The sequence below is a fragment of the Coffea arabica genome, chromosome 8e, assembly GCF_036785885.1.
Source record: "Coffea arabica cultivar ET-39 chromosome 8e, Coffea Arabica ET-39 HiFi, whole genome shotgun sequence".
In the NCBI taxonomy this organism is placed as follows: Eukaryota; Viridiplantae; Streptophyta; class Magnoliopsida; order Gentianales; family Rubiaceae; genus Coffea; species Coffea arabica.
In genome coordinates this window covers 42,344,032-42,416,120 of record NC_092324.1, presented here as the reverse complement: position 1 = coordinate 42,416,120, position 72,089 = coordinate 42,344,032, and the positions used below count along the sequence as shown (strand labels likewise).

The window sequence follows — 72,089 nt, the reverse complement described above, 5'->3', positions numbered from 1 at the left end:
TTTAGTCCTCCGTCATCATGCACTATTAGTCATCCGTCATCATGCACTATCTATCTTCTATTTTTTTCCCCCTCAATTCAGATTGGTTACTAACCATTATTTGCTTCTTTTTTTATTACCCCTGCTGTTTTTTTTTCTCCCCTGCTGTTTTTATTACCCCTTCTTTTATTATATACCTATCTTCTATTTAGTCTTTATATATATATATTATATATTTTTAGTTATAAATTCTTATCCCTATTCTATTTCGCTATCCAGTATTTGCTTCTTTTTTATATAGTACCCATGATTTTTTTTTCTCCTCCTTTCAAATAAATATTTCATACATTTTTAAATAAATATTTCGTACATTTTTAAAAAAACTTGTTGTTTATCCCCTATTTCATATTACTTGCTCTGTTGTTATTACTACCTGACTATCTTTTTTCCCTTTTGCTAAATAATTTTCGTCTTATTCTCTATTTAACATTTTTCACTTTTTTACTCGTATTATTATATTGTATATTATATGCCTATCTTCTATTTAGTCTATTTTTTTTTTGTTTTCAATTCTTTTCCATGTATTATTTCGCTATCCAGTATTTGCTTCTTTTTTATATACTACCCATGCTTTTTCCCTTTTTCTCTCCTCCTTTCAAATAAAAATTTAGTACAGATTTTTTTTTTACTTATTATACTGCTAATACAAATGCTGGATTAGTATACCAACTAAACAGGCCATTAATAATCGCGCCATTAAAAGCAGACGCCTTCCTGGTCTCTACCATTGGTCGGCGGATTCCTCTCTCAGCATACGCAGCCAACAATCCATTAATTTTTATGGTCTCCATGCAAAAAAATGCACGTCTTCGGCCATGCTTTCCCGGGTTCTGGTGCATGCAAGAGAAGCCAGGTAATCATTTCAGTTTTTATGGTGTAAACTGAATTCGTTTAGAGAGGCTGCTTTAGAGCTAGGCCTCTTAGAATTTGATTCCTATATTGAGGCAACACTTGAAGAAGCTGCTGGTTTTCAGATGCCTTCTTCGCTTAGATTTTTATTTGCTACTTTGCTTTTGCATTGTGCTCCAACAAATCCAAGCCTTTTGTGGGAAAATTTTGAAATGGAACTTTCTAGAGACTTCGCACGAGCGCAGGTACAGACTCATTGTTCAGCTGCTGAAATAAGGCAGAAAGTTCTGTTTGATATTAACAAATCGTTCCAGCATATGGGGAGGCATATCAGTGAGTACAAGTTGGTTGCAGATTCTATTACTCTCGGCTGTCATGACAGCATGACCAAGGAAGTGGACAGTGAAATGAATGTTGTGGTGTCGCCGGAAGATCTCTTGATAGCTTCTAAGTTAAATGCAGAGCAAAAACATGCTTATGATTTGATATTGCAGTCTGTTTTTTCGTCCAGAGGCCAGAGTTTTTTCATTGATGGTCCAGGTGGGACTGGAAAAATGTTTTTGTATCGCTCTCTTCTTGCGACACTTAGATCGTAGGGATATATTGCGATAGCTGTAGCAACTTCAGGAGTTGCAGCATCACTTCTTCCTGGAGGAAGGACTGCTCACTCCAGATTTAAAATTCCGTTGGACTTTTCCAGGAATAAAACGTGTCAGTTGAGCAAGCAGAGTAGCATGGCACAGTTAATCATTGAATGTAAGTTATTCTTGTGGGATGAAGCATCAATGGCAAAAAGAGACACTATTCAGGCATTTGACGAATTGTTGAAAGATCTAATGGAGACTAGCGATCCTTTTGGAGGTAAAGTTGTAGTTTTCGGGGGCGATTTTCGCCAAACTCTCCCCGTTATTCAAGGGGCTACCAAGGACCAGCTAATTCAGGCTAGCCTCCTGCATTCTTCATTATGGTCTAGTATGCACAAAATAAAGCTAAAACATAACATGAGGGCTGTCTTAGATCCTGCCTTTTCGCGGTTCTTGCTCGCTGTTGGGGAAGGTGCAGAACCTGTTGATGCAGATAACCAGATTTGTTTACCAGGTCATATGGTTATACCATTCCACAATATAAAAGATTCTTTAGACAGGTCCTCTACATTTCCTGTGCTTCATCGCACGTTCCTGTCCTTTTTCATCAGTATTACTTCGTTTATCTTTCACAGATTTCTAACAAAAAAATTTTTCAACCAGGCTGATAGCTTACACGTTTCCAGATTTGAATCTCTACTCATCTAATCCGTATGAGATGATCAGTAGATGTATTTTAACCCCAAAAAACACCTCTGTTGAAGACATCAATGAAATGATGATTCAAAGGTTTCCTGGACAGCTTTTTACTTATACAAGCTCTGACCAAACTGTTGATCAGAGATTCCAGGTAGATTATGAGGACTTTTTGAATTCTCAAAATCCAAAGGGTCTTCCTCCACACAAGCTCATGCTAAAAGAAAGCTGTCCCTTAATCTTGCTCAGAAATCTAAATCCAGCTGAAGGATTGTGCAATGGCACAAGACTTATTTGTCGGCAGCTAAGACGGCACACTATCTGTGCTGAGATAGCTTTTGGTCAGCATAAAGGGAAGAAGATTTTCATTCCCAGGATCCCATTGCAGACACCTGATAATGAAAAAAATGGGATTCCATTCATCAGAAGACAATTTCCAGTTCGCCTTTGTTTTGCAATGACAATTAATAAGGCTCAAGGCCAAACTCTTGACTATGTTGGTGTATATCTAAAGGAGCCCGTATTTTCTCATGGCCAACTATACGTTGCCCTGTCCAGAGCAAAAACTGCTGATGCAGTTAAAGTCCTCATACTCCCAGGAACTTTTGCTGAAATCAAAACTGACTGTAAAACAAGAAATATTGTGTTTGATGAAATATTGCAGTTGTCTAATTGATCATTTGCACTGTTCGTAGGTAGCTTGCACATTTTAATGTTTTTAGCTATTGTTTTCAGAACTTATAATTTGATTTTTCCTTCCAAACTGAAATCCCTTGCTTATTTACTCTTATTATTGCTAACGAGTGCAGGATGTGCACTATATTATCTATCAATGAAGCTGAGGTCGCTATGGAGAAATGGACAGCAAAGGTCACTGTCCAGGAGAAACAGCAAGTTACCTCATCAATTAGCACACCAACTAGGAAACAAAAGTTTATCTTCATTGATTCTGAGGTATTCAGTGCACTTTACCTTCTATTCTCAAAATCTTATGTGGTAAACTTAGGACTTTAAACGCTGCTCATTTGTCGACCATCATAATACTTCTTTTCCAGGGATCAAAGGTTGAAGGCATCATATTTAATGCTGATATTGCTATAATGAGCCCCAGAATAGAGGTTTACAAAAAGTACCTCATCTCCAATGCTCAGGTCAAAAGAATCCCTGAAAACTTTAGAACCACTGACCTAGCAATCCAATGGATAATCACCAGTCGAATAATTATTGAAGAGATTGTAGACGAAGACGATGTTATAGCTGCACAGTTTACGTATACCAACTTTACGGACTTGGCACAGTACATGGACCGCAAGGACATTTCTGTTGGTCAGTAGCTTTCTTTTTAACCATACTGATCTACCTTGGTTATTATATGCTTTAAGTCTTATTTTTTGAGTTCCTCTCACTAGATATTATGGGAATTGTTATTGCTGCTTTGGATGAAAAAACTGTCACCGTTAATTTAAAGGAAGCACGAGTCCAAAAGCTTGTTCTTGTTAATGAAGAGTAAGGAATCTTTGTTTTTGTATACAATAACTATCTGGTGTTGCAGATTGCAGCCTTTTCCAAACAAAAATAATAATAGTTCCTATGTTTCAAATATGTCAGATTGCAGACACTTATGTTGTCTATGTGAAATGCTTTTATTGACAATGAAGGCTCCAAGATTATTTCGGAAATTCAGAACTATCCTGTTCTTATTGGAAGAAGGCTAAAGGTTCAAAATTATAATGGTGAGTATAACAGTTGCCAGTTACATGTTTTGTCATCTAACCTTTTCTATCTGTTCATTTTTTCAAATCACATATTGCTTCCCCTTTTCTTTTTTTAAGGAGTGGCTCTTTCTACTTGGTTTGATTCAGCAATCCTTGTGAATCCACCTGTCCAAGAAGCAAGGGAACTCAAAAACTGGTTCTGCTCTTATAGTTTTCAGTATTTGTTGCTTATGGACTTTATATACATTATCTGTTTCTTGACAATCATAGATACTTACGAGCTAGTGCCACTCTTTTATTTTTCAACCTCGAGGACGCATAAAAAAATGCTCTTTTCCCTGCTTGGCTCACCATTTTAATATCCTATACATAGGGCAAATAGAAATGCCAAATGCCTTGCAGACATTGTTGCAAAGAGAACATACAATCGATACAATCCTGATCTCTCTTTCCAAGCAGATCAAAAAATTACTGATATATCAAATATCAGCTCAAAACACAAGGTACTGTCTTGATTGCAGCATTATCAGTGGATTTCAGCCTTCAAATAGTTTGGCTAATTCATATACTGGCTTTATTCTCAGAATGTGTGGGTGAAAGCATCATTCTCATTTGATCACATCTTCCAAAAATTTTGGTACATGGGGTGTGAAAAATGCTTCCGCTCCACGTCTGCCGATTATGGTGTCTTGTTCATGTGTAATACTTGTAAACAAAAGCACAAGGTTGAACCAAGGTTTGACCATCATTACTTTATTTGTTTCTTATCATTTCTTCTGCTGCTGCTCATTACATTATCATTTCTTTTCCTCTGCTGTGCCTTATATAAAACTTGCATATTTAATAGGTGTAAATTTGATGTTGACCTCTCTGATGACACCAGAACAGTCACAGCCACAATGTTTGGCGATTTAGCTGAGAAACTGCTAACGTTCATAGCAAAAGAAGCAATGGAGCATTATTTTCAGGTTTGCTCTTACCATGTCGTGTCAGCACATATGTATATGTATTTATGTATATGTATATACATTCTTTTGTTTTGTCCATTGCAGAATATGGTGCTACCACTTGAGGTTCTGCATGAGGACCTAAAATCCAAGAAATTTCTTGCATACATAAGACCTGTACAGGTTCCCTTGGCTGATGCAAAACAACGTTTCACAATGGTATACTACAAGGAAGCTTCTCATGAACAAGTTTCTGTTACAGGCTCCAGTGAACAGGGCTTTATTTGTCCTTCATCAGGTTATAGCCTCTACTTAATCATCTTTGTTTTCACATGTGCATGAATAGCCATATTTGTTTTTCTATAGAAGAGGCATCTTACTGAGTCAGGTATGGTTACTACTTTTCAGCAGGCGGAACGTCTTCTTCCAAAGCTAAAGTTTGTCTTCTTCAAAAATTTGACGAGTCAGATGAGCAGAGGCAATTAAGCTCTGAAGCTCTTCAGCCCAGCCCCAAGAAAAAAACCAGACAAGCTTAGAATTGTTTCCTTTCCAAGCAAACTATCTTTTTTTCTGCGTTGGCTCCTAGGTGCCTTTTTGTGTGGTGAAGGACACCAAGTCTCAACACTTTTTTTACCACTATCATGCTACTGATGTGCCTAGCAAATGCTAAGGAATTTGCATGCATCTGATCTTTGTATTTCTACACATTCTTACTTTTTGCCTGTTAATTTGCATGCCTTTTGCAGCTTAATTTAAAAACGCCATAATCTATAATGTTACCACATCAAGTACCATAAGCACTATAATCATCCGGTACCATCCATTTTGTTTGGAATTAGCATTGACTGCTAGCAGCAAAGAACGTTCTACTCTCCAGTGCATTTATCAAAGCTTTTACCTTTCCCGTTCATTCCTTCTGGAACAATGTGCCATGACTTAACTGTTGGCTTCAAACATCAAACCACGCTGCATCTTTCCAAGACTGCCTTTTTTGCATCCATTACTGATCCTACAGCTATTAGTTCAACCACTTTAAATAAATTCACTGGTTACCAGATACTCTTACAGGCCAATTAATGCTATCTGTTCATGTTATGAAGGCCCTATATATATATATATATATATATATATATATGCCAAGAACAGCCTTCTAAAATATTCAGCCTCAGAAGCTAATTACACTTATAACAACCAAGTATGGAGTTCTCTGAAAGCGTTGGATCCTCCAGTCTTCCGCCAAATATTACCGGCAGCATGGAATGCTGCTTCTTCTTTAGGAGTAGCGGTTCTAAGCAGGTACTTTTGATTCTGTATAGTTTTTTCCCTCATGACATGTGCCTTCTTTAATGATAACCAAAGTCTTTCAAAATAATTAGATATTCCCTGCTCAATTTCTGCTGCTTCTAAGAAACCATCAACAGCGTACAATAACTATTCGAGAAGGCTATAGAACATGGACTATCAGCATTTTAGAAACTTGGTTTGGAGAAGGTTGGCAAGACTTCTGCGAGAATAATATCATCCATGAAGACGACACAATGTTCCTTCGACATTCCGGAAACTTGATGTTCGACGTCCTCCATTACTCAGCAACAAAAACGCATGGCTACTTACCTTGGAGTCATCCACTACCTAGTTTGTTGGACGCTCCAGAACATGTTATCGCAAAAAGTTAGTTTTCTCATGCTTAAACACTTCCAGATTTTTAGCATTGTCCTTGTTTAATTTGCCAGCTTTGTACGCTTACCTTTTTTTATGAAACACAGAACAAAGAATGCAGTGTCTGAGAGTAGCATCAGCAATGAAACCAGATTTTGTTCAAGACATCGCTGATGGTCTATCATTCTATGAAATCTTCACTGAGGAAAACCAACATAATTTTGTAAGCTTCAGTTATGTCTTCTTTTATTTTTTCATTCGCTGCTTTCTTTCCCACTAATAACTTTTTCCTTTTGGTTAACAACAGAAAGTGCCCAAATTTGTATCCTTCTTCATACACGGTGACAGAACTCCTCTGGTGACCCTACGAACTGGAAACAAGACAATCACTGTTGGAATGCGTCGAAGACGGTTTGCAACAAATTGGAACACATTTACTTTTGAGCATCAGCTACAATTTGGCGACGCTTTAGTATTTATCCCTGAAACAAAGTCCTGCTATACTGTCCTCATCTTCGACAAGCGTGGAGTCGAAAAGTTGTTCCCTTGGTACAATAAGTTCTGCATCTTTTCTGATGCACCGACCGGTAAAACTTAGCCAACTTCTTTTACGTTTATTCCAGGAGAAACCTTGTCCTTCTTATATGTTCACTAGGCATATGAATGCCAGCTTCTGTTGTCCTTTATTCTTTCCATACGCAATTTACCTTTGCAGTCCGCAGATTTATTCCAACCATTCAGGAAATTGCAGCCAAATTAATGTTCTTTAATTCTATCAAATACAGGAAATTATTTTGCCTACATGGAGTTATCTCTTCACTTTAAATGCCTACAATTTTTTAAAAATCTATTGCACTGACAGTGGGACAAATATTTAAGTTTATTATATTCTACTTTAATTATCCCCTTTTTAATTAATGCCAGGTTCTCCATTTCCTTAATTTATAATTGCATTCCGCTGCTCACCAAATTCTGCGTAAGATGGCAACAAATAAATTTCTACTACCCTTTGGATTCTTGATTTAGATGGCTGTGTCATTTGAATTAATGGTTAGTGTATCCTTTTTTCCATCTTTATAATTATCTCCCCTATACTACCTAATTTTTACTCAACATACTACAAATACAAATTATAGTACTTTATTAAATTCATGCTCTGTAATGCTCCTACTAGGCATTACATTAATTCTTTACCGTGCGCAAGCACGGTATATTTCTGCTAGTACCACAAAAATGGTGGAGACAACCAAACCATACTGCATAATCATCCATTATTTCATCTTTAAAAAATAGCTTATTGCTTGTTAAAAATGTTCTTGTTCCCCACGAATTAAACATCTGAAGTCTTTAGCCATTGTTGAAAAACTTGTGTGTGTGTTTGTTTGGATTCAGTCATTTTCCTGGTGGTCTTGAAAGTCATTTGATGTAAACCAAGTTCGAAAGTTTGAATGTCCCTCGTATCACTGTTAGAAATAGTTAGTGATGAATCTCACATTAAAAATATGTGAAAAATGTAAGAGGTTTATAGTCAAGTGCATATCTATTCAAATCAATTTGGATGGTAGAAAATTTTGGGGAAAAATTTCAAAATTGCACATGCATTTGGAGGGAAACTTTAATTAATTTCATTTTAATATTTCTTCTTAACTAAACGGTTTCCTTTTAGGGGTTGTATCTGATGATACAACGTATACAACTGTTAAGTGTCCGTTCATTTTTAAAAAGTACCTATTCATGAAGAAATACGTTTTCAAAAGACATGACATATCTTTTAGAATATCTGAACGTTGTAAATAAGAGTGTCCAGATAACAGAAAACTCACTTTTACTTCTGTTTTACTATTCTTCTATTTTGTTCAAAACAATATTTTCTAAACCATTTTTGGGAGAATTTCTGCACACTACTGTGTGAAAATTCTGGTTGGCTTTATTATTCGTAGAGAGAGTTGCCGCAAACCCGATATTAGAATAGTGAGGGCAAATTTCCTTAATGAAAGTGAATTTTCACGTCAAATCCGTTTTCTATTGTTGTAGTTATTATTGTTTACTAACAATCACATGGCAAACTTTGAAGATATTTTGCAATTCATATCTATGGACGATTTTGGTCTTTAGGTGCAACTCATGAGATTTTCAAATTTTCCGGGTGGTTTTCATAAAACCTTTTCTTAGCTTTTCATTAGAGGCACATGGTTCTTTAAGGAGAAAAAGATTTGTGGCACTTTCTTGCCACAGAAAGTAGAACTAAAAAGCTACTTACTGTTTTATAGGAAGTGTGGACATTGTAGACTTTATTTAAGTGATTTAAATTGTTCAAACTGATGGCCAAGAGGTATAACACCAAAGGAAAGAAGAAGAAAATTTTTTTTGAAGCTTTTTAATTCCTTTTTGAGTTTAGGCCCTTGTGGAACATCGGCTGAGGACTTAAGTGGTATGAGTAAAAAATTTGAAGGACAAAAAAATTTATCAATTGCCTTTCGCGACGAGGTCAAGAAATTGATTGGTTTAGGGACGCATAATTAGTTGCCTTATAATATATTGCTATGCTACTCAGCAAAGTAATTCCGAGGTTAACCAAAAACTTGTTCCTAATGATAACGGATTTTTTTTAAAAGAAAAAAAAAGCATTAAGAATGAAATTCTGGTTGAGGACTATATTAACAATCTGTTCTTTTTTCGTTCTTAATGCTTCTTTTTCCCGAAAAAAAAATGAACAGATTGTTAATATAGTTCTCAGTTAGAATATATTTCTTTTTTCCATTCTTAATGCTTTTTTTTCCTTAAAAAAAACAGATTGCTAATATAGTTCTTAGTTGTATGAGTCGTGGCACTCGCGAGCTAATCGTAAGTACTTTGAGTCAAAACTCGATTTGAATTCGATCAACATTGAACTCGAGTCAAACTTGAGTTGATCGAGTCGAGTTTGAACTCGAATTCAAAGATATTCAGTTCGTTAATTAGCAAGCCGACTCGATTATATATTATTTTTTATTTTAATATTGAAATTACATATATATTCACAATATTTTATTGTTTATTAAGAAAAATTACTATTTTATTCATTTAAAAAAAACAAAATAAGTATTTTAAAATTTTTAAACTTGAGTTCGAGCTTGAATCAGCTTGAATTTGCAACTGAGATCGAGCTTTACATTGAAAGCTCATCGAGTTCGAACTAGTAAAATTAAGTCGAAACTCAATTTGATTGGGTTCAAGTTCGACTCGACTTGACTCATTTGCAACCATAATATTCAGTTAGAATTTCATTCTTAATGCTTTTTTTTAAAGATGCTTTTTTTTTCTCTAAAAAAAAAAGAATTGATTGCTAATATAGTCCTCAGCTCGGATAACGGAATTGAAACTTAAGAATATAACAATTGCAATGACAGCCAACGGAACAACAGATATTCATTGAACTAAAAGGTAAGCATAAGCCTTTACATTCCATTAACAAAAAAAAAAAAAAGTTTAAAATTCAATATAACGCATTTGAACAGTTAATTTCGGTACAAAGCATGAAAGATTATTGCATCGTTGATCAAATGTGGAAATGCAGCAGTCAACAAAGACATAAATTGGGTGTATTTTACTGCAATAATTTATTGGATATTAAACGGTCCTAATTCTAAAGAGCTGTAAAAAGTGTCCCACTTTCTTGAAAAGAAGCGTCCTACTCTCAATGCAATAATTTGCATCTCGAATCATATTTTGGCGAAAGGTGTTTTATCTATGAATCCTTTATTGCGGATCCAATAAATGATGCGTTCTATACTTGAATCACAATGACCAACTTTAGTTACAACTTTATCTCCTGGTAATATTTGTATAGAACATATAACCTACCATCACATCTTCATCATCTAAACAAAGTCGAAACATGCCATTGGGAGGCAATTTGGTAATCAAACCTTCGTGAATCACATTTGTGTTCTTTCATTCAAGGTAAAGTCCCTTTGAAATATCAACTAATGAGGGAGGAGGCTAGGAGCAGTAGTAGACAACTCGAACCATTGATATTTCAACAACGTGTTTGCGTCTTCATTCTTCTCCTTCAAAAAGCAAAAAGAAAAAGTCTTCGTTCTCCACTGAGTTTGGCTACATTAACATGGATAGACCGTGTTCCAAACCACGTCTTGACATTTTCATAAAGGGGTGACATTTTGTCTTACTTTTGGTTCAGACACCAAAGAAAGGCGGTTCATAATCAATAATTGCCTTTTTTATTTGTTTCACGTGTCATGGCCTTTCATTCTTCTGTTTTGTCTCCATATTAACTTAGATCAATTGGAACCTTTTTTTTTTTTTTTTTGCCTCGATCAACTTCAACTTAAGCGGAGGGAGGGAAGAGTTGGTGTGGTAGAGGAGGGAATATAAGTGAGAGATCTCGAATTCAAGACTTCCCACTCACAAAAAGGGAAAAAAAATTCAACTTAAGCATACACTCCCCTTGTCTTGTGTACTAGATATGAGAAATAGGATGAGTAGATTTCGTGCTCATGTGTCATATATGATGAAGTAGATATTGAGATCAGTAAGTATCTGTTGCAGGGGATTAAACGTTCCGAAGGATTTATGCACCTCTGCCCGTGTCATTGTCTGGGGTACTTAAAAGACTATAAACACGTCGAGTTCAATCGAGTTTTTTCGAATTTGTTCGACCAAAGGTTAAGCTCACTTTAACCAAGTTTGAGCAGTTGAATAGCTACACAATCTCAAGTATATATATATATATATATATGTATGAGGCTCGAAATCTTGTTGAGTTTAATTAAGCCCCATGCATATAAATATTTTTTAAAAAAAATTTTATATTTAAAAGGTACAAAATAAAAAATTATATTGCTTAATGGATTACACGCATCATAGATGGAGCTTCCGTTGCCTGGCTTTCCGTTGCTGGTGCTGATCCCACATCATAATGGATATGATGCGTGTAATATTCATGACACGACTCCAATGAAAGTCGTGTCATGGAGCGGCATTGCCCCCAGTACACCGCTCTGTGGATGCCCTTAGTTGCAAGGAAGTTGATATGGAACAGAACCTAGTACTGTCCGGCTGCCGTGTCAGAAACAAAAGTGTCATTCACAAGAAAAGGTCCGAGTGCAGGGCATCTGCTTGGCAACCATGATTTTTCCCATTAGTTCATCACTGTTTCAAACTTGATGTACAGCCTTTTTGTCCTTTTTCGAACAGTAGAAAAGATGTTCACGATCATGCTATAATCAATATTTTATTTTTACTACAAATTAATGTTAAAATGATAAGGCTACCTCTCTTAACCTCAGGTCCAAATTAACGGCCCGGAGGCCTACATGCGCAGTCCCAGACTCCCAGCGGACACGGCTCCGCATGACGTCCCGGTGTAGTTGAGAGTTGAGAGTCGCGAGCTCTGACTTACAAAATCTTCGGTTGCGCAATGGATAAGTATTGAGATTTGGTGCGGTTCGATTATTGTTCTTTTTATATTAATTGATGTATAATTATATTACATTATTTAGGAATTTGGCTCAACCAGTCAGGTCTCCAGCCTTCTTCGTCGGTAAAAGAAATTTACACTTTTTTTTTTTTTTTAATTTAGGAACTGCAACGGTACATCAATTTGTGGAGCAGGCGACCTAATGTCAATTCATTGATAGTGCGGGTAGAGTTTTTGACGAGCTAAATCGAGTCGAATATTTGACGTTCAGACTCCATTAATATATTTTATAAATAAGATTCGAACTCAATCAAATATTAACGAAACTATAAATTAATTCTACGTACATGAGCTTCTAACATCATCTCTGACGTGGCTTTCATGGTTTACATCTATATAAATGTGTGACCTGAAAGAGCAAAAACATAGAGCTCAAGAGAGTGCAAATTATTGTAGTGTTAAAGAAATTTGATTTAATTACGCCAACAAATAGGAAGAGGGGGAAAAAGAGAAAGAAATGCTAATGGATACTATAGTGTCTTACCTTGTACTCTATTTTGTCATCTGGGCATGCTTCTATCTGCTGACATCAAATTTAAGGTCCCGAAAATCAGCCACCAGACTTCCTCCGGGGCCCTATTCGTTTCCAATCATCGGTAATCTCCATCAGGTTGGCCAAAATCCTCATCAATCATATGCAAAACTGTCTAAAACTTATGGACCTTTGATGTCTCTTAAGCTAGGAAGCAAAGCAACCGTAGTCGTATCATCTGCAAATGTTGCAAGAGAAGTGCTACAAAAATATGACCAGATGTTTTCGGGCCGATCAGTCACGGGTGCAGCTCATACACTTGATCACCACATGGTGTCTATGGTCTGGCTGCCTGTGTCCAGCCAATGGCGGAACCTTCGCAAGATGTGCAAAGAGAATATCTTTGCAACACAAAGACTCGATACCAGCCAAGGCCTTCGTCAAGAAAAGCTTCAAGAATTACGCCATTATTTGCATAGGTCCAGCGTTAGCAGGAAAGCTGTGAATGTTGGTGATGCAGCCTTCACAACCTCTCTGAACTTAATATCCAGGACTCTATTTTCTAAAGATTTTGCCGACTATGATTCTGATTCGTCTCAAGAACTCCAAGAGATTGTGTGGAGGGTGATGAAAAATGTTGGCGCTTTTACTCTCTCAGATTACTTTCCAGTTCTACGGGTGATTGATCCCCAGGGCATCATGAGGGACGCCAAGTTCTATTTCCAAAAGTTGTTTGATATTTTTGATGATATCATTAATGAACGGCTACAAGTCAGAGGTACATCAGAGGCTAAGAAGAATGATCTGTTGGAAGCACTCTTGGATCATAGCATAAAGAATGAGTTTGAGTTCGGCCGCAATGATCTCAAACATTTGCTTTTGGTAAGTGTTAAGTCCAAAACTTTTGTCTATATGTACTTGAGATTTCTTGTAATTTCATTAACCTTGGCCCTAGGGCTGATTCTGTGCATTAGCTTTTCAGTGGAATGGAAGTTTTTTCTCTGCTGAAGGTCCTAAGAAAACAGATGGCAAGCTCACATGCATGCGTTGATAGTCATAAAAAAATTTCCAATTTAGCTGTAGAATGACTGCTAATACATGGCTTGTAAGATACTTAGATTGGTAAAGTCCAGGCCAGATATCTTGCACTTTGCACGATGAATCTAACTAAATCTCACACCATATGGGTAAAAGTTCTGGAAATCTGTTGGCTTGACATCATTCTAACTATGGTTTGTATTAGGATCTATTTGTGGCAGGAGCAGACACTACTTCAACCACTGTGGAATGGGCAATGGCAGAGTTACTACGCAGCCCTGATAAGTTTGCTAAAGCTAGAGCGGAGCTCAAGGAAATCATTGGACAGGAGGAAGTAGTCCAAGAATCACATATCTCGAGGCTCCCTTACTTGCAAGCAGTAATCAAAGAAACCTTTCGGCTACACCCTGCAGCACCATTACTTGTTCCTCACAAAGCAAACGAGGATGTAGAAATCAATGGTTACATAGTGCCAAAGAACACACAAGTACTTATCAATGCGTGGGCTTCGGGTAGAGATCCGACAACGTGGTCAGATCCTGAGATTTTTGAGCCAGAGCGATTTTTAGACAGGGACATTGATGCAAGAGGCCAGCATTTCGAGCTCATTCCCTTTGGTGCAGGGAGGAGAATATGTCCAGGATTGCCTCTGGCTTATCGGATGGTACACCTGATGCTAGCTGCTTTCATTCACAACATTGACTGGAAACTTGAAGAGGGAATGAAACCAGAAGATTTGGACATGGATGAAAAATTTGGGTTGTCAGTTCCAAAGGCTTTGCCTCTGGAGGCTATTCCAGTTAAGCTGTGAGTGCGATCCAATAATTTGTAGGCCTAATCATTTCAGATGATTAGAGAAAGCATTACTTGTGATTCTAATGGATATTGAGAGTCTATATAAGAATTATGTTCGTAAACAAGTGCTAGTCTGTGCACATTAGGATAAATTTATAATTTTATCTACAATAAAAATATTTGTATAATTTATAAATAGTAATTCATACTTCATTTATAAATTTTGTAATATTTAGACCCTACTTATGAATTTTTTTTACTCCTCCCAGTTTCTTTTTACAAGCTTTCCCAAAAAACAATACCAATAATCGGGGAACCTTCTTGAATACTTAATTGAATGAGTACAGGAACAAAATTTTGCTACCAATACCAAACAAATTTTAAAGCTTAGTGTCAGCAGCAATGGTAAACATTTAGTATTTGTTTGTGTCTCAGTAAAACGCAGTGGATTCTGATTTCTTTACACGAGTGGGAGAGAGGGAAAGAGATCTGACTACCCTTGCTGTCAAGCTTTTTTTTTTTTCATAAAGTTTGGATGGATTCGGCTTCGGTCATTGCTACAGGACAGGACATGCGATTGAAGAAATTTTCAATTATTGAAAATTTCAAAGGTCATGCCTAGCAGCTTTGTGCAATTGTGCTTGCAACCTTTCGAGTTTCAAATGATTCAATCGCCATTTGAAGGGATGCATCTCCAGACAAATTTCTAACATTTAATAACCATCTAAGGGATATGAAATTCTACACATGGATCAGTTTAAGGTCTTTTTGCTACAGAATTAAGGTCTATAAATCTCGAAAATTTTCTACTCTTCTCTTCTTTGTTCTTTGGCGGTTGTAACAACTTAGTGCAGAGTTTTTGCAACGAAACTTCATTTTATCCTAAGGATATTCGTCTTTGGTCTTTTGCATATTATAATGAACGAATAAAATCTTAAGGAAAGTGATTTGTAATCACAATTTTAAGCCTTTTTCTAGTTAGTTTTGCAGCTATTTCATAGTGTTCTCTTTATTGTTATTCCTACACATGCCTCCGGAATCTCAAGTCGTTTTCAGAGATTCTTACAGATTTCCTATTAACGTTGCCCTTACATCGACAGTGAAATTCGAACATATGATCTCTTGTAAGAAAGTAGTTCGTTGTTGTCAACTAAACCAACTTGTATAGGCATTCTATGTGAAGGTGGTAAGCGTTTCCATATTGTACTCAAGGACTTGATATGCCTATGGTACTCTAATATAAAGACAAAACTTATTTGTTAACCACATTAGGGTCTATGCATTACATTAAAGATATTAAACAACAAGGCTCTATGATGGGGTGTTAATTGTCGGTTATTTTATTATTAATTTTCTCCTTGATCTTGCCAAATATTGTTTTAATTTATTAATATATACTTATATTTGATATTTGGACCTATCTACAGGAAATGGAATTAAAAAGTGTTAAAAAGGGGGACTATTGGAGAAAGTTGCTACACATGTGAGAGACTCCAAACAAGCTTCACAAAGCAGACGGAGGGCATTTCCTTTTTGCTGATTAGGAGTTGAAGTCTTTGAGGAGCAAGAGGAAACGAAAAGAGAAAAATTCGGCTGGAGCTTACTTGTGGGAATTGGACTCTCAATTTGTGCGGGGACCACGGAGAGAAGAAAGGCATTAGTCATTTAAATTGAAAGGAAACAAACGTGCATAGGGTTGTTTTTGTTCCTTACTCGTGGGGACCACTGGATAGATAGTTTTAGTAATTTCCTTTTGGCTATATAAGGACAATCGTAAGAAAGGCTACAGAGAGTTTTTAGCATAGTTTAGTTTTATTCTTTCTTGGTTCCTTTGATGGCCGGGACCTCAGTTAAATTACGTGGAGATTTTCTCATGAGACGTGGCTAAGTTTTTCTAGTCGAAGGTCAACTTGAAGGCGCGGTTCCAAATATCTGTGAGATCGAATTAATTTTATTTATTTCTTTTATTCATTGGTATTTGTACGTTTCCTGATTTAATTGCTTATGCTTGTTATGTTATTTGACTGTCAAGGGCCCGATATTCGAATTAACCTAATGATCTAATGCCAAATTAATTGATTGAATCCGTAATTGTTCAATTGATTAATACCAGTGGCGACTAGCGTGATTGGTTTCATGTTAGGGAAACGTATGATCTAACTTAAACAAACCCTCGTAGCGTGTTTGTTGGTTAGGATTGGGCTTTTCTAATTATTAATGCAATCGAGTAATTAAATCCTACGGTCGTACCTAGGGTTATTTCTTGGTTAGAGAAATAGTTAACGGTCGTACCTTAATTATCGAGAAATTAAGGAAAGGTTGGTTGTTCATCGCGTGTATGACAACTATAACTAATCTAGTAATGAGTAATTGAATTATCTTTGCATCGATGATCAGTTGAATGGACCGTGTCTGAAAAGATACACCTTTGGTTAGAGTCGTATTGATTATTGATTAATTCTTATTTATTTCTTTTAGTTGTTTCATTAGTTAGTTAATTAGTGGTTGTGTATGGATTATGAGTATTCCATTGAATAATTTGTGATTATTCGGTCAAATAGTCTGACCGAATAAGAATAACTCAATCCCGTATGGATAGTCGATTTAATGAGAATACAATATAGGATTCGCGTTTGGATAATATATATTCTATTCTGCAAGTATTAAATTTTTTCTAAACACCGCTTTTTTGGTTATATCACATTATTCACCTCAAATTGCAACCTCTTTGAATGAAAGTTGATATTATGTGATTTTATTTTGCGGCGACGAAATAGTTCTTCATAAAATTATGATATACCAAATTAAATATAGATTACAGTACTTTCAATACAGAGACGTGGTCTCACACTTGTGAAGCAAGCATAAAGGAATTAGGAAACATACAGACATGACACAAACAAGCAAATTTTGCGGAATTTAAAATGATGCAGTAGTACTTGGATTAACCTTATTCGCATCACACTAGTAGTAACACACAGTAGTCATTCGCTTCTAATCCCTCACCTTCGCCTCGCACTCCGATACGCATTCCACATTCCATTTGCCATTGCATCTCTCATTTCATGCCATTCATTGACCTCTTCTTGCGAGGCACTTAGGGGTTGAATTTCTGGCATTGGTGGGACCCCACCTTCTCCTTCGATATCCATCTCTTGCTCATGATCATTGAATATGTCATCATCTGGTAATTCGTCCCGTATGAAATTGTGTAGAGTGCAGCAAGCTATCACCACATTTATTTGTGTACTCATATAAAAATTAGGTACAGGACCGCGTAGGATGGTGAATCTCCTTTTAAGCACCCCAAAGCATCTCTCAATTACATTTCTAAGTGATGAGTGATGAGTATTGAAAAGTTGCTTCGGGGAGGAACACCCACGCCGACCCTGTGCAGGTTGTCGAGGTGTTCCACGATAAGGTGCAAGAAATCCAGGAACATTTCTATATGCCGAGTCCACAAGGTAGTATTTTCCTACAAAATAAAATGGAATAAAGGTAAAAAATAAGTAAGTACACACTACGATTTCTTTAGTCATTCACTCACATACAGTGGCAAGCACATAATTGGACAAAAATTTATAAAAATATTGTCATGCACCTGGAGGGGGCATCGGAAAATGTGTAGGTCCTGTTAGTGCTCCGTCCAAGACACGTGCATCATGGGCGCTTCCTTCCCAACCAGCATAAATATATGAAAAGCGCATATCAAAATCACAAATGGCTAGTACATTTTGAGTTGCTTGTCCATGCCTATTCGTGTACGCCGTTTGCTGTCCAGGTGGCGGATGTGCTGGAACATGTGTACCATCTAATGCACCTACAGCATTCTTGAACATTTGATAAGTTAGTTAGTTGGTAAATGCATAATGAAATTTGACACGATAATTGGATATTAATGCACAGCGTGTTGGAACCAAAGGGTAAGCAATACTTTATACTACTTTACCGTAAACCACTGGGCAAATCTCCGATCAGTGTAAATCTTAGGATGCACTTCGTTCTGTCCTCTTGGACGAATGAGAATTTTTCCCAACTCACAAAGCCCCCGTAACACCTCATGAATGTTTCGGCAGATGGTCTCCGGGGAATGTTGGAATCGTTCAGCCAGGCACCGCATTCGATGATTGTGGCTTAACATAACTAATGTCATGCACACTGCTTCCTCTATGAGGACTCTTTTCTGGGGATTTTGCGGTACATATCCTCCACTCACAAGAATGTCACATAAGCGCATGAAGCTATCCACCGTTATTCTACAGTTCTCAAGTACTCTTGCAGGATGACCATTAATCACTTCGGCCACATACGCCCGGCCAGATAACATGCTATTTCTGCACGGTAGAGGCAATATATATCCTGCTAGACGTTCAGCCACAGGGTTGAATAGAATAACCGTCGCCCATTGGATGAGTTGCCAGTCGTCGTCATCATCATCAGCATTATTCGAAGATGATCCCCAATTATTCCAACTGTTATCCATATTTGTATTTTGGCTGCCGATGAAACCTGGTACACCACCTGTCCAAACGAAACTTTAGCTAATCTACTGAACGGATGACTCCAAAGTTAGCTATAACATCAACAAATTTCATGCAGTAATATACCTATTGCCTAGCTAATATACCTGTTGCTAATAAATTTGTCTAGTTTAGCTAATATTTTTAAGAGTTTAGAAATGTAATATACCCTAGCTTAGGTAATATACCTTAGCTAATATTTTTTAATAGTAGAAAAAACCAAAACTGATTGTTATAGTAATATACCTTAGCTAATATTTTTAATAGCTTAGCTAATATACCATTAGGCTAATATTTTTTAATAGTAAAAATAACCAAAATCCTGTTTTTATAGTAATATACCTTAGCAAGATATTTTTAATAGCTTAGGTAATATATCTTAGCTTAGCTAATATACGACTGGGCTAATAGTTTTTAATAGTAAAAATAACCAAAAGTAATTTTTATGGTAAAAGATAGCTTAGCTAATATTTTTAATAGCTTAGCTAATATACCTTGATTGATAGTTTTTAATAGTAAAAATAACCAAAGTAATTTTTACTATTAAAAGATAGCTTACCTAATATACCTTAGGTAATATTTTTTAAAAGTAAAAGTAAGCAAAAGTAATTGATATAGTAATATACCTTAGCTAATATTTTTAAGAGCTTACCTAATATACCATTAGGCTAATATTTTTTAATAGTAAAAATAAGCACAACTAGTTTTTACAGTAATATACCAAATGTAATAGTTTTAATAGCTTAGCTACTATACCTTAGCTAATATATCAACTCATAATATACCAACAGTGAAGTATACATATATATGTATGTATATATGTACTACAAGAAAAATTTCGTAGTTAAGACTAGAGGTAGCTTGGTTGGAAGATTTACATTTATACAAACAGTTACTAAAATAACTAACATACTAATGGAAGCAACATACTGGTAGTTCACTAGGGAATTTTTAACAAAGATATGCTCAAAATAAGTATATAATATGGACGGGAATGAGGTAGGAACTTTATATAAAAAACACATTATTTTGAGACTCACATATTCTTGTAATTCCCAAAATAAGAGATATAACATTATAAATGAGAGATATAACCTGGGCTATGGCAAGCGCTAGTTACAGGAGCAATAAGGCCGGGGATGTACCAGAATGCCTATGGCTTCAACACTGCCTCGGTTTCTGAAGCTAGTAGTTCGATATAGGAAGTCTTGTACACACTGATGAACTTATGGCTTTATAGAAATTTGACAGCTCTCATGGGAACCAACCAATTTCATCTACCGACTGTAGACATGGTGAAATAGCTGCAGCCACTTGTTCATAAAAAAAAGCTGCAGCCAAATAATGCATTGCATGTCCGTAGCTTATTTTTGATTGATAGATCACTGATGCTCGGACAAATAAGCACGCGAAGACAGCAGTGATTTTTACTTAAAGGGGCATTGAATATGTTAAAGGCGTGTCCGAATATCCCGTGAACTATTGTGTTACCCATGTGCCGTTTCCTGCAAATAAGCTATCGGCCAAGCACTGCAATATCCCCCAGCAATCAAAAGAAGGAAAAGAATCTAGCATAGTAGTAGTCCATGTGAAATGCTGCCCGCATGTTCAGGCGTGGGCCTGTAGTATTTGAATGAGAGGAGTAGTGTCATATGCTATTTGAAAAAAAGAGTAGTCAGTTAGTGGGTGTCAGTAAGGCACCATTGTAGTCACATTGAATTGAAAGTCCCGGCTGGAATCTATCTTTTGTAAATGTACAAACTTTATACACACAGCTGCGTAGACATGTTAAGGCATAGGAACTTTATATTTATAAATATTGGTCCTATATATATACATATATACAAATGCTTGCTTTTGATTCACAACAATAAGAAACGAACCAGAATGTGAGAGCTGTACTAAAGCCAGCATTTAAATAACCACAAGAGTAGCCAGCATTTAAATAACCAGCATTTAAATAGCTAGCATTTAAATAACCACTAAAGCCAGCATTAATCAATTGGCCAATAAACCAATGCCAATCAACTAAGGGGCCATCCAGACTCCCTGCGCATAAAGAAACTATCTAACATTTTTAATAGCTAATATAATTGAAGAAAATGAAGAAAATTCCACATAAATGAAGAAAGTGAAGACAAATAGGCATTCAAAGCTAAGCAATACAGAATGTTCATAAGCCGCAGGAAAGTTAGTGTCTCAAATACAGACCTAATCCAAGTCTAAGTCAATTGTCAAGCAAAGTACATATAATATCCGCAAGACTGGGAATTTTTAGTCATAGACAAGCAATCCAAAATTGGTCCTCCAAGACACAGTTATAGAACCCAGCCAAATTTCCATTAGATGTCCAGTAAGGCACCATAAACGAAACTGCAGTTATAGTTGCCTATGCAGCAACTATTTCAGATCAAGAATGGTATCAGCATACCAATATTGGAAGCCTTCATCCGACTGGAGAAACATGTGGCACCACCTCTCGGAATTTTCAAACTCTTTCATGCAAGCAAGACGTTTCCGGGACCACAGTTCAACGGGCTCATGTCTTGGGTAGCATTTGTCCCAAACTTTTAGCGCCGCTACGCACCAGTCATTTCGTCTAGTGTTTTCCTCAATTTTGATCATGGACAGCTTGCCGATGTTCGTTGCTGCGTCTCGTAGAGCTTCCCCGGTCTTCTGAGACTTAGTGCTCCTTGAACCATCGTAGGATGATGTCCCCCGACTCGATACTGGGCGTTTACCCGGCCTACTAGCAACGAATTCAACTTCTTCATCCCGCACTGGAATGTAAACATCCTCCCCCCAAAAGTCTGAGGTTGGTCCATCAACCTTTGCCTTCCCCTTACGCCTTGATGCGGCCGCGGTGGTCTTTTCAGCAGAATAAGGAGAGTGGTGGACATCACTCTGAGCAGACGAATAGGCATGCTTTCCGGTGGCTGTTCGGCTCTCTAGAATTTCTCCCAATTCATAGAAGCAACCGCAGCTGCGGCCTTCTTTGAACCTCCCATAGAATTTGTTTTCCTGCAATCCATGTGAAATGCCAACTAGTTCAACTGGACAAGCTGATACGGTTTATATAAAAAGCATTCTTGTTGTGTACTACTAAAGCAAGGAATTTCAAATAAAGAGATTACACATCACCAGGCCAGCAATCAATCGTGATAAGGCCAGAAATGAAAGACATATACCTATAGCATTACACAGCAGTCAATCCAAGCCAGTAGTATCAGATACGTAGGCCAACAATGAAGCATAAGTCGGCCACAATTAAATTACACAGACCAGGCCAATAATCACCTTAAATTATTACTGTACCAACCTAATCAATGCATAGGAATTTGTCCTCCCCTCTCAATTACATTTAGGGGGCAATGGTACTCTACAAGATTAATAAAGTAGCCTCCAAACATAGGGGGGAAGCCTTAAAGTGCACATCAATACTATCAACCTAGTGCGGCAGCAATGAAAGTCATAAAACACTAGACCAAATATTACATAAGTCAAAGTTTCAGCGACCCTGAAGCAGTGACGGCTCAATATTCCATAATATATCACATAAAAACACAGGGAAACATATCTATCGAAGCCTAAGGGCATTTTGAGATACAATTAATAGAGACATTGAAAAAGTTTACCCGCTTTAGAGCGCTCCATTTTTCCTTCGTAGCCTGAAAGCATAGAAGCTCTGAATTAAACCCAACTCCCGTCTCAGCTATGGTTTGGGACATCCCCGATAAGCGGACGAAACACTTCCACTCGGATTCCAGCCTATAGAATTTTGAACGGTACTGTTCCCACCTCAAATTGACGTGGCACTTGTCGTTCATGTGTAGGCTAAGATGGTGCCAGTTTGACCTCCCCTTTTGGTGCTTGTCCCAAGCACCATTCCTGTGCCACTCTACAAGTGTTGCAACGAAAGTTGACTCAAGCGTAGGGTGATTTTTCCAATCGGCCACTTCAGATTCATCATTCATCTAATGCAATAAACCAGAATAATCCATAGTAAATAACATTTAGATTGTACAAGGAAACACATAATAGAGACAAATGGGTGCTGGTACTTCATAGTAGGAAGTAGGAACCGTTTGCATACCTTTACGAAATAGTTTCTCGCACAAGCAGCCAAATCGTTTGAACCGCTCTCGGAATGTGCTTGCTGGACTGCATAAAAGTGAAACATACGCAATGGTAGTAAATTTGGTTCCATTAATGAAGACAAATAGGCATTCAAAGCTGTCAGCAAGCCCAAGTGCACAATTTTTGGGTGAACATATTATGAGATCATTAACGAATGGATAGAAACTGAAAATAATAGCAACTGAAACCAAAATTATATGTCGAGGAAGGTCTTACCGCTACTCTTTCGTACTCGACGGCGCTTATGTGGCATATAAACCAGGATACAACGAAAAATGGCAGAACCTAAGAGCCACACACCAACTGGCTGTTTTAAAAAAAAAAGGGCAGAAAAAATGAGAATTTGGTGACGAATAGTTCGTAGTAAAACCTTTAACATACCAGTAGAGGTTTTTATGATGCCTTTAATTGGACAGAGACAGCAGACTCTATATCGTGGACTACATAGAAAGGTAAAAATCAAGAAACTTAGGATCCAAAATGCAGCTACGTGGATTAACCTGGGCAATAACCCTTTGCGTCAACTGCGCTTGGGATGCTCTAGTAATGACACTTCACTTATGTTTAGGAGCTGAATCAGATGATTCACAACAAAGGACTTGGGGATGGTTCTATACTTCTATCATTTCTGTCTACCTTTAACATATTAATATATTTTTTTAAAAGTGTGCAAATAATCTTGGATAACAAGACATATATGTTACATATCCAAAAAAAAAAAAAAATAAAAAGAAGGCCACACTTGTTATAGATTGTATTGAGATCACAAGTTTCATATATTATCAGATTGTATTGCAGTAGAAGCATCAGGAACTTACTTTCCTATGTAAATTTAGATTTATTTCAAATATGTCATGCAACTTGGAATTAGGACAAATTTGTTATGGCATATATACCTTAGAAAGAAATTTAAACCAAGAGTGCTCCTCCATCCTGGCATTCTATAATACTTTTCGTTATGCAGCAAAAAGCTAGGGAATATTTTTAAAGCAATTGGCCCCTTTAAACTGGCCTTCTTTTGTCCCACATACCTGGTAACTGGTGAAAAATGGCCACTTTTTTTTGGTATTATTTTACTCTATTAGACATTGTCAGGTCAGCAATGTGAAGAGAATAAATTTGAATCATGAATGTGAAACAGATATAACTTACACTTCAGTATCTATCCACAGTTTTCCATGCCAAGAATTTAAATAGTACTACATCAAGGCTTCAAGGAAATGGAGCATGAATAATTTTTTTTGTGTAGAAATTAAGGAATGAAATTATCATCTGAGGTTACATTTTGTGCAACAAAGAAGACAGGCTGCAGTTCCACAGGATTTCTTCTTGGAGCCTGGACAAAAGAACCACTGCATCTTCTCTGCTGGACGGTAGACTTAGAATTTGGATTTCAACAAGTCTTACGAGTTTTTGATGTTTCCACCTAGTTTGAGATGGTAACAACTAGGTAAAAGAAACCAATTTTTTTTATCCATAAAAAGGGATCAGTGTACTAGTTTTATAATAAAATATAGAGACAAAGTCCTAAATTCACGTTCCTACTGTCTAAATTCATACCGTTAACGCAGCAATGACTCATACCATTAGTATTAACTAGAAAATGAAATTGAGAGTCGAAAGTGTAAATTTAAAATGGAGGCACGTGAATTCATCTTTTATATCCGGGATTGAAATTGTGCATGTTAGGATGAGTAAAATTTTTGCATAAAGAATTAAATACCAATTCATAAATAAAATGAGTTAAGAATTGGCCGCCGCTGTGAAAGAAATTGACGAATCAAATAGTGCTGCATATTCGTGTTTACACAATTTTCAGATTGTGCAGGGAAGCTAATTTTGCCAGTGGAGCTACCGAACGCTAATTACAGAATACAGAGAGGACTCGGGCACTACATACCCATTTGCTTCTTAACATAATGGCAAACTGGAATGGACCAGAAGAAATTTGAAAGAAAAAATCCCATATTCATCTGCAAGAATGGGGGAAAACGTACCTTGAGGCTCAAAATTTGGAAGCCACGCACACAATATAGTAGGGGCTAGATAGAAAGCATCAGCGCCGGCAACAGCCGCTGGTGTCGCTGCTGAAGCTTAATCGAAGCCAAATTTGACAGCTTTAATGCAGATCCGTTCTTCTTGTTAGTGCAAACTTCACAAATTGCTGGTCATTTGCTTGGCAGAACAATTACTAAACCCACCGGCTGAGATAAATGATATGTCAGTAGAGGTTGGGGGTGATGAAGAGGGGGGTAAAGAAGAAGAGTAAAGGACTAGGCCAATTTGTCGGCTTCTCCCTGACACAAGACAACGGTCAGAAAAATTTTCAAGCGCTTTACTGTTTTGGGTCTGAAAAAGTTGGATGCATTATTCGGTCAAGAAAAGTTGTAAAATATTGTGAATTTACTGTTCCAGAATATAAAAAACAAAATATTATCAGTCCAAACAAAGCCAGTAATTTTATATTTTCCAAAAATCCCCCATGCACTGAACTTTAGAAGAAACGAATTATCCCCAGTCCCTGTGGATTCGACCCTACTTACCGCTATATACAAAATTTGTATTTTTTTTTGAGTAGGTAATTATTATTGCACAGGCTCGACACCCTGTCACTCTAAAGAGTAATTCACTCTATATTTATGTGTCTTATCCACTATGGTAATTTCAGTTTTTGAATAGAAGTAATCTTCATATTTTATGTAGTTTTGTTATGAAGAATGATTTTCGTCACTTTGATACTTCTAATTTATGGATTAATATTTTATACACCGCTAATATAAAGATTTTTTATAGTAACAGGTATAGATATATGACATATGAACAAAAGGTGAATTTAAAATTTAAACAGTGATGACATGACATTCATGTAAATTTGTTTGTGTAAAAAGGAAAAAAAAAGTTTACACTCACAGTTTATGTATAGTGTAGGGTCTTATATGTAGTTTTTTAAACTACAAGAGTGTCAGGGAAAGAAGTGCTTAATTCAAAAATATTACACTTTTGACCTATTAAAATTGATATTTGAAAAGAGTTAATTTTATATACACTGTTAATATATAGATATAAATTGGGGTATTGAGTAGGTGCTGATATTATCAGTAATATTTTGAGTATAAAGATAGAACGAGGATGGAAGACCGGTGCAATTTGTGGAGAAACCTGCAGTCCAATAGGTTGACATTTTTCTTTTTAAAAGGATCAACGGTAGTTTTCCACTTATTCTCTTGATGACTTGAACTCTATGTTTTCAGAACCGGACCGGATAGCGACTCGGCCGAGGTCAGGGGTCAGTCAATGGGTTCGACCGGGGGTCGATAGGAGTCGAATCGGATGACGTCATAAATAAAAATTATTTAAAAATTAAAATATTATATATATAATATCTAATAATATATTGATATTAATAAAGGTATATTCATATATATTTGATGTTTCAAATATATTTAACAAAAAAATACAAAGAAATTAGAACAATCAAGTAACAATTTATATTATTTAATAAATATTAACAAGTTTAGAATTAAAATTATGAATTTAATTGAAAAATAACATCAAATTTTAGGATAATATTTATAAAGTATCAAATATTTGAGGTATATCAATAAGTTTTAACAATTTAGGGGGTCAAAACATAATATGAAAAAATTTGAATTTTTTTTAAAAAAAATTACTGTTGAACCGGAAAAACCGGTTTTTGACCGGGTTTTAAATTTCCGGTTTTTAAATGTGACTCGGACCGGCTACCTGGCCGGTTCCCGGTCCGACCGGTTCGAGTTTCAAAACAGAGCTTGAACTCATAACCTATCAGTTACTGGTGAAGCGTCTTATTAACAGTAAGTTGACATAGGTAACCAACAGCACAAATTGACGCCTTTTTTCTAATTTGATTTTGGGTTCCATAGCTTAGTAAATTTCCACTACCTTCGAAGACCGCTGGCAGACCTCACTGGCGCGTAATCTATCAAGTTGGAATAGCATGTCTGATCAAAGGATTGCCAGAAACATAGGTGGAGAAATTCAGAATGGAGACCAATAAATGAAAAAATGATTCTAGTAGTATGCACAGACGTTACAATTAATTACAATCTTATAAGAAACTTTTTCAATTGTTACTGTGCATTGTTTGGGATTTTAAAGATTCGTATAACTGTTTAAAAATTAGGGATTACAGATATCTAAAATATAGTGATAAGAAGATAGAATAACGATAAACTTGAGAAAACTGTGACTAGTAGTACTCAGTAAATTTAAAATTACAATGTCTATAACATTCCTATTTTCCAATTGAAAAGTTGTCTACCATGAGTTACCAAGGTATTCTTATTAGTTTCTAGTTTCACAATTAAAAGGGTCATACACTAATACACATCAATTCTTGAAGTCCAGGAATTCGAAAGTTCCATATGTTTTTTCTCTTTTTTTAAATCTTACTAATATCAAGATTTGAGATTTCCAACAAATGCTTTCCACAATCTTCCAGGTTAAATTATGAAGAAGTAAATAGTCAGTTCAAGAGTAAAGCGTAAAGACCACGAGAGAAGAATAAAAGGACTCTTCAGTCTCCACCATATATCTTTCTTCATTTTTTTTATGGTCTTGCTTAAGTTTTACAAATTAGAAATTTCTGGCAAGCATGTGAGACGAATCTCTATCTTCCATCTTTTTTCTACCCATATATTCATTTTTAAATATTTCAATAGCTGCGAAGAATGACAAAATCCATACCTGCTCGTTCAAAGGCTAATGATTTCAAAACTATTGGTGATGCATGTATGTGTCTAAGCAAAAACTGCTAGATCATCCTCTAAGCAAAAAGGAATGCAACAATTTCCATTCCATTGATCGACAAAAGCACTTTGTTAAAAACATGATCAAAGTCAACAATTTGCAAGGTGCCTCATGTAGAGCCGTCTAGGCTGGGAATGCGTAAACAGCATATCATTTCTAATGGTCAAAATTTAATCATATGCTACTGCAAAAGAGTAAAAAGATAAAAATAACCAATGTTTTAAAAACCGGACCGTTAATTGAACCGGTGAAGTGAAAGGGTCGAGGTTCAACCGGTCGGACCGATTCAACCTTGGTTCAATGAATTTTTAAAAAAATAATTTATATAAATATATATATGCACAAAATAAGACATGTAATGGACTAATTAATACTTTACAGGATGAAAAATTTACTATTTTTGAATAACTTGGATTTTTAAAAATAAATTATTTATTTTTGAATTATAAGTTAAAACAAATAAATTTCATCTCAATTTCAATTATATCTACCAAAAAATCTTAAATCCAACCCAAAAATATCACAATATTTTGAAATTATACAAAATTCACGTCTATGAGAATTTGGACGTTGTGAACTTAAATTTTAATTTACGTTTTGGGATTTAGAGATTGCAATTTAAAAAGAAAGTTTGGAGTTCGAAAGAAACCAAGAGAATCGAAAATAGAAATGCAAACTTGATAAGAAACAAAAAATGAGATAAAAGTAATTGGTTGTGGCATTAAATAATTTGGGTTAAAAAAATAATTCTTTTTTAACTTTTTAATTTAATGGACAAAAATAAAATTAAAAGATGTAAGAAAACATCAATAAATTAAAAATAAAGATATTTGATTAAAAAGGGAGTGACAAAAGAAAAGAGGATAGAGAGAGAGAGAGAGAGTTAAAGATTAAAAAGAAAGAACCATGATAGGATGAGATTTTGTAAGAAAAATGAAAAAAAGAAATATGAGTGTTTGTTTTATATAAATAAGTTATAAAAAAAATTAATAAGATGTGATAGTGCAACGGTTACTATATTGGTCTTCTATTACAAAGGTCATGAGTTCGAATTTTAAAAGCTACATATTGCAAAACGTAAAAAAAGAAAAAAAGAAAAAAAAAAGAGGATAACTCGAAAACCGGAAAAAACCGGTTCAATCCGGTTTTGACGGTTTCACGATTGGATCGGTTTTTGACCGGTTTTCTAGCATGGTCAACCCTAACATAGAACCGGACCGGTGCCATGGCCGGTTCACGGTTCAACCAGTCGAACCAGCCAGTCCCGTCCGGTTTTCAAAACATTGAAAATAACACAAGCATGAACTAATAAAAGGATAGTCGTGGTTGCAAGTATATGCATACAAGTAGACGTTTTCTTGCTTATTTTTTTTGCCGAATATGGTAGATTCTAATCTAATATATTCCTACTCTATGAAAAGGGGAGGGGTGTGATCCAAAGGGACCAAGGCCCAAAAGGGGAACTTCTGGGAACTAAACCAAACTAAATCAAACCAAACTACCACGGGTCTAGATCTATACCTACTCCTACCAGTGTTTTGAAAATCGGATAGGACCGGCCGGTTCGACCCGTTGAACCGCGAACTGGCCATGGCACCAGTTCGATTCTATGGTAGTGTTGACTTTGTCAGAAAACCGGTCAAACCCGGTCAAAACCTTGAAAACCGCTGAACCGGATCGAACCGGATTGAACTAGTTCTCAAGTTTCCCCCCTTTCTTTTTTTTTGTTAAGTTTTGCAAAATGCTTCTATTAAGATACAAACTCAAGACCTTTGTAACTGAAGACCAATATAGTAATCATTGCACCATCATATCTTATTTGTTTTTTTTGATAACTTATATATATAAAACAAACATCCGTATTTCTTTTTTCCATTTTTCTTACAAAATCTCATTCTCTCATGACTCTTTTTTTTTTAATCTTCAACACACACACACACACTCTCTCTCTCTCTCCTCTTTTTTTTGTCACTCCCTTTTTAATCAAACCTCTTTAGTTTTAATTTATTGATGTTTTCTTCCATCTTTTTAATTTTGTTTTTGTCCATTAAATTGAAAAAAGTTAAAAAAGAATTATTTTTCTTTAACCCAAATTATTTAATGCTACAACCACTCACTTTTATCTCATTTTTTGTTTCTTATCAAGTTTGCATTTCTATTTTCGATTCTCTTGATTTCTTTCGAACTCCAAACTTTCTTTTTAAAATTGCAATATCTAAATCCCAAAGACGTAAATTAAAATTTAAGTTCGCAATGTCAAATTCTCATAGACGTGAATTTTGTATAATTTCAAAATATTGTGATATTTTTGGGTTAGATTTAAGATTATTTTGGTAGATATAATTGAAATTGAAATTGAAATGAAATTTATTTGTTTTAACTTATAATTTAAAATTTTTATTTTTGAAAATCCAAGTTATTCAAAACTAGTAAACTTTTCATCATATAAAGTTTTAAATTAGTCTATTGCATGTCTTATTTTGTGCATATATATATTTATATAAATTATTTTTAAAAAAATTCATTGAACCGAGGTTGAACCGGTCCGACCGGTTGAACCTCGACCCTTTCACTTCACCGGTTCAATTGACGGTCCGGGTTTTAAAACATTGACTCCTACTCTATAATTGGAGGAGGGGTATGATCCAAAGGAGTCCAAGCCTAAGAGAAAACTCTGGGGGACTGAACCAAACCACCACGGGTCCAACTTTCCAAGAAATTCTAGATTTTTAGAATGCAAACCAAGGGATTCGATCCCTTAATCTACACCCACGTAAAGCCTTATGACTCTCTTGGTCATCAGCTCCTCTAGGAGCAGTTGGTTGTTCTCTTGCTTATTGGGTGCCATAAATTTCAAACTTCTTAATTTGGTTTCTTCTCCTGCCTCTTTTTCTTTTCATTTTCTCTTCTTTTGAATGATAACATTTTTGTTTTCTTGTCAGTAAGAAAAAGGCAAAATTTATTTCTATCAGCGCAGCAGGCCATACCTAAAACAGCCAAATTAATATCATAAAATATGGATTATAACATCATATTAATATTATTAAATATGTATAAAATATGTATTTATTTCTCTTCTTATATGCATGCAAATGATTATAATATCATAAAATATAATTTTTTATACATTAAAATTTATTTGTAGAAATTATTTTAACAAATTTAATATTTTCATGTTTTCTATTTTTATTTAATTTCTTTATCTTCTTTAATTAATCATCCTTAAAACCACTATTTTAAAAGCAAAAAAAAAGTTCACAAAATGTTATATCTACAAATTCATATAAAATCTCCAAGGAATTTTTAAAAACTGAGGATACATTTGGTCTCTTTGAATTTAAAATAATGATTTTAAGGACAATTAATTAAAGAAGATGAAAAATTAACATTTAAAAAAGGATTTGACCAAATATGAAATGATTTGCCAGAAGTATCAATATATTGACTTATATGTATAATATAATATTGATATTTCTAATTACTTCTTTTATTTTTTTCATGACAAAATAAATTATGATAATACCGTTAATTTTATTTGATTTTTAATTAGATATATAAACAATTTTATTTTTCTTTTAGAATTGGGATCTAAATTTGCATGCTAAGTAAAAGTTAATTATTTGCTAACCACTGGGGTTTTCTTAGTGGTTAGGGTAGGAGTTTTAGAGTTCTCTCCGGTTCAAGATTCAAATTCTGTACCTAATGGTTGGGAATGAAAAAGTTATGAGGAGGGGTAGGAGGGTAAAACAGTGAAATAAAATAAAATCAAAAATAATTATTTGCATAAATATCGGTTGCATGCTCTATCTAGGCATGGCCATGGTTCCACTTGGAACCGGGAACCGGACCGGAACCGAACCGTTTGGAACCGGACCAGAACCGGAACCAGAACCGTGGAACCAGAACCGTAGTAGAACCTTGGATAAAGGTTCCGGTTCTGGTTCTCTAAAAAATAGAACCAGAACCAGAACCGCCGGTTCCAGAACCGTTAAAAAATTTAAAAATAATTAATATAAAAAATAATAAAAGTAGAGGCATCATGATGACCAAGGTCATCATGATGCCACCACAATTTTTGCTCTCAATTTTTGCTCTCGGGGGCTCCTCCTGACTTGCACAAAGGTCCTCAGGCTCTCAACGGAAGAAAGAAACAAAGCAAAGGATAGAAAAAAAACAAGAAAGGTGGCTGCCTGCTAAATTTGACAAATTGGGGGTTAGGGTGAATTACAAGTTTACAACGTTACAATTCAACGTTGTAATTTTGTCCAAATTTTCAATACAACGTTACAAATTTGGAACGTTACAATACAACGTTCCAAATTTTTAATTTCATTTTGTCCTATAAATAAGACTTGAAATTTTATTTTCTACTACACCAAAATCAATCTTCTCTCTTCCATCTCTAAACTACTCTCAATTTCTTCATCTATTATCTATTTATTATTTCGTACTTTGTAGAATAATAATAAAATTAAAATATGATATTTATTTTGTATTTATTTTTTTACATTTTATTTAAAATTTTAAATATATTGTTATATTCGTATTAAAATTGGTAAGGATAAGAAATTAAATAAAATTGTATATAAGCATACGGAACCGGAACCGGAACCAGAACCAGAACCGGAACCATAAGGAATCGAAATCAGAACTATGCGGTTCTGGTTCTACCTTTTTGAAGAACCAGAACCGCCGGTTCTGGAACCAGAACCAGAACCATCTTATATGGTGCGGTTCTGGTTCTACCTCTTTGAAGAACCAGAACCGGCGGTTCTGGAACCAGAACCGTTGGTTCTGGAACCGTGGCCATGCCTAGCTCTATCTGCCATTATTATTTTTCATGTTATGTAAGTTGAATTTGTCAGCATGTTGATGAAATTCCTTAATATAAAGTTATGTGTACCCTTTTTGAAAAAAAAAATAAAGAGATGTATATTCTTTGAAGTTGAACTCTTTATATTATTTTGTGTGTTATTTTTGTTAACAATGGAGTATAGATGATTTAGCATATATAAAATTTTCCCGTCTAACTGTTCATTTTTTGAGAACTGAAATTTTATTGGTAGAGATAATTGAGTTTTTCTTTCTTCATTTGTTTTCTTTTATTTTTAATTTTTTGGGTAGAATCTAGTATAAAAAGCAATGACAGAATCTAGCATAAAACACAATGACAAAGATTCTATTGTCCTAAGAGAACCTTGTTTTGGTCTTAATAGTAATATTTTTGAAGATTTGAAAATTTAATTAGGCTATGATTCATCAAGAATTTTTAATGAAAATAAAAAAATTGAAAATAGAATGCAAAGATACACATTAGTTTGGAGTGTTATATTTTGTTTTTTGTCTTCATGATTCAAATATAATTAAGGTTACAGTTTTTTTCTTAGTTGCTACAATTACTGTTATTATTAAAATATAATAAATCTAATTATTAGAGAGAAAGGTATTTTGGACAAATGGAAAATTAAGACCAAATCTTGCTTGGTCTCTAATGCTCAACATTTTATCTTTTCATCGACAATTATTATCTTCTAAATCAATAGATATAATGTAATAAATTTTAATCATCGTAATAAATTAAAAAGAGCATGATATGAAACTTCAATTATCAATTAATGAGAGTATAATTGGAATAATAAAAACTAAGATCACAAGAATATTTACACTTACACTCCAACCTATCAAAACTCATGATACTTTTTATATAGTAATGATAATGATAACGATAACATATGGGCATGAAAACTGCTCATCATATTTCTCATATCTAATGGATTAAAGAACAGGAGAGTATATTTAAGTTCATGTTTGAGGAAGAAGCGTGATAATGTAGTAGAATGGTGCTATGATTTTTTGTTTTTAATGTTTTTTGACCTTTTTTTTTGTGTTACTCTAGTTTTACTACTTAAAAATATTGTTGGGCTCTGAGAGAGCCAAACTAGAATGTGAACTACAACCATGGGTTTGACACCACATCCAACCCAAAACCTTAAGGCATTGGGTCTATGGATCATTCCCACTTATATGTTCTTCATTCTACTCATCTCTTTCCGATGTGGGATATTGATTCACACTTGATATCCCAACAATCTCCCCCTCAATTGTGAATCTTTTCCACATCGAACCTCTCTCCCTAGCCCATCCACTCCATCAAGCCCACTTCAATTTGGAGTGTACGATTCTTGCTTAAGAGCCCACATGCCCTTACCTCACTATAGGTCTGCATGTTTTTTTTTCCCCCGCTCTTATCCAAGCCACGCCTTACCACTTCCACTGGCTTTTTATCCTGGAGTCAGTGCCCAACCGAACCATCAGCTCTGATACCACTTGTTGGGCTCTGAGAGAGCCAAACTCGGGGCGAATTTAACCATGAGCTAGAATGAGAACCACAACAATGGGTTTGACACCACATCCAACCCAAAACCTTAAGGCATTGGGTCTATGGATCATTCTCACTTATATGTTCTTCATTTTACTCATCTCTTTCTGATGTGGGTTATTGATTCACACTTGATATCCGAACAATCTCCCCCTCAATTGTGAATCTCTTCCACATCGAACCTCTCTCCCTAACCCATCCACTCCATCAAGCCCACTTCAATTTGGAGTGTACGATTCTTGCTTAAAAGCCCACATGCCCTTACCTCACTGCAGGTCTGCATGTTTTTTTTTTTTCCCCCGCTCTTATCCAAGCCACGCCTTACCACTCCCACTGGCTTTTTATCCTGGAGTCACTGCCCAACGGAACCATCAGCTCTGATACCACTTGTTGGGCTCTGAGAGAGCCAAACTTGGGGAGAATTTAACCATGAGTTAGAATGGGAACCACAACCATAGGCTTGACACCACATCCAACCCAAAACCTTAAGACATTGGGTCTATGGATCATTCCCACTTATATGTTTTTCATTCTACTCATCTCTTTCCGATGTGGGATATTGATTCACACTTGATATCCCAATAATTGTTAGGGTATCAGGCCAATTATTTGAAAAAGAAAATATCAACAATTTAATAGAAAAACAATATCTAGCACGAGCGATGAGCAAGACACAAGAATTAACGTGGTTCGACTTAATTACCAAACCTACGTCCACGGAGAGAAAAACTTGTTCTTATTATGAGAAGAAAAATCCCACAAGATTACAACTTGATTCCCAAACCCCAACTCTTGTATAACCCTCTCACCCACTAAGAATTCTTTCACTCCTTTCTTGTGTGTCTTTGTAGTATGCCAATCTACCTATTTATAGAGAACATTACTGCCAAAAAATCAAATAACAATTGAAAACCAATACTATTTCCTAAACTCATATAGAGTAGAAAATAGTATCTAACTAAATAGGAATTTACTTGACTACTATTTCAAGTAACTAAATCCAATTAGAAAACTAGTTACTTCCCACACCAAATAGGAATCTTGACTAAAAGAAATTAAGTCAATTTCCTAACAAATCTCCACCTTGGCGAATATTTCTTTTAGCAAACACAGCAAACCATCCAAACAAAAACGCCATTGCCTTTTCCCACCAAGTACCTTGGTGCCTAACTACACACCTGAATCAATACGGTCTTGTTTTCAATGGATTCAATCGACAAATGAACGTGTGTAGCTAACCGAGCCCAACATCTAGTTGACTCGCGAGAGGGGCCTCAATTCACCCTCTCCCATAGCAGGATTTTTCCTCTCACCATCATTTGTAATTTGAGAGCATTCTTGGATCCCCTTCTGCTCCCAATCCATTGAGGTATTCAAATGGTACAGATTACCATACTTCTTCCCCATCAACAAGACCGTCTCACCATGTGTGATTTTCAAGACTCCACTTGCAGCGGAAAAATGGTAACTCTCGGAGTCTAACTGGTTCAAAGAAATTAGATTCCTTCGTAACTTTGGGACATAAACCACACCACCCAAAAAACGAATCTCTCCATTCAACATTTTGATTTTCACCACTCCAACACCTTTGACTTGACAAGTAGATCCATCACCCAAGGATATAAAACCTGCCTTCTTTCTTTGGAGAGTATCAAAATAGTCTAACCTGGAGCAAACATGTGAAACACATCTAGAATCTAAAATCCAACCATCATGAGAAGAAGTATTATTACCTTTGGAGATTGTGAGAATATCTCCACCCGATGCATATCCAGCAACATTATCATAGTCATTCTCATCATTTTTCTTTCGATGAGCGCAATATTTTTTGATATGGCCAAACTCATGACAACCAAAGCACTGAATTCCACCCTTTCTCTTGGCCTTTGAACCACCTGCCTTAGATTCACCGCCAAATTATTTTCCTCTTTTATTCTCACCTCGAACAATTAACGCAGCTTCTTGTGTCACATCATGGTTTGTCTTCCTTTGTTTTTCATGATCCAACAAAGAAGACTGCACATTCTCGAACTCTAAAGTGTCCTTCCCATACAACAAGGTTGTCACGACACTTTCGTAAGAATCAGAGACTGAGGTAAGAAGTAAAAGGGCCTTATCTTCCTCCTCAATATCTACGCCAACCTTTTGGAGTTGATCCAAAATTTCGTTGAACGTATTCATGTGATCCATGAGACTGCCACCCTCCACCATCTTTAGTGCATGAGTAAAAAATTTGAAGGACCAAAAAATTATCAATTGCCTTTCGCGACGAGGTCAAGATATTGATTGGTTTAGGGACGCATAATAAGTTGCCTATGTCCAATTTTGTTTATAGATTTTTTTCTAATGCTATTTAAAAGTATTGTATGAAACTTCCCTGAACATAAGTAGTCTTGGCTGACAAAACTCATCTGCCAAACAACCCCAAAGTAAACAAAATTGAAAGATAAGTTAAATAGCCCCTTTTGTAAAGTAGTTATAATATATTGCTATGCTACTCAGCAAAGTAATTCCGAGGTTAACCAAAAACTTGTTCCTAATGATAACGGATTTTTTTTAAAAGAAAAAAAAGCATTAAGAATGAAATTCTGGTTGAGGACTATATTAACAATCTGTTCTTTTTTCGTTCTTAATGCTTCTTTTTCCCGAAAAAAAAATGAACAGATTGTTAATATAGTTCTCAGTTAGAATATATTTCTTTTTTCCATTCTTAATGCTTTTTTTTCCTTAAAAAAAACAGATTGCTAATCTAGTTCTTAGTTGTATGAGTCGTGGCACTCGCGAGCTAATCGTAAGTAGCTCAAGTCAAAACTCGATTTGAATTCGATCAACATCGAACTCGAGTCAAACTCGAGTTGATCGAGTCGAGTTTGAACTCGAATTCAAAGATATTCAGTTCGTTAATTCGCAAGCCGGCTCGATTATATATTATTTTTTATTTTAATATTGAAATTACATATATATTCACAATATTTTATTGTTTATTAAGAAAAATTACTATTTTATTCATTTTAAAAACACAAAATAAGTATTTTAAAATTTTTAAACTTGAGTTCGAGCTTGAATCAGCTTGAATTTGCGATTGAGATCGAGCTTTACATTGAAAGCTCATCGAGTTCGAACTGGTAAAATTAAGTCGAAACTCAATTTGATTGGGTTCAAGTTCGGCTCAACTTGACTCAATTGCAATCATAATATTCAGTTAGAATTTCATTCTTAATGCTATTTGTTTCCTTTAAAAAAAAAATTGATTGCTAATATAGTCCTCAGCTAGGATAACGGAATTGAAACTTAAGAATATAACAATTGCAATGACAGCCAACGGAACAACAGATATTTGTTGAACTAAAAGGTAAGCATAAGCCTTTACATTCCATTAACAAAAAAAAGTTTAAAATTCAATTTAACGGCATTTGAACAGTTAATTTCAGTACAAAGTATGAAAGATTATTACATCGTTGATCAAATGTGGAAACGCAACAGTCAACAAAGACGTAAATTGGGTGTATTGTACTGCAATAACTTATTGGCTATTAAACGGTCCTAATTCTAAAGAGCTGTAAAAAGCATCCGACTTTCTTGAAAAGAAGCGTCCTACTCTCAATGCAACAATTTGCATCTTGAATCATATTTTAGTGAAACGAGTTTTATCTATGAAGGATGATCCTTTATTGCGGATCCAATAAATGATGCGCTCTATAATTGAATCACAATGACCAACTTTAGTTACAACTTTATCTCCTGGTAATATTTGTATAGAACATATAACCTACCATCACATCTTCATTATCTAAACAAAGTCGAAACATGCCATTGGGAGGCAATTTGGTAATCAAAACTTCGTGAATCATGTGTTCTTTCATTCAAGGTAAAGTCCCCTTGAAATATCAACTAATGAGGGAGGAGGCGAGGAGCACTAGTAGACAACTCGAACCATTGACATGACATACAGATTGGAAAAGATATTTCAACGACGTATTTGAGTCTTCATTCTTCTCCTTCAAAAAGCCAAAAAAAAAAAGGTCTTCATTCTCCACTGATTAGATGTTTGGCTATATTAGCATGGATAGATCGTGTTGCACACCGCATCTTGACATTTTCATAAGGGAAATTTGCCAAATTGGTACCTAATATTTACACAAAAAAATTTTTTAGTCCCAAATATTTAAAATCAACCAGAGTAGTCCTTAACATATAAATTATGATCCATTTTGGTCATAATACTCGTATTTGCTTATTTCTCCGGCTAAAAATAGCACACCTCTCTCACGTGGACATATTTTCAATGGCAAAACTGGAAAACACTACTGTTTTCAGTGTAAATGTGGAATTGAAGCTTCTGCTGCTGTTGCTTCAGTATATTCTCCACAAACTGAAAAGCACCCGCGTCAATTTGAGGCTTGATCCCCCTAGCGGTGTGGCTGCTGCTGTTGATCCCCTAAGGAACCACCACCATTAAACCCAGTGAGCTTGATTTCGTCACCTTTCCGTTAAAGTTGTGTGATCCGATCGACAAGGAACCACCCCCACCCTCTTTCTAGCAGATTGTGCAGGAGGTATAGCCCGGGCATCAAGATTGTGGGTTTTGGTGGGCTGCGGAAGAGAAGAGAAAAGAGATGACGTGGAAGATGATTCAGGTTGAGGAAGCGAAGCGAACAAAGATGATGATAGTTTTGGAAGCGATGCCAAAAGTCTCGAACTTTCCCGATTTTTTAGCAATTGCTGCCCATCCCTCTCTTCTTGAAATTCATTAGATTTATGTGGATTCACGGTTGAGGAAGACGACAAAACAGGGGGCTTTGGGGGGTGGGATTGGGGTGGGGAAAGTGGAAAGGAGATGGATGAGGAAGAAGAAGATGATGAAGATTTTGGGGGTGGCAGTGAGGAGAGGAGTCCAGCGGATTTGGGATTTGAGAGTTGTGGTTTATCTTCTTGTTCTTGAGTTTTTTCTTCATCGGAAGAGGCGTAGCTCTCTAGCAAATAGTCCATAACCAGAAGCAAAAGGGGAGAAAAGCCCTAATTTCAGAACAGGGAAAGAAAAATATGCGAAAATGTTGTCCTTGAAAAGGGGATAAACGCTTGTGTTTTCTAGTTTTGCCCTTGAAAATATGCCCACGTGAGAGAAACATGCTATTTTTAGCCGGAGAAATGAGCAAATACGAGCATTATGACCAAAATGGATCATAATTTATATGTTAAGGACTATTCTGGCTGATTTTAAATGTTATGGACTAAAAAAGTTTTTTGTGTAAATATTAGGGACCAATTTGACAAACTTCCCTTTTCATAAAAGGGTGACATTTTGTCTTACTTTTGGTTCAGACACCAAAGAAAGGCAGTTCATAATCAATAATTGCCTTTTTTATTTGTTTCACGTGTCATGGCCTTTCATTCTTCTGTTTTTGTCTCCATATTAACTTAGATCAATTGGAACCTTTTTTTTTTTTTTTTGCTCGATCAACTTCAACTTAAGTAGAGGGAGGGATGAGTTGGTGTGGTAGAGAAGGAAATATAAGTGAGAGATCTCGAATTCAAGACATCCCACTCACAAAAAAGGAAAAAAAATTCAACTTAAGCGTATACTCCCCTTGTCTTGTGTACTAGATATGAGAAATAGGATGAGTAGATTTCGTGCTCATATGTCATATATGATGAAGTAGATATTGAGATCAGTAAGTATCTTTGCAGGCGATTAAACGTTCCGAAGGATTTATGCACCTCTGCCTGTGTCATTGTCTGTGGTACTTAAAAGACTATAAACACGCGCGTCGAGTTCAATTGAGTTTTTTTTGAATTTGTTCGATGAAATGTCAAGTTCACTTTAACCAAGTTTGAGCAGTTGAGTAGTTACACAATCTTGAGCATATATATATATATATATGTGTGTGTGTGTGTGAGGCTCAAAATCTTGTTGAGTTTAATTAAGCCCCATGCATATAAATATTTTTTTTAATTTTATATTTTAAAAGTACAAAATAAAAAATTATATTGCTTAAACTTGATTGAGCTCAATTAAAGTAGATTGAATTCAATTAAGCTAATTAGTTCTGATGAACTCGAACTTGAACTTGATAGTAATATAAAATGATATAAGAGTTCAAGTCGAACTTGAACCCGCGTTCAAAAGTTTTTCAAACTCTGCTTTTTTATACCCTAAACTTTGTTGCACTGATAGAAATAAATAGTACCTTAGTCTTACTAGTTACTAGCAAGGAAGTTGATATGGAACAGAACCTAGTAATGTCCGGCCGCCGTGTCAGAAACAAAAGTGTCATTCACAAGAAAAGGAGGACGAAAAGACAAAAGGTTAAGAAGAAACCAAATTAAGAAGCCCACGACACCCAATGAGCAAGAAATGGTCCGAGTGCATGGCATCTGCTTGGCAACCATGATTTTTCCCAGTAGTTCATCACTGTTTCAAACGCGTACAACCTTTTTGTCCTTTTTCGAACGGTAGAAAAGATGTTCACGATCCATTTTTTATGTTTACTACAAATTTATGTTAAAATGATAAGACTACCTCTCTTAACCTTAAGTCCAAATTAACGGCCCCGAGGCTTCCATGCGCAGTCCCAGACTCCCAGCGGACACGGCTCCGCATGACGTTCCAGTGTAGTAGAGTTGAGAGACGCGAGCGCTGACGTACAAAATCCTCTGTTGCAAGGACTTGCGCAATGACGTTCCAGTGTAGTTGAGAGTTGAGAGACGCGAGCTCTGACGTACAAAATCTTCTGTTGCAAGGACTTGCGCAATGGATAAGTATTGTCATTCAAATCCTAACCGCGAAGGATAAGTATTGGGATTTAGTATATTACATTATTTAGGAACTTGGCTCAACCAGTCAGGTCTCCAGCCTTCTTCGTCGGTAAAAGAAATTTACACTTCTTTTTTTAATTTAGGAACTGCAAGGGTACATCAATTTGTGGTGCAGGCGGCCTAATGTCAATTCATTGATTATGCGGGTAGAACTTTTGATGATCTAAATCGAGTCGAATATTTGATGTTCAGATTCTAGTAATATATTAGATAAATAAGGTTTGAACTCGATCAAATATTAACGAAACTATAAATATTGTTTGAATTTGATTCGTTAATTTACACACACAAACATATATATATATATATATATACAAGTTCAAATTTGAGTTCGGCTCATTAAACTGAATAAGCTAAATTTGAACTCGCACTCGAGCTGAACTTTGTGTTTAAAAATAATTTAATTATATATTTTAAAAATAATACACAATTTAGAAGAAAATTAATTATATTAGTTTTCTTTAGAAGATAAATAATATTAATTTCACGTATAATTATTGTTTGAGGGAAAGTACAAGATATATGTACATATATTTAATAATATATAAGGTATTTATATATTTGTTGAGCTACATGGTATTTATTTTTGTATTCACTTTTTACGAACCTATTCATGCAATTTGCCAATAGAAGTTTGTTCGATTTGATTATTAAATGAGTTTAATCTTGCGTTTGTACTTGATTTGTTTATTGTATGGTCGAATATTTGACGTTCAGACTCCATTAATATATTTTATAAATAAGATTCGAACTCAATCAAATATTAACGAAACTATAAATTAATTCTACGTACATGAGCTTCTAACATCATCTCTTACGTGGCTTTCATGGTTTACATCTATATAAATGTGTGACGTGAAAGAGCAAAAACATAGAGCTCAAGAGAGTGCAAATTATTGTAGTGTTAAAGAAATTTGATTTAATTACTCCAACAAATAGGAAGAGGGGGAAAAAGAGAAAGAAATGCTAATGGATACTATAGTGTCTTACCTTGTACTCTATTTTGTCATCTGGGCATGCATCTATCTGCTGACATCAAATTTAAGGTCCCGGAAATCAGCCACCAGACTTCCTCCGGGGCCCTATTCGTTTCCAATCATCGGTAATCTCCATCAGGTTGGCCAAAATCCTCATCAATCATATGCAAAACTGTCTAAAACTTATGGACCTTTGATGTCTCTTAAGCTAGGAAGCAAAGCAACCGTAGTCGTATCATCTGCAAATGTTGCAAGAGAAGTGCTACAAAAATATGACCAGATGTTTTCGGGCCGATCAGTCACGGGTGCAGCTCATACACTTGATCACCACAAGGTGTCTATGGTCTGGCTGCCTGTTTCCAGCCAATGGCGGAACCTTCGCAAGATGTGCAAAGAGAATATCTTTGCAACACAAATACTCGATACCAGCCAAGGCCTTCGTCAAGAAAAGCTTCAAGAATTACGCGATTATTTGCATAGGTCCAGCGTTAGCAGGAAAGCTGTGAATGTTGGTGGTGCAGCCTTCACAACCTCTCTGAACTTAATATCCAGGACTCTATTTTCTAAAGATTTTGCCGACTATGATTCTGATTCGTCTCAAGAACTCCAAGAGATTGTGTGGGGGGTGATGAAAAATGTTGGCTCTTTTAATCTCTCAGATTACTTTCCAGTTCTACGGCTGATTGATCCCCAGGGCATCATGAGGGACGCCAAGTTCTATGTCCAAAAGTTGTTTGATATTTTTGATGATATCATTAATGAACGGCTACAAGTCAGAGGTACATCAGAGACTAAGAAGAATGATCTGTTGGAAGCACTCTTGGATCATAGCATAAAGAATGAGTTTGAGTTCGGCCGCAATGATCTCAAACATTTGCTTTTGGTAAGTGTTAAAGTCCAAAACTTTTGTCTATATGTACTTGAGATTTCTTGTAATTTCATTAACCTTGGCCCTAGGGCTGATTCTGTGCATTAGCTTTTCAGTGGAATGGAAGTTTTTTCTCCGCTGAAGGTCCTAAGAAAACAAATGGCAAGCTCACATGCATGCGTTGATAGTCATAAAAAAATTTCCAATTTAGCTGTAGAATGACTGCTAATACATGGCTTGTAAGATACTTAGATTGGTAAAGTCCAGGCCAGATATCTTGCACTTTGCACGATGAATTTAACTAAATCTCACACCATATGGGTAAAAGTTCTGGAAATCTGTTGGCTTGACATCATTCTAACTATGGTTTGTATTAGGATCTATTTGTGGCAGGAGCAGACACTACTTCAACCACTGTGGAATGGGCAATGGCAGAGTTACTACGCAGCCCTGATAAGTTTGCTAAAGCTAGAGCGGAGCTCAAGGAAATCATTGGACAGGAGGAAGTAGTCCAAGAATCAGATATCTCGAGGCTCCCTTACTTGCAAGCAGTAATCAAAGAAACCTTTCGGCTACACCCTGCAGCACCATTACTTGTTCCTCACAAAGCAAACGAGGATGTAGAAATCAATGGTTACATAGTGCCAAAGAACACACAAGTACTTATCAATGCGTGGGCTTCGGGTAGAGATCCGACAACATGGTCAGATCCTGAGATTTTTGAACCAGAGCGATTTTTAGACAGGGACATTGATGCAAGAGGCCAGCATTTCGAGCTCATTCCCTTTGGTGCAGGGAGGAGAATATGTCCAGGATTGCCTCTGGCTTATCGGATGGTACACCTGATGCTAGCTGCTTTCATTCACAACATTGACTGGAAACTTGAAGAGGGAATGAAACCAGAAGATTTGGACATGGATGAAAAATTTGGGTTGTCAGTTCCAAAGGCTTTGCCTCTGGAGGCTATTCCAGTTAAGCTGTGAGTGCGATCCAATAATTTGTAGGCCTAATCATTTCAGATGATTAGAGAAAGCATTACTTGTGATTTTAATGGATATTGAGAGTCTATAAAAGAATTATGTTCGTAAACAAGTGCTAGTCTGTGCACATTAGGATAAATTTATAATTTTATCTACAATAAAAATATTTGTATAATTTATAAATAGTAATTATACTTCATTTATAAATTTTGTAAAATTTAGACCCTGCTTATGATTTCTTTTTACTCCTCCCAGTTTCTTTTTACAAGCTTTCCCAAAAAACAATACCAATAATCGGGGAACCTTCTTGAATACTTAATTGAATGAGTACAGGAACAAAATTTTGCTACCAATACCAAACAAATTTTAAAGCTTAGTGTCAGCAGCAATGGTAAACATTTAGTATTTGTTTGTGTCTCAGTAAAACGCAGTGGATTCTGATTTCTTTACATGAGTGGGAGAGAGGGAGAGAGGGAGAGAGATCTGACTACCCTTGCTGTCATGCTTTTTTTTTTTTCATAAAGTTTGGATGGATTCGGCTTCCGTCAATTGTGCTTGCAATCTTTTGAGTTTCAAATGATTCAATCACTATTTGAAGGGATGCATCTCCAAACAAATTTCTAACATTCAATAACCGTCTAAGGGATATGAAATTCTATACATGGATCAGTTTGAGGTCTTTTTGCTACAGAATTAAGGTCTATAAATCTCGAAAATTTTCTGCTCTTCTCTTCTTTGTTCTTTGGCGGTTGTAACAACTTAGTGCAGAGTTTTTGCAACAAAACTTCATTTTATCCTAAGGATATTCGTCCTTGGTCTTTTGCATATTATAATGAACGAATAAAATCTTATGGAAAGTGATTTGTAATCACAATTTTAAGCCTTTTTCTAGTTAGTTTTGCAGCAATTTCATAGTGTTCTCTTTATTGTTATTCCTACACATGCCTCCGGAATCTCAAGTCGTTTTCAGGGATTCTTACAGATTGCCTATCAACGTTGCCCTTATATCGACAGTGAAATTCGAACATATGATCTCTTGTAAGAAAGTAGTTCGTTGTTGTCAACTAAACCAACTTGTATAGGCATTCTATGTGAAGGTGGTAAGCGTTTCCATATTGAACTCAAGGACTTGATGTGCCTATGGTACTCTAATATAAAGACAAAACTTATTTGTTAACCACATTAGGGTCTATGCATTACATTAAAGATATTAAACAACAAGGCACTAAAGAGTAATTCACTCTATATTTATGTGTCTTATCCACTATGGTCATTTCAGTTTTTGAATAGAAGTAATCTTCATATTTTATGTAGTTTTGTTATGAAGAATGATTTTCGTCACTTTGATACTTCTAATTTATGAATTAATATTTTATACACCGTTAATATAAAGATTTTTTATAGTAACAGGTATAGATATATGACATATGAACAAAAGGTGAATTTTGAATTTAAACAGTGATGACATGACATTCATGTAAATTTGTTTGTGTAAAAAGGAAAAAAAAAGTTTACACTCACAGTTTATGTATAGTGTAGGGTCTTATATGTAGTTTTTTAAACTACAAGAGTGTCAGGTAAAGAAGTGCTTAATTCGAAAATATTACACTTTTGACCTATTAAAATTGATATTTGAAAAGAGTTAATTTTATATACACTATTAATATATAGATGTAAATTGGGGTATTGAGTAGGTGCTGATGTTATCAGTAATATTTTGAGTATAAAGATAGAATGAGTATGGAAGACCGGTGCAATTTGTGGAGAAACCTGCAGTCCAATAGGTTGACATTTTTCTTTTTAAAAGGATCAACGGTAGTTTTTCACTTATTCTCTTGATGACTTGAACTCATAACCTATTAGTTACTGGTGAAGCGTCTTATTAACAGTAAGTTGACATAGGTAACCAACAGCACAAATTGACGCCTTTTTTCTAATTTAATTTTGGGTTCCATAGCTTAGTAAATTTCCGCTACCTTCGAAGACCGCTGGCAGACCTCACTGGCGCGTAATCTATCAAATTGGAATAGCATGTCTGATCAAAGGATTGCCAGAAACATAGGTGGAGAAAATCAGGATGGAGACCAATAATTGAAAAAATGATTCTAGTAGTATTCACAGACGTTACAATTAATTACAATCTTACAAGAAACTTTTTCAATTGTTACTGTGCATTGTTTGGGATTTTAAAGATTCATATAACTGTTTAAAAATTAGGGATTACAGATATCTAAAATATAGTGATAAGAAGACAGAATAACGATAAACTTGAGAAAACTGTGACTAGAAGTACTCAGTAAATTTAAAATTACAATGTCTATAACATTCCTATTTTCCAATTGAAAAGTTGTCTATGCATGAGTTACCAAGGTATTCTTATTAGTTTCTAGTTTCACAATTAAAAGGGTCATACACTAATACACATCAATTCTTGAAGTCCAGGAATTCGAAAGTTCCATATGTTTTTTCTCTTGATTTAAATCTTACTAATATCAAGATTTGAGATTTCCAGCAAATGCTTTCCACAATCTTCCAGGTTAAATTATGAAGAAGTAAATAGTCAGTTCAAGAGTAAAGCGTAAAGACCACGAGAGAAGAATAAAAGGACTCTTCAGTCTCCACCATATATCTTTCTTCATTTTTTTTTATGGTCTTGCTTAAGTTTTACACATTAGAAATTTGTCGCAACACTAAATTTCTGGCAAGCATGTGAGACGAATCTCTATCTTCCATCTTTTTCTACCCATATATTCATTTTTAAATATATCAACAGCTGCGAAGAATGACAAAATCCATACCTGCTCGTTCAAAGGCTAATGATTTCTAAACTACTGGAGATGCATGTACGTGTCTAAGCAAAAACTGCTAGATCATCCTCTAAGCAAAAAGGAATGCAACAATTTCCATTCCATTGATCGACAAAAGCACTTTGTTAAAAACATGATCAAAGTCAACAATTTGCAAGGTGCCTCATGTAGAGCCGTCTAGGCTGGGAATGCGTAAACAACATATCATTTCTAATGGTCAAAATTTAATCATATGCTACTGCAAAAGAGTAAAAAGATAAAAATAACACAAGCATGAACTAATAAAAGGATAGTCGTGGTTGCAAGCACATGCATACAAGTAGACGTTTTCTTGCTTATTTTTTTTGCCGAATACGGTAGATTCTAATCTAATATATTCCTGCTCTATGGGATGAGGAGGGGTGTGATCCAAAGGGACCAAGGCCCAAAAGGGGAACTTCCGGGAATTGAACCAAACTAAATCAAACCAAACCACCACGGGTCTAGATTTATACCTACTCCTACTCTATAATTGGAGGAGGAATATGATCCAAAGGAGTCCAAGCCTAAGAGGAAACTCCGGGGGACTGAACCAAACCACCACGGGTCCAACTTTCCAAGAAATTCTAGATTTTTAGAATGCAAATCAAGGGATTCGATCCCTTAATCTACACCCACGTAAAGCCTTATGACTCTCTTGGTCATCAGCTCCTCTAGGAGCAGTTGGTTGTTTTCTTGCTTATTGGGTGCCATAAATTTCAAACTTCTTAATTTGGTTCCTTCTCCTGCCTCTTTTTCTTTTCGTTTTCTCTTTTGAATGATAACATTTTTGTTTTCTTGTCAGTAAGAAAAAGGCAGTATTTATTTCTATCAACGCCGCAGGCCATACCTAAAACAGCCAAATTAATATCATAAAATATGGATTATAACCTCATATTAATATTATAAAATATGTATTTATTTCTCTTCTTATATGCATGCAAATGATTATAATATCATAAAATATAATTTTTCTTATACATTAAAATCTATTTGTAGAAATTATTTTAACAAATTTAATATTTTCATGTTTTCTATTTTTATTTAATTTCTTTATCTTCTTTAATTAATCATCCTTAAAACCACTATTTTAAAAGCAAAAAAAAAAGTTCACAAAATGTTATATCTACAAATTCATATAAAATCTCCAAGGAATTTTTAAAAAATGAGGATACATTTGGTCTCTTTGAATTTAAAATAATGATTTTAAGGACAATTAATTAAAGAAGATGAAAAATTAACATTTAAAAAAGGATTTGACCAAATATGAAATGATTTGCCAAAAGTATCAATATATTGACTTATATGTATAATATAATATTGATATTTCTAATTACTTCTTTTGTTTTTTTCATGACAAATAAATTATGATAATACCGTTAATTTTATTTGATTTTTAATTAGATATATAAAAAATTTTATTTTTCTTTTAGAATTGGGATCTAAATTTGCATGCTAAGTAAAAGTTAATTATTTGGTAACCACTGGGGTTTTCTTAGTGGTCAGGGTAGGAGTTTTAGAGTTCTCTCCGGTTCAAGATTCAAATTCTGTACCTAATGGTTGGGAATGAAAAAGTTATGAGGAGGGGTAGGAGGGTGAAAAAATGAAATAAAATCAAATCAAAAATAATTATTCGCATAATTATCGGTTGCATGCTCTATCTACCATTATTATTTTTTATGTTATGTAAGTTGAATTTGTCAATATGTTGATGAAATTCCTTAATATAAAGTTATGTGTACCTTTTTTTGAAAAGAAAATAAAGAGATGTATATTCTTTGAAGTTGAACTCTTTATATTATTTTGTGTGTTATTTTTGTTAATAATGGAGTATAGATTATTTACCATATATAAAATTTTCCCGTCTAACTGTTCATTTTTTGAGAACTGAAATTTTATTGGTAGAGATAATTGAGTTTTTCTTTCTTCATTTATTTTCTTTTATTTTTTATTTTTTGGGTAGAATCTAGTATAAAAAACAATGACAGAGTCTAGTATAAAACACAATGACAAAGATTCTATTGTCCTAAGAGAACCTTGTTTTGGTCTTAATAGTAATATTTTTTGAAGATTTGAAAATTTAATTAGGCTATGATTCATCAAGAATTTTTAATGAAAATAAAAAAATTGAAAATAGAATGCAAAGATACACATTAGTTTGGAGTGTTATATTTTGTTTTTTGTCTTCATGATTCAAATATAATTAAGGTTACAGTTTTTTTCTTAGTTGCTACAATTACTGTTATTATTAAAATATAATAAATCTAATTATTAGAGAGAAAGGCATTTTGGACAAATGGAAAATTATGACCAAATCTTGCTTGGTCTCTAATGCTCAACATTTTATCTTTTCATCGACAATTATTATCTTCTAAATCAATAGATATAATATAATAAATTTCAATCATCATAATAAATTAAAAAGAGCATGATATGAAACTTCAATTATCAATTAATGAGAGTATAATTGGAATAATAAAAATTAAGATCACAAGAATATTTACACTTACACTCCAACCTAACAAAACTCATGGTACTTTTTATATAGTAATGATAATGATAAAGATAACATATGGGCATGAAAACTGCTCATCATATTTCTCACATCTAATGGATTAAAGAACAGGAGAGTATATTTAAGTTGATGTTTGAGGAAGAAGCGTGATAATGTAGTGGAATGGTGCTATGATTTTTTGTTTTTAATGTCTTTTGACCTTTTTTTTGTGTTACTCTAGTTTTACTACTTAAACATATATGTTATTAAAAACAAGTTAATTCAAAACAGACCCTCGGTTTTTGTTAATGAATTTTTATGATAGGTGCCCGAATGGTTAATGCACCCAAATTTACATATAACTTACGCCATAAATGCATAAGCACTACTACATTTCGATAATTTTTCAAATTAACTTCACTTTTATAACAAATTAACACCTAAATCATGCCGCACCCTGGGGCATTCATTAATCAAACTTCATATTAAGTTAAATTGGGTAGGTATGCATAAATTGTTGCATATTTGCGGCTGCGACCTCAAGATCTCAGGTAAGGTGTCTCCTGTCAGCATTGGGCTCTTCATCCGAACGTGGCTTTTGACACCTAGATTATACGTACCACTTCACTTTTTGTGTAATTTTTTTTTTTTTTTATCGAAACATTAGATTTATATATCATCCTTAAAACTTTACAGTAATTGGACAAGAGTTCAAACAAAAGAGACAACTGTCCCATAATGAGTTTTGATGCATTAGCATCTAAGATTGGGATTTACCCATTCTTGATCAAATCAGCAGTTAAGAGCATGCAAACTCAACTTAATGCTATCTAATTTCCTTATATTAGTTAAAGAAAAGGTGCACAGATGAAACAAATTACAAAAGGACTAAATATCCTCTAAAAGCGTTGCCAACCGCCGGCTGCTGTGTCTTGAGTCCACAATGTATTCCTTAAGTATGCTGTTTTACAGCTCAACTTCTATGTTTCTCCAGCCTTGATTGGCGGCTTTCATCAGAGCCAGTTTGACAGCTTCCGCTTTTTGTGTAACTGCCACCTCTCTTTCTTAGTATATTTTTTCCTCCCGCCAACTGTATAGATTAGATATATAATCCGGAGAGCAATAAAAAAAAAAAAACAGAGAGAGAAAACGATCCTTTGACGAAATGGTGCGTATATATATGGTATATGTATGTAAAATGTTGCAGTAGCAAAGAAGAAAAATGGAGGGATGGTGGAAGGATATATAAAAACAAAAACATAAGTAGAAGAAATGAGGGGTACTTTTTTTACCGATAACGATAAAATTTGTATAATCTAATCTATTCTATTCTACAGCGAGGGGAGTCTAAAGAGACTGTGAAAGAGACTAACAGGTATACAAATATGATTAGATTAAAAAGGTGATCTGGCACCTCTTTTAAATTCTTTTCATTGCAGGTGAAGTTCAAATCCCCGACCTACAATTCAAAGAGGGATTAAGTCCCTTTTTAGTGATCATCGAAGGATACTTCAGGCATCAAGAAAGTTAAAGGAGAAGAAAAAGAAGGATGCTGAGCTCAAGCTGAAGGTCGCAAGGTTCATCGCATGAGTCCAGCTCAACAGGCATTTGGGACAGGTTCCAGATTGGATACACTTCCAAACACAGGCCAGCCAAAATACCTAAGTGCAAAAATACCAAGTAGGAAGCCCACAACCCGAGGAATCCACTAAAGCATTTCTGTCGAGATCATCTATCAATGTTTGTTCAAAGAAACTCCAAACATTATCAGAAAAGGCAAAAAACTTCAATGGTTACTAAGTTATCTTTGCTCATATGCTTTTAATCACTCAATTATTTTTTTGATTCAAACTAATCACTGTATTAGTGGTCATTGCTTCCAAATTTGATGTTAACCCTAATAGAATGAATTGCATGTGTATGGCATGTGCCAAAACCATGGGTAAATTCGTCCAGATAAAAATAGCGACTGAACTATACAGACAATACACTTTGTTCCAAGTCAGCCACTCAACTAACCAAAATAGTACATTAACAGTTTTTCATTCAAATTTTATTATTATATCTACTATTTTCATTTAGTTTTAGGGTTCATCTGAAATTAATTCACAAAAACTTCATTACAAAATTTAGATATTTTATCAAAACTTATAAATCAGAATCTATTAAAACAACTCTTACAAATTCTAAATTTTATTTTTTGTACTATTGAAAATTCTAAAACTCTAGGTGGAAAAAAAAGGTAAAAAAAATTGACCTAAGATCCAAATCTAGAATCAGGTGAAAAACAAAGATCTTAAGAGAAAAATCAATGGAATTACAACTAGTATATCACTTTGCTAAGTCGGATATCAATTTGAAACAAAAAAAAAAAAAAAAATCTTCTAGTGGCAGAAAATGTACAATTTGAATAGATTAGTGGCCAATAAATTTGTTGCTTTATGATTGGACAAAATTGCCCTTGTCTTTTAACATATGTCAAACGCACGTAGAGATCATTCAGTTAGCATTAATATTAACATTTGACGGAATGAGCCCTAATATATCAATTTAAGAGTTTGGTGACCACATTGAAATAAAAAAAAATACTTGAGTGGTCAAAAGTATTTTAGTGGCCATTGAACTTTATTGCCTTTCAAGAAAAATGAGAAAATAGAAAGGCTTCTTTGATGGGTATAATATTCTTGTGTAACTAGACTTCCGCCACCAATTGACCCCTCCCACCACCAAAAAAAAAAAACCAGAAACAAAGGGTGAGAGGGACTAAAGCTTCGCCTCTTCCTACTTTCATCGCTGAGATCTATTCAATAAACTTGAAGAGTAGGTAATTTAAGCCTATCGAAGCTGATTGTTTTACGTGGAAAATTAGAAGACTAATAGCCTAGCAAAATAGACTCGAAGGTTTTTTTTGAATGATTTTCTGATTTTATATGTTTTTAGTAACTATTTCCATGTCTAATTTCTCTCTCACACTCACACTTTTTGTCTAGAGGGTAACGTAAATTTATGATGCCATCCAATTTTTTAATACCAATCCAATCCGATCGAACCATTGCCCATTAGCCTGTGACTCCTAAGCTCAGCCAAGTCACTCAATGGTCTGAGTTTCAAAACATAGCCTTGCTTATTGAATAGGGGTAATTCCAGAAACCTTCCCTAAGGTTTCTAAAAGTCTCACTATTCTCCCTTGAGGTTTCCAAAGTATCAAAACCCACCCCTAAAACTAATTAGTTAGTAACAAATTAGCCCAATTCAAATACAAAAAATATATATATATAATTGGTATTAGGAGAGAGAAAGCAATTTGATTCCATAACTACCCTTAAGTTTTGCATTAGGTAGTTAATTTATTATGTACAATATATATCCATTTAACTTTACCAAATGTGAGACAGTGGAAGTGAAATTGCTTACAAAAGCAAGGCTTCAATTTCAAGATCGTATAACTATTACCTCATTCATAGAGCATAAACAAAAGATCAAATCAGTTTCCTAACTCTACAACAAGTTTAGCAACTCAAAGTCTCATCTACATATTGTACATGTAATATCATACTATTACATCTATTATAACACATTAGTTGCATACTCTACTACAAGAGAAACAAAAGCATGTAAACCCTGTCACAGCCAACATTTCAATTTAAAAAAGAACATTTGTTGATTAATCACAAACAACAAAAATATTTTCATCATTAAAAGGTAGTAGCATACAACCAAAATCTTTACTTATATTTCATACAACACCAACACCTATTTTCCATGACAATAAAAGTAACTATTAGAATAAAAAAAAAACACTATAATTGAATACAAATCATCAAATGGAGCAGATCATGTAGAACATAATAATTTTTGAGAAAAATTTGAGAGCAAATTTCCTCTTCAAGTCTCCTAAATCCTTAGATATGCCTACAGAAACTCTATTTCTTTTATTCCACAAAAACCACCAAAGTTTGAATCACTGCTTCTATTCAAGCACATCAATTATCAATCACAGAAAGGCCCCCCCCTTTTGTAATGGCATATTAAAAATTTTTAACAAAAAACTTATAAATTGTCATCGATCATAGGGGGGAGGAGGTGGTGTGGAGAGGGGAGGGGGGAGTAGAGGAAGGGAGGAAAGAAGAAAGAGAAGAGGGGGAGGGAGGAGAGAAAGAAAAAAAAAAAAAGAAAAAATGGTGGCCGGCAGCCGATGCCAGCGCCAGCAGAGTTGTCGGCTGATGCTAGCCGGTGGCTCTGGTAGTGATGGGTTGAGATAGGAGGAGAAAGAAGAAGAATAGAAAGAAGGGATTTTTTTTTTGTGTGTTTTTGGGTATTGTTAATCGTGCATTTTAAAAATTTTTGAAAATTTTTTGAGATTACTGTAACTAAACTTGTTAAAAAACTTATAGAAGAAAAACTTAGTAAAAAACTTGTTTGCCAAATAGATAACTAGTTAATAACAATTTAACTAATCATGTGAACATAATTGCGAAATATCTCTTAAGTTGTGTGGGTAATTAAGTCATTTCTCCATGTTTGATGTAACAATTGGACCCCAATGACATAATAGAAGAGGTTTCTGATATTTTAGAAACCTCATAGGAGGGTAGTGAGACTATCAGAAACTTTAGGGGAGGTTTCTGAAATGATCCCTATTGAATAGGTAAAGTGGAGAGAGGAGAACGGGAAGCTCTTGGTGCTCCGCCTCTTTATCAGCGCAAATTACCTTGAGTACTTAAATATTTCTGCTTGAGCTGTGATTGTTGGAAAGCTGGATTTAGCTAGAAATACTAATCAGGCTACCTCAACTGGATTTAGCTGGATATATTAATCAGGCTACCATATTGACTTTTTGGAGTCTGTATCCCGTGTCTCTGCTTTTCTTATTTTGTTTTTGACATTTTGGGGTGATGTACCATTTTGTTGTATTATTTCAACTTTACAATTCGTTGGTTGTTTAAAGAGTTTTTGTTGTATTATTTAAAAAGTCTTTGATGGCTCCCAAGGTATTTAAAAGTCTTTGATGTCAACAGCCATCTAGAGCATATTATAGTTCTTCCAACTTGACTTGGCCTTTTTTGAAATATTGCAGGTGCGTTGAGAGGCATTCTTTTTTCTACTGAAAACAAACGTGACCAATATCCCTTGGCATTAAAATTTGACCACGTAGGTAGTTTTCTTGGTCATATACACGCCACATGTGAAGGGATCGAACGTTTCAGTGTTCTAGTTAAAGATTTTACATTCAAAACGCACAACAATCTCAATTCTAATCATCTGAAATGATTAGGCCTACAAATTATTGGATTGCACTCATAGCTTAACCGGAATAGCCTCCAGAGGCAAAGCCTTGTGAACTGACAGCCCAAATTTTTCATCCATGTCCAAATCTTCTGGTTTCATTCCCTCTTCAAGTTTCCAGTCAATGTTGTGAATGAAAGCAGCTAGCATCAAATGCACCATTCGATAAGCCAGAGGCAATCCAGGACATATTCTCCTCCCTGCACCAAAGGGGATGAGCTCGAAATGCTGGCCTCTCACATCAATTTCACTGTCTAAAAATCGCTCTGGCTCAAAAATCTCAGGATCTGACCATGTTGCTGGATCTCTACCCGAAGCCCACACGTTGACAAGTACTTGTGTGTTCTTTGGCACTATGTAACCATTGATTTCTACATCATCATTAGCTTTGTGAGGAGCAAGTAATGGTCCTGCGGGGTGTAGCCGAAAAGTTTCTTTGATTACCGCTTGCAAGTAAGGGAGCCTCGAGATATCTGATTCTTGGACTACTTCCTTCTGTCCAATGACTTCCTTGAGCTCGGCTCTAGCTTTAGCAATTTTATCAGGGTTGCGTAATAACTCTGCCATTGCCCACTCCACAGTGACTGAAGTAGTTTCTGTTCCTCCCACAAATAGATCCTGGTAGAAACCATAGTAAGACTGATGTCAAGCCAACAGATTTCCTAATTCCTGCCCATATGATGTGAGATTATCGTGCAAAGTTGAAGATTTCCACTAAAGATTCAATTCTATTCCAACCTATATTTCTGCCCTGCACTTTACAAGTTAAGTACCCTACAAGCCATGTATTAGCAGTCACTCTACAGCTAGAGGATATCATTAATTTTCAGCATTTTACCAAATGGTAAATTTTCATGACTATCAATGTCAGGTTGCCATTTAATTTCTTAAGAGAATCAGTCGAGCAAAACTTCCCATCGACTATAATATTAATGCACAGAATCAGCCCCAGGGTCAACGGAAGGACAAGAAATTAATTATACAATGACAAAGTTTTTAGCCATGTAAATTTATAACCAACTAGCTTATAAAGGTGATCAGGTTAACACTTACCAAAAGCAAATGTTTGAGATCATTGCGGCCGAACTCAAACTCATTCTTTATGCTATGATCCAGCAGTGCTTCCAACAGATCATTCTTCTTAGCCTCTGATGTACCTCTGACTTGTAGCCGTTCATTAATGATATCATCAGAAATATCAAACAACTTCTGGAAATAGAACTTGCTGTCCCTCATGATTCCCTGGGGATCAATCATCTGTAGAACTGGAAAGTAATCTGAGAGATTAGGAGCGCCAGCAGTTTTCATCACCCCCCACACAATCTCTTTGAGTTTTTGAGACGAGTCAGAGTCATAGTTGGCAAAATCTTTAGAAAATAGAGTCCTGGATATTAAGTTCAGAGAGGTTGTGAAGGCTGCATCACCAACATTCACAGCTTTCCTGCTAACGCTGGACCTATGCAAATAATCGCGTAATTCTTGAAGCTTTTCTTGACGAAGGCCTTGGCTGGTATCGAGTCTTTGTGTTGCAAAGATATTCTCTTTGCACATCTTGCGCATGTTCCGCCATTGGCTGGAAGGTGGCAGCCAGACCAAAGAGAACTTGTGGTGATCGAGTGCTTGAGCTGCAGTGGGGATTGCTCGGCTTGAAAACATCCGGTCATACTTTTGTAGCACTTCTCTTGCAACAGTTGCAGATGATACAAGTATGGTTGTTTTGCTCCCTAGCTTAAGAGACATCAGAGGTCCATAAGTTCGGGATAATTTGGCAAATGATTGATGGGGCTTTTTACCAAGCTGATGGAGATTACCGATGATTGGAAATGAATAAGGTCCCGGAGGGAGTCTGGCTGCTGATTTCCGGGACCTTGTATTTGAAATGAGCACATAGATGCATACCCAGATGACAAAAGAGATTACAAGGGAAGACACTATAGTATCCATAAACCTTCTTCCTTCCTTCCCCCTAATGTTTTACCTTCTCGACTTCTAATATTTTACTCTCTCTGGATACCTCCATCAGCAGGGCAGCATGTTTATATGACTGTAAACTGGGGTAACTGCCCAAGTGGTGATTGGATAAAGAGATTTTGAGTATCCATTTGCGCTGGCTTTATTATTTTAGAGATATTTTGAATATAAAGATCGGATGAGGATGGAAGGCCGGTGCAATATGTGAAGAAACCTGCAGTCCAATTAGGCAACCGACATTTGACAACAAAAAAAAAAAAAAATTAGGCAACCGACAGCACAAATTGAGGCCTTTTTTTCCTAATTTTGGGCTCCACCACTTTCGAAGACCACTGGCAGACTTGACTTGGGTACAATCTAGCCAGGTGGAGAAGATGGGGGATGGAGAGTGTTTTTAAAATCGGATCAAACCGATCAATTCGATCGATTGAACTGTGAATCCACCTTAACTCTGATCCGATCGAATGCTAAATCCGTTAGATAATATGAAGCCGTTAATAACCGATCAAACCTTTTGAACCGATAAAAATCGGACAAACCGTTAACCAACGGTTTTTGAGTTTCCTACAAACCAAACGAAACCTATCATAACCATGACTCAAAGTCGCGGTCGCGGTCCGGACCGTTTCACATCAGTCGCGGTTTCAGCGAAACGCAAATTTTTGAAATATTTAATATTCTAAGAATTATAAAAAATATGATAAATAAAAATAATTAAAAAATTAGTAAAAATAATAAAAATTCAAGTTGACTCGGGATGATTCGGAGTAATTCGGTGTGATTTGGCCGTTTCAACCCTTTACGGTGACATTTCGGTGAGTCAAATATTTCGGAATCGTATCGTCCCGATATCGTATCGGAAGAGTCCGAGACGGTGACGACTCGGCCGAGTCTTTGAACCATGATCATAACCACAAAGCCCCAATGATCAACAGTGGAGCCGTCAGTCTCCTCTCTCTCTCCGTTAGTCCCTTTCTCTTCCTTTGGCTTCAGGACCTTCAAAGATTTTTTTTTTTCCCATTCTTCGGGTTCAATCTATGATTCCATAACTCCACAAGTTCACGATTTGCAATCTAATCTCGAACCGGCAAGTGGATAAGGTGGTGGAGACTATTTTCTTTTGCCAAAATTGGGATCTTGGTTCATTCAACATTTATTTTTTTCTCCTTATTAAGATTTTAATCTGTTCGTTTTTCATCTTAATGCTAATTAATTTCGATTCATTTTTCTATCTCCTTGTTTTGATGATTTTTTTTTTTAATTTAAAGTTTAATCTTGATCTCTCCTCTGAGAAATTTTCACCTTCTGGTCTTGACGGCTATCAACATGTTTATTCCTTCTTCTTTTCTTTTCTTTTTTCAATTGAACCAGATAAGGAGAGAAAATCTGATAAAGTCAAGTAGTTGTTAACCCACTAATATCAGAGCTTGTCTTAATATTCGACTAATCTTATACATACTATCATCATTAGATATATGACACATGTACAAATTTTGAATTTAAAATTTAAAATTTACTCATGTATCATCCATCCAATCATAATAGTATATACACTATAACAGTATATATAAAATTTACTCTAATTATAAGCTTCAAATTTTTTAATCAATCAACGTTACATCTTTTATCTTTTCTTAGCTTTAGCATGTTTGTGTAATGGACTTGAACTCATACCACTATACTATAATTTGAACAAGCAGTATTCCATATCATGATGTATATACAGCTCAGTTCTTTTACCAGCATTAGCCCATTGACCATTCGTTAGCCCATTAACTTTTTTAGCATTGGTTTTAAGTGTTTGGTTGTACTTTCCTTTTCTGTTCTTTTTTTTTCAATTTAAAGTTGCTTGTAATCTTCTATTAGGTTGGTTGATTTTTTATTTTTAAACTGTTGGATGTAATTGGACTTATCGCATGACAGTGAATGGCTTTTCAGGTTTGAACTTTGAATGATGAATTCGGGAAGATGATGATGGAAATGAAGTTAACTGTATTTTAATGGCTTGCGTTGATTCCTGGCCTTGTACCCGAGCCGAGTTGACAAAGATCCTCAAACCTTAAATCCAAGTTGAGGATGATGATAAATATTTGGGCAAATTATCTAATTGGCCCTTTAACTCTTTGTCCAGGTAAAATTAAGCCCCTCATCTATTTTTTGATGAATTTAAGCCCTTGAACCTGTAAAAGTAGGAAACCGTGGCCCTTTTAGCCAGTTTCTCCGGTTTTGCAACCGGAGGACCAATTCACACGAATGCAAGTGTGCTTCTTCAAAGGGCATTTTTGTCCGCATATTCTAAACAAAAAGGGCACAACTCCTCCCTCCTTTCCATTTTTTCGAACCGAACCCAACCCAACTGCTAGTCGAAACTTCACAGCAACAATGGAAGCAACAATGGAGTGGCAAGAGAAAATCTTTCCTACATTTTCCTTACCCATTTTCATCTTCCCTTAAGGATCTTTGCGGAGGGAGAAGAGCAAGAGAGAATCAGCACTGTCAGGTTTGGGTATCATCGAGATTGAAGCAACAAGGAGTGGCAAATCAGGCCGGAAAATCATCGACATTGAAGCAAGAGAGAAGTCTGAAAGGAAAAAAAAAGGGGGGAGAAGGTAAAAGCTTTGTGAAGGGAAGGAAAAAATGCGCAAATATCGCGGCCATCTGCTTCCTACTTGTCGTTGTGGTAAAGTCACGAAGATGATTACTTCTTGGACTGATAGAAATCCAGGAAGAAGGTACGCCGTGTGCTCAAAAGAAGTTGGTGGCTGCGGGTATTGGAATTGGATTGACGAAGAGATGTGCCGTCGTTCTATTGAGCTGATACCAGGCCTTCTAAGGAGGATCAATGCAACAGAAAAGCAAAAAGACGAATTTGAAACTGCAGCCGCGAGATCCGAGGCAAAAGCTGCCAAGTTGAAGGCAAAATTGAGAGAAACAGAGAAGCAGCTGCGGTGGCAAAAATGGTTGAATAAGTTCCTTGTAAGGGTTTTTGTGGTAAGTTGGTTGGTTGCTGTAATAATGGTGCTTACAGAGAAAAAAATTGCAGGTGGAGTCTCTCTTGGGATGCTCCAAATTGGGAATAAATGTAATGGGATTATGCAAATTGAAGATGATACATGAAGGGCAGTGTGTAAGTGTAACATATTGCCATCGGTACTGCCAGTTTTGAGGACCATGGATGGAGCAAATGGATCTATAGTGTATGATGCAGATGGTTAGGGAGAAGTATATTGTATTGTTTAGCTTAAACAAGTCTTTGTTGTACCCACAGATTAGTGTAAAAGCGTGGTTGAACCCAATCAATGCTAACTGTAATTTTCGGCAAGTAATGTGATGAGAATTATTTATCCCAATTCGCATGTCATGGGCTTTGTTAGATGTATTTGATTTATCTAGTCAACAAAAACTGCTATACCAAACCATACAAATATAAGATAGTAACTGCATAACATTAGAATATAATTAGCAAAAGGAAATTACAATGATGTTTGCCTGTAAATACAGTCAACAATCACTTTCATAGGAAACAGACAAATACACAAAAAGCACAGTCAACAATCACTTTCATAGGAAACAGACAAATACACAAAAAGCAGTGACCTGTGTCCATATTGCTAGATACCAAGCACAGGCACATGCTTTGATTCCCCACAAAAGCCTATTCAAAAAAATATCATTTATAGTTTCAACATTCTAGTTACATTCATTTACAGTCAACAAAATCACACAAAAATATTTGCAGGTCCAGCAATACTTCAAGAACTTGTTCTAGATGGACCCTTTCCTCTTCCCCTTCCCCTGCCTCTTCCTCTTCCTTCACCTCTTCCCTTGCCAGTTTCCAACATTGAAAGGTGGATCTTTACCCAAATAAGCATAGTTGAGATTAATAAAACCTTTGTCTGCTTCTGTCAGTGGCCTTTTTGATGTACTTCTCTTGTGCCTATGAACTGGTGGTCTTGAGGTGGATTGCTGGGACTGAGGTTGATGTGTTGGTGGCTGCTGAGAAGGCTGGGACTGAGGTTGATATGTTGGCTGCTGTTGAGAAGGCTGGGACTGAGGTTGATGTGTTGGCTGCTGCTGAGTTTTTTGCTGATTTCTTTGTCCCTGATTCTTGCTTACCTACATATTAAAGAAAGCATTTCAGATCACAAAAAAAGGTCACAAACAGGCTGAAAGTTATAATGAAGTGCAAACGCACACGTTGTCTTTTTGTTGGTGCTTCGTGCTGCTGCTGATTACATGGTTGTCCAGTAGGTGGTGGTTGTTGAGAAGGTTGCTGTTCAGTAGATGACTTAGGAGGATTCTTGCAAGTTTTAGCATTATGTCCAATCCCTCCACACTTTCTACAGTGGATTACAACCCTCTTTCGCAACCTTTTGCCATGATCTTTTCCTTCTGTAACATCTCTCTTTCTAACTTTCTTTGGCTTACCAGGTTGAGTGACACTTGCTGGTGGGTCCAACTCCAGCATGTCTGACTGTAGCCACTGAATATCTCCATTAATAGGCTGCAACACATTATCATAGATGGTAAAAAATACCTCCCTATGATAGCATTTAGCCAACATTTTGTAGGGATCCTTTTTAGCTCTATGTAGAGCAGCAATTGCATGGGAACATGGAATGCCACTCAAGGCCCACAAATTGCAGGTGCACTCATTTTTGTCAAGGTCAACAGCAAATTGGGCTCCCCGTGGCCCTTTTGCTTGATAACCTGAGCCAGAATTCCATGTTATTTCCCATTGTGCTGCACGTTTGACCCTTTCTTCCACAATTTCTCTAATGAGTGGTCCACCATCTAACTTGTATTTTTCCATTGCTGCCATTCTCTTTTGGATCCTTTCCATCAGGTATTCCCTAATAGCCTCCATCATAGAAATAATAGGCTGGTACCTAGCCTCTAAAATATGGGCATTAAATGATTCACACAGGTTATTAACCAACATATCACACTGTGTATGTTTGGAAAAAAAGGCCTTACACCAATGTCGAGGGTGTGGTCCCTTCTTCACCCATGCATGTGCTTCTTTGTCATAGGCTTCAAGGTCATCCAAGGCTTGGTTGAAATGTTCAACTGTTGTGGTGCTTGCTATATGCCACAATCGATCCTTTAAATCTAATCCTGGATGTTTCTTCTTGAAATTCCTATACATGTGTTGAACACAGTATCTGTGTTCAGAATTTGGTAGAACCTCTGCGAGTGCTCTGTCCAGTCCCTACAAAAAATATCACAACAGGTATAAGTTAGATATCCAAGCCAAGTGGTGAGTTTGAGGGCAACAAGTATGCTATATTAAAAGTTCAGGGGCTTGTTTTTACCTACACTAAAAGTTAAGGGGCTTAAATTCTGCTATACAAAGTTAAGGGGCTTATTTTTACCATAGAATAAAAGTTTTAGAGCTCTCATTAAGTTTTTACCTTCTGCTGGTCAGACATGAAAGTATAATGTCCCTGGTTCTGTATTTCCAGGTCGCCACTCAAGAGGGTTAGGAACCATCTCCATTGCTCCGTGGCCTCCTTTTCAACAGCTGCCCATGCAACTGGCCAAAAACCATTGTTGGGATCCACTGCAATAGCTGTCAACAGCTGGCCTGGGTATCTACCTTTAATATGACATCCATCCAAACACAAAATAGGTCTGCACCCATCTTTAAAGCCTTTCTTCAGTGGGCCAAGGCAGCAGTACATCCTCATGAACCTTGGATTACATCCAGGTTCTCTAAATGGAGTGAACATAACCTCCATTGTACTGCCAGGATGAGTCCTTTTAATTTCTTCACAATATTGCCATATTTTCTTGTATTGTGACTCAACTGACCCCTTGATCTTCTCTATAGCTAGTGTCTTGGCCTTAGCTGCAACATGCTTAGATACTTCTGCCTGGTAGTCTTCATGGACTGTTTGCCTTAACTCTCTTGTTGGCAGATTGTTATTTGATCTTATCCTCTCTACATACCTGTCAGACAGCCACTTGGCTGTAATATTCTTATTTTTCCATGCATGGCTGCATGTTTCATGGACATCATGCAGAGTCTTTACTACCAAGTCCTTTGTGCCCAGAGCCTTTTCTATTGAAGCAAATACAAACCATTTACATGGTTCCCTACACTTGGCCCTCACCCTGGTGGGCTCATTTTTACTGGTCCAAACAGGTTTACCCATCCTAATTCCATACTCAGTCACAGCAGATTTGAATTGTGCTCTTGACTCAAACTTCATCCCAATCTCGAATTTGGGATCCCTGAGGAATTTCTCTAGGACAAAGTCTTTGTATCTCCCTTTGAATTCATCATCTGATGAGTCATTGTCACTGCTCAGGTGATCAGGGATGTAATCTTGTTGGAGTGAATCTATATCCTCTGGTCCCTGGCTAGTTTGTTCTGCTGATCTGGTTCTCTTTCTCCTAACTTGTTTCTTTCTCGCACCTTGCTGTTGTTTTTCCAGGTCAGTTTCTGTTTGCCTTCCACAAACATTCTCCTGTTCTGAACATTGCGTCTGGTCAGTTGTTTCATCTCTCTGCTGTTGCTGTGAAGTTTCACCACAGCCATCAGCATTCGAATTCAAAATGTGCAGCATAATCTCTTCACCACCATAGTCATTGGCACCACTAAATCTATCATTTTCTTCCTCTACTTGGGATTCAGATTCATCATCTATGTTTTCACCCTCTGCTTCATGTTCACCTTGCTGTTCACCACCATAGTCAGCTTCATGTTCACCCTCTGCTTCATGTTCACCTTCGTGTTCACCACCACCATAGTCAGCTTCATGTTCACCCTCTTCTGTCCCAACATTACTAGCTGCATGAGTGCTTTTTTCTGTTTTTTCACCCCCTACTTTTTCAACCGTATCTACACCTTCTACTGCCCTAACATTACTATCCCTTTGACTGTTTTTTGCTCTTTTTTCACCCCATACATTCCCAACCATACAATCCCTTCTACTACTCTTCTCAGTACCTACATATCTAGTTATGCATTCTTCCTCATCTACTTCCTCTATGACAACTCCAATTTTCTTTTTCCCCTTGTCTGGTGACTCTATTATTACAGGATTTTTCAGTTCTTCAATTTCTGGGTCTGTCAGATAATGGCAATACACTTCCATCACCTTGAATTTATATGCCCAGTCACAGAATGTCCTAACATGGGTATCAGTAGACAATTCTCTCAAACCAGTCCTCATGTCTGCAACTGGTTCAAGGTAATAGTATAAAATGGTTGCATTACGATGACCAACTTTTCCAACCATTTTATTCAACTCATGGATTGACATACGTTCAGCATCACACATATCTATGTAGGCCACTTCTCCATTCTCATAACTGACATAATTTTCCCAATTTATTCTTCCCCCATGGTGTAATCTTATGCTAAATATTTCACATTCTGGATCTGTATATCAATATGAATATATTGTTTCAATACAAGTTGGGCTACAACAAATGCAGATAAATATACTATTCAAATTCAAATATAATTAATTAAAATTTCAATTTCTTTTCACATGTTTTTAAAAAAGTAACCCTAATGTAATGCTTAAATCGAAGTTAAACAATAAAAAAGTTCCAACTTTTAATGAAATGCTAATTATTCGTAAATTCCTACACTTTTTGAACAACTAAACAACAAACTTAGGTGCCCACCACCATACCCCCACATCTAGGACCACTGGCACGTCATTTTCAGTAACCCCCATCACCAAAATTTTACTCTCTTCACCCATCTGACCACTAAATATGCTACCTATTTCACATTTAAAGGTTTTCGAACGAATATACATACCATAAGCGAGGACAGGATCAAAATATTCATTTTCCGGCCTGATTTGCCACCCCTCCATTGTTGCTTCAATGTCGAAGATACCCAAACCCGACAAGTAGGAATTAACTCTCTTGCTCTTCTCCCTCCGCAAAGATCCTCAAGAGAAGATGAAAATGGGTAAGGCTGTTGCTGTGAAGTTTCGACTAGCAGTTGGGTTGGGTTAGGAAAATGGAGGGAATGTGGAGGAGTTGTGCCATTTTTGTTTAGAATATGCGGACAAAAATGCCTTTTGAAGAAGCACACTTGCATTCGTGTGAATTGGGCCTCCGGTTGCAAAACCGGAGAAACTGGCTAAAAGGGCCACGGTTTCCCACTTTTACAGGTTCAAGGGCTTAAAGTCATCAAAAAATAGATGAGGGGCTTAATTTTACCTGGACAAAGAGTTAAAGGGCCAATTAGATAATTTGCCCTAAATATTTCTGGGAATTGTGAGGACCTTTTATGTCCTCTTGTTTGAAGATTTGTCGCGGTACTTATGATACACTAGTATTTGGTCCTTCTGTTGACTCACCACTTAGATTTTAGGTAGCTGGCACTTGGGATGGTTGGACGGGTTAATATTGAATTTTTACTTTAATAGGTTATATTTAATCCATTCAATTTTAGATTGGATTGATTTTTGGTTGAGTTATATTGGATCATCTCAAATTCATAATCCAAATATGACCTAATATATTAATTAATACATTGTGATAAATAAACTCTCTCTCTTATACATTGATGCGCACAAAAAGATTTTTTTCACATACATAACTATACTTTCACACACTAACACACTTTCACGCACACAAACACACACTCACTTCTTAAACTCCTTGGAAACATATCATAAATAGAATAATATTATTATGTTGCTTGTATTGCGAATTTTAGATAATAAATTGTACATTTAAATAGATTAGCTAAAAAAAAATTGTTTACTTCATACTTTTTAATACTACAAATTGATTGAAACTTATTCTTGTCACAACTTATTTAACACTTTTACTATTCATATTTGCTTTATTGTAACTTGTAATATTCTATGTATTTAAATTATTGAATGCTGGATTATATTATGCTTGAAAATTTAATTAAGGGACATATAATTTGTTGTATTATAATATTGATGAGAAATTATTAACAATGAAATAAAACAAGTTAGAGAAAAGTAAAAGAAATAATGCAATTAGAACAAATTTAAAACTCTATTCTAGATATACGAAATTTTAACAAATAGAAGCAAGTAGCAATAGGAGAACAACAACCAAAACAAGGAAAAAAAAAAAGGGATGAAAGCGACATACTCTTAAAAGTCATAATAAATTATTATAGATGTTGAGCAAGTTTAACTACTGTTGTAAAAGTAAAATAAGCATGAGTTTTTATTTCAAATTTCTATTTTCTTTTAAATAAAATTTTAAAAAATTGATTTAAAACATACATATGAGAATTTTGAATACAAATTGATCAAAGAATTGTTAACACATGTCCCAATGCAAGTGATTTGACATATGTGTGCTGAATCTTGTATTTATTATTTTGAATTATTTTTAAATACATTGAGTATTGGGTGGTCAAATAAAAAATTCAACCAGCTCAATGAATAAGTTAAATTGTTCTTATCCAATCCAATAAAATCCATAACCCAACTAATCTAACCCATCCTTTAAAATTAACAGGTGAGTTGGATGGATCGTTGGGTTTTGGAGTTTTTTGCCAACTCTACCTATTCATCACTACCCATATATTCATTTTTAAATATATCAATAGCTGCGAAGAACGACAAAATACATACCTGCTCGTTCAAAGGCTAATGATTTCAAAACTACTGGTGACGCATGTACGTGTCTCAAGTAAGAGAAACAGTCAGAATTTCAACAATTTGCAAGGTGCGTCAGGTAGACCAATTTAGGCTGGAATGCGTATATAAAATCATTTCTAATGGTAAAAATTTAATCATATGCTACTTCAAAAGGGTAAAAAGGAAAAAAGAACAAATGCGTGAACGAACATGAACTAATAAAAGGATGGCCAGTCGCGGCTGTCAAGCAAATGCATGCACGTAGACATTTTCTTGCTTATTGGGCTCCATAAATTTCATACTTCTTAATTCGGTTTCTTCTCCAGCCTCTTTTTCTCTTCTTTTGATAGATGACAATTTTGTTTTTTTTTTTGTTAGTAAGAAAAAGGCTGTATTTATTTCTATCAGCGCCACGGGCCATACCAGGAATTGCCGGAGTAGCATATATAATCCTCCAGAAACATTACTCAGTGCAACGTATACTGGCTTTTCAATACCTTCTTCTTGATATATTACCTATGGGCGTGAAAACTTTTCATCATATTTCTAACATAAGTTGATGGTTGAGCAAGAAGCGTGATAACGTAGTAGAATGGTGCTATGATTTTTTTCTTTTTTGGAGTTTTTTGTGTGCTTTTTTTTTGCTTTTTTTATTTTTTATTTTGGGTGTTATCATGGTTTTTGTGCTTAAAAACAAGCTAATTCAAAAAAGACCCTTAGTTTTTCTAGTACATTTTTCTACTAGGTGCTTGTATCGTTTGTACTCCTAAATTGATATCTAACTTACCATATAAATTCATAAGCACTCTACACTTAGATATTTTTTCAAATTAACTTCAAGTCTATCATAAAGGGTAAAAAACAAAAAAGTTCCTTGTGGTAAATCTAATATACAGAAAAGCCCCCGTGGTTTCAAAACGTAGAAAACGACACCTCATACTTTGAACTAAATTGTAAAGGTGACGGAATCCGTTAAAATTAATGAAAATGACTTATTGGAACCTAAAAATAAATTTATACTTAATTTTTAACAAATCTAACTGTTCTACTCCTTAACCTCCAATTCTCTTTCTAGAGAATGAAACAAATGATTTTGTTGAACTGCCTTTTGCTTAGTTATATCACGGCATTTTTATCATTTTGTCCATTCCCGTTAATTTTAACGGATTCCATTATCTTTATAATTTAGTTCAAAATATAAGGTGTCATGTTGTACGTTTTGAAGCTACAATGGACTTTTCTATTTATTGGGTTTACCACAGGATTTTTTTGTTTTTTACCCTATAATAAATTAGCACATAAATCATCCCTTAACGAGTACCTTAGGGCATTCATCAGCCAAACTTTTTGTTAATTTAAATTTGGTAGGTGTACATACATTGTATAGATTAGATATATAATTTGGAGAACAATCCCAAAAAAAATCAAAGAAGAGAAAAAAAATTGTTTTGCGGAATGACATGTATAGATATTTTTTCTGTCAAGAGATAGAAACACACGCATCCAATTAGATTAGAAACACTCAGGGAGTCAGCGGCTAAACGACCCAGTTAAGAGTAATCAAAGGAGGACCCACAAGAAACTCCACGTCCAGCCAATTGGTAACTGAACAGCGCTCCTATAGATCTTAAACCCAGGATGAAGATCCCACATCCAACCGATGTGGGAGGGATGCCCCTCCCCCCCTTTCTGAGCACACCCTCACCAACGAATGGTTTTTTCTGTCAAGAGATAGAAACACGCACACCCAATTAGATTAGAAACACTCAGGAAATCAGCGGCTAAACGAGCCAGTTAAGAGCAATCTAAGAGAGACTCACAAGAAACTCACGTCCACATGTATAGATATGGTATACGTAAAAAGTCGCAGCAACAAAGAAGAAAAGAAGAAGAAAAAGAAGGACGCTGAACTCAAGGTGAAGGTCACATGGTTAACCGCATGAGTCCAGCTTGATAGGCATTTGGGACACGTTTTAGCCGCGACACACCACAGGCCAACTAGCAGGCCCAAGTGCAAAAATACCCAATAGAAGGCCCACAACCCAAAGCATCCAATAGACCTTTTTTCTTAAATCATCTGTGTATTAATGTTGGTTCAAGAGCAACTCCAAACCTTAATAGTAGTGCTTTTATCGAATTAAGTCGAGTTTGAATAGTGCACTACCCGAGCTCTATTCGAGTAAAAATGTTAGAGCTTGAGCTCGTTAAATTCTTTAAACTTGAGCTCGAGGTTGAGTTTGAGCTTATTTTATCTTACTCGAACTCGAACTCGAACTAATCAAGCACAATCGAGTTTAATCGAGTTTTCAATCTCGATTTTTTAGTGAATTTTTTAATAAATAATTATAATTGTATTATAATTACACTATTCAATAAGGTTTAAGCTTATTTTACCTTACTCAAACTTGAACTCGAACTAATCAAGCTCGATCGAGTTTAATCGAGTTTAATCAACCTCAATTTTTAGTGAATTTTATAATAAATAATTAAAAATTATATTATAAATACACTATTTGATAAGGTTCGATAAGTACTCGAGTTTTGATTTTTTTCTACTTCAACTTGACTCGATTAACTTATCAAACAACTCGAACCCAACTTGACCACGATCTACATCAAATTCGAGTCGAACTTTTGTGCGAACTACTCATAAGTCCGAGCTGAGTAGTTTGGTTAATTTACACCCTTACTTACCTATAAAGGGAAAAAATTGTAGTGGCTACTAAACTATTCTACTAGCACACGCTTAGTTACTCAATTGTTTTCTGATTCAAAATAGCCACTCAACTTATAAATGTGTATATTAGTAGTCATTCTATCCAAATTCGATATTAACCCTAACGGAATGAGTTACATATGCATTGCACATGCCAAAACTACGGGTAAATTTTTCCTAATAGAAGAGATAAAATTCTTAAATAGCCACTGAACTATACAAACAATACAATTTTGGCTACTCAACTGTTTTTGTTTCAAGTCGGCCACTAAACTAAGCAAAATAGTATATTAGCAGTCTTTCATTCAAATTTTGTCATTAGATCTACAATTTTCATTTAGTTTCAGGTTCATGTAATTATTTCACAAAAACTTCATTATATAATTTAGATACTTTGTCAAAACTTATAAATTAGAATCTATTAAAATGACTTTTATAGATTCTAAATTTTATTTTTTTTGGTACTATTTAAAATTTAAAACTCTTGGTGGAAAAAATAACTTGAAAAATTTACCATTTAAGCTCAAAATGTAGAATCGGATGAAAATCAAAGAATTTAAGAGAAAAGCAGATGGAATTACAACTAGTATACCATTTTGCTAAGTTGGACAGCGTTTTGAAACGAAAAATCTTTTAGTGGCAAAAAAAATGTATAAATTGAATAGATTAGTGGCCAGTAAAATTTGTTTCCCTATGGTTGCATGAAATTGTCCTCATTTTTTAGCATGCGAAATGCACATAGAGCTCACTCCATTACCATTAACAACAACATTTGACGGAATAATCACTAATATAATGATTTAAGAGTTTAGTGACCACATTGAAATAAAAACTCTGGAGTGGCCAAAAGAATATGACTGAAATAGTTTATTGGCCACTAAATTTTTTTCTCCTTCTAGAAAAATGAGAGAAGGAAAGGCCTTTTTGATGGGTGTAATATTCCTATGTAACTAGGCTCTTGCCTCCAACTGAACCCAACCCCCCCCTCCCCGGCAAAAAAAAAAAAAAAAAGGAACCAAAAATAAAGTGAGGAACAAAGGGAGTGGGGAGGGCTTAAAATCGAACCAAGAACCTATCAACCACTTGATTAATGTTCCTTATATTGATAAATAATTTTTTAAAACTCGTTTTCTATCATTTCATTATTCTGATCGTATTTGTTGATGAGATGATATTTTGCATAGAGGTGGTTTGCTTGTCATTTAATCTTAGTAGTTGCAATTTCTCGTCTAAAAATCTCGGAAAAGAACAAAATGTAAATTATTTCCCTCGTTCTGATTATTCCTTTTCGTAACATTAGTCCTTAAAATATTTTTATTAGTAAAAGTATGATAATTTGGTACCATAGTAACACAGGCGTAGCCTTTTATGCAATGACTATGTTACATTAGCAGATATTGAGTATGCTAGTCATGATCAAATACATAAAAAATACAATAATTTGAAAAATATAAATTTAAGCTTAAAACCTACAAGCCAATAACTAGCATTCAAATACTTTTAATAATAGGCCTAAATAAAATACAAAAAATGTCAGGACTTAAGAAATACTGCAATTCTATACCACCTATTCATGACACTCAAAATCAAAATGGAAGCAAACAAAAGCGTATGATAAAAAAAGATAAATATTTGGTGGAATGACAATATTAAAATTAATTTATAATTTTTTTAAGTCCATTATTGTTTTACCTCTCACTACTAAATAAGAATAATTGATTACAAAATTAATTGTTTAGATGTAATAGACATAGAAAAAAAAATTTGAAAGAAAAATAAAAATTCTTAATTTGGAAAATTATTGAAGAGTCATGACTTGAAAACAAACTACAGAGATATAAATGTTGGTCTCCCAATTATGCATTACCTAACTAATGTAATCACATTGACTGATTCCTAGTTTTGCTAATTGGATGGAGTATTCATAAAATTCTAATTGAATTATGATTAGTTAGTTAACTAATATAATGACATTGATTAATTCTTTTCTTTTTATTGTATTTACATTTATCATTAGTTGCTATATTTGTATTTCACTAAATCAATAGGTATACTTCTATGGGTTAATTTCAATTTCTCCCTGAACTTATAGGAATGGTTCCATTTTACCCCTCAAATTCAGAAAAGAAAAAAAAAAGTCAGTTCTCCCCCTAAAACTAAAACCACTTGTAGCTTGTATCACAATAAGATGACACCAAGAAGTTTGTGACATAAATGCCATTTATCAAACACCTGTATTTTACACTTGGGTCCAACAAAGGCTGTACTTTGCAAACGTGTTTTAAACGGATCTTTACTTGAATTTGCTCTCTAATTCTTGAAGCATGAAAGTTCCCTATTGTTCTACTTTCACCACATATTAACTCAATAAACCTTGAAGAGCATGTAATTTAAGCCTATTGAATTTGATTTTTTATTTGGAAAAAATAGAAACATATAGCATACCGAAAACAATTTCAACGTTTTCTAAAACTGAATTTCTTATTTTATACGTTTTTAGTAACTATTTGTATGTCTACTCTCTCTCTCTCTCTCTCTCTCTCAATTTTTTTAGCATGCTTCTGTTTGGATTGCTATTTTTAAGAGTTTTTGAAGAAAAATGTAGTGTGACGATTTGATATATGTGAGATTAAAAGGTGATTAAAAATGTATTCACAAAAAATATAAAATTTTTTTTTATGGAAAATCAGAATCCAAACAAGGAAATGTAAAGTAAGTTTTTCATTGCCTCAGCATACGGCATTTTATAAAGAATGGTTTGATTGTTAGTCTTGAGGGTCATTGTTCTTCTTTTTTTTTTAAGTTCAAGGTTAAAGTGAAATCTACCCCAACTATTTAGGGGAATAAAGTGAAATTAATCCTACATTTAAAAAAAAAAAGAAGAAGAAGAAGAAGAATTGCCCTATTTGATAACCCAATTCAACACTTAAAACTTAATGGATTTAAATCTTAATATATTCAAACACATTTGATAACAAAAAATAAAACATTTGAATTAATTAAATGGCATTGAATTTCCTGACCAAAACTTGCTCCCAAAAATAAGTGATAAACTATTCACTTTCACTTAATATGATATGCACTCAAATATATTAGATTTAATATTTAACACTTCAATAATTTAGTGAATTTAGACTTCAAATTTCAAATTTCAGTTTTCATAATTCAGTTTTATAACCATCCCTTGGTTAAGAGAAAAGCCAGATGAAGCATTTGCATGTGAGGCACAAATATACGTGTTTTTGAGCCTTTATTCAATTTGCGTGGATCCCCTAACATGTTCTAAACACCCAATGTTGTTACCCTCACAACAGACATGGGGTAGTTCCTATATTGCGGTCAAGCGCTCGTGTGTGTTGCTGGATTGAACGACTACCTAACGGACCTAACCACAAGATTTCTTGCCCACGGATCTACTTTTGGGCCCAGTAATGTTAACGATAGCAGCCCGTCCTGA

At 35.3% G+C, this 72,089-nt stretch overlaps 5 protein-coding genes across 5 annotated transcripts; 2 read left to right on the top strand and 3 right to left on the bottom strand.

Annotated features, from left to right (window-relative positions):
• The first annotated feature begins 12,323 nt into the window (after positions 1 to 12,323).
• LOC113703563 (cytochrome P450 76T24-like) lies at positions 12,324 to 14,515 on the top strand. Its single transcript, XM_027224962.2, has 2 exons — positions 12,324 to 13,322; positions 13,684 to 14,515. The coding sequence occupies exons 1-2, from the start codon at positions 12,426 to 12,428 to the stop codon at positions 14,287 to 14,289; spliced, it is 1,503 nt and encodes a 500-aa protein (XP_027080763.1). The 5' UTR covers positions 12,324 to 12,425; the 3' UTR covers positions 14,290 to 14,515.
• Positions 14,516 to 17,047: 2,532 nt separating this feature from the next.
• Positions 17,048 to 19,955, bottom strand: LOC113704807 (uncharacterized). The gene is made up of 4 exons (XM_027226679.2): positions 19,889 to 19,955; positions 18,223 to 18,794; positions 17,875 to 18,103; positions 17,048 to 17,748 (listed from the first exon to the last, which is right to left on the bottom strand). The coding sequence occupies exons 2-4, from the start codon at positions 18,754 to 18,756 to the stop codon at positions 17,276 to 17,278; spliced, it is 1,236 nt and encodes a 411-aa protein (XP_027082480.1). The 5' UTR covers positions 18,757 to 18,794; positions 19,889 to 19,955; the 3' UTR covers positions 17,048 to 17,275.
• A 961-nt stretch (positions 19,956 to 20,916) lies between these two features.
• On the bottom strand, positions 20,917 to 25,207 carry LOC140013123 (uncharacterized). The gene is made up of 5 exons (XM_072062228.1): positions 24,928 to 25,207; positions 23,147 to 23,237; positions 22,887 to 22,954; positions 22,429 to 22,767; positions 20,917 to 21,814 (listed from the first exon to the last, which is right to left on the bottom strand). The coding sequence occupies exons 2-5, from the start codon at positions 23,181 to 23,183 to the stop codon at positions 21,194 to 21,196; spliced, it is 1,065 nt and encodes a 354-aa protein (XP_071918329.1). The 5' UTR covers positions 23,184 to 23,237; positions 24,928 to 25,207; the 3' UTR covers positions 20,917 to 21,193.
• Positions 25,208 to 41,770: 16,563 nt separating this feature from the next.
• Positions 41,771 to 43,964, top strand: LOC113703564 (cytochrome P450 76T24-like). The gene is made up of 2 exons (XM_027224963.2): positions 41,771 to 42,773; positions 43,136 to 43,964. Exons 1-2 carry the CDS (start codon positions 41,877 to 41,879, stop codon positions 43,739 to 43,741), a joined length of 1,503 nt encoding a protein of 500 aa, XP_027080764.1. The 5' UTR covers positions 41,771 to 41,876; the 3' UTR covers positions 43,742 to 43,964.
• A 10,210-nt stretch (positions 43,965 to 54,174) lies between these two features.
• On the bottom strand, positions 54,175 to 56,423 carry LOC113702680 (cytochrome P450 76T24-like). The gene is made up of 2 exons (XM_027223799.2): positions 55,397 to 56,423; positions 54,175 to 54,961 (listed from the first exon to the last, which is right to left on the bottom strand). The coding sequence occupies exons 1-2, from the start codon at positions 56,285 to 56,287 to the stop codon at positions 54,356 to 54,358; spliced, it is 1,497 nt and encodes a 498-aa protein (XP_027079600.1). The 5' UTR covers positions 56,288 to 56,423; the 3' UTR covers positions 54,175 to 54,355.
• Between the last annotated feature and the right edge of the window lie 15,666 nt (positions 56,424 to 72,089).

Coding starts and splice junctions, on each gene's coding strand:
- LOC113703563 (XM_027224962.2), top strand. CDS start 12,426: ATGCTAATGGATACTATAGTGTCTTACCTTGTACTCTATTTTGTCATC. Junction 13,323..13,683: donor ATCTCAAACATTTGCTTTTG/GTAAGTGTTAAG, acceptor GGTTTGTATTAG/GATCTATTTGTGGCAGGAGC.
- LOC113704807 (XM_027226679.2), bottom strand. CDS start 18,756: ATGGATAACAGTTGGAATAATTGGGGATCATCTTCGAATAATGCTGAT. Junction 18,104..18,222: donor GATTTGCCCAGTGGTTTACG/GTAAAGTAGTAT, acceptor CAAATGTTCAAG/AATGCTGTAGGTGCATTAGA. Junction 17,749..17,874: donor TTTTCCGATGCCCCCTCCAG/GTGCATGACAAT, acceptor TTTATTTTGTAG/GAAAATACTACCTTGTGGAC.
- LOC140013123 (XM_072062228.1), bottom strand. CDS start 23,183: ATGCCACATAAGCGCCGTCGAGTACGAAAGAGTAGCG. Junction 22,955..23,146: donor TCGAGTACGAAAGAGTAGCG/GTAAGACCTTCC, acceptor ACTTTTATGCAG/TCCAGCAAGCACATTCCGAG. Junction 22,768..22,886: donor CGAGAAACTATTTCGTAAAG/GTATGCAAACGG, acceptor TTATTGCATTAG/ATGAATGATGAATCTGAAGT.
- LOC113703564 (XM_027224963.2), top strand. CDS start 41,877: ATGCTAATGGATACTATAGTGTCTTACCTTGTACTCTATTTTGTCATC. Junction 42,774..43,135: donor ATCTCAAACATTTGCTTTTG/GTAAGTGTTAAA, acceptor GGTTTGTATTAG/GATCTATTTGTGGCAGGAGC.
- LOC113702680 (XM_027223799.2), bottom strand. CDS start 56,287: ATGGATACTATAGTGTCTTCCCTTGTAATCTCTTTTGTCATCTGGGTA. Junction 54,962..55,396: donor ATCTCAAACATTTGCTTTTG/GTAAGTGTTAAC, acceptor GGTTTCTACCAG/GATCTATTTGTGGGAGGAAC.